Source organism: Passer domesticus, chromosome 17 (genome assembly GCF_036417665.1).
Source record: "Passer domesticus isolate bPasDom1 chromosome 17, bPasDom1.hap1, whole genome shotgun sequence".
Classification (NCBI taxonomy): domain Eukaryota; kingdom Metazoa; phylum Chordata; class Aves; order Passeriformes; family Passeridae; genus Passer; species Passer domesticus.
Genome location: NC_087490.1, coordinates 207,600 through 268,815, shown reverse-complemented (window position 1 = coordinate 268,815; position 61,216 = coordinate 207,600). Strand labels below are relative to the sequence as shown.

General features: G+C 49.9%; 1 protein-coding gene and 1 long non-coding RNA gene across 6 annotated transcripts; one reads left to right on the top strand and one right to left on the bottom strand.

The window, feature by feature from the left end:
- The first annotated feature begins 10,015 nt into the window (after positions 1 to 10,015).
- Positions 10,016 to 43,724, top strand: POLE (DNA polymerase epsilon, catalytic subunit). 4 transcript variants are annotated; one of them, XM_064392754.1, is made up of 48 exons: positions 10,016 to 10,407; positions 10,861 to 10,941; positions 11,020 to 11,064; positions 11,203 to 11,295; positions 11,827 to 11,981; positions 14,993 to 15,134; positions 15,425 to 15,505; positions 15,753 to 15,860; positions 16,259 to 16,369; positions 16,639 to 16,724; positions 17,358 to 17,477; positions 18,222 to 18,354; positions 18,956 to 19,069; positions 19,831 to 20,043; positions 20,727 to 20,834; positions 21,507 to 21,635; positions 22,442 to 22,544; positions 22,620 to 22,766; positions 23,345 to 23,490; positions 24,260 to 24,408; positions 24,773 to 24,865; positions 25,540 to 25,684; positions 26,167 to 26,324; positions 28,268 to 28,463; positions 30,583 to 30,797; positions 31,053 to 31,155; positions 31,348 to 31,428; positions 31,505 to 31,627; positions 31,715 to 31,933; positions 32,249 to 32,458; positions 33,613 to 33,756; positions 34,091 to 34,231; positions 36,466 to 36,619; positions 36,700 to 36,806; positions 37,819 to 37,995; positions 38,363 to 38,586; positions 38,734 to 38,954; positions 39,549 to 39,753; positions 40,153 to 40,326; positions 40,590 to 40,715; positions 41,192 to 41,324; positions 41,416 to 41,593; positions 41,682 to 41,813; positions 41,910 to 42,103; positions 42,302 to 42,502; positions 42,781 to 42,906; positions 43,032 to 43,121; positions 43,334 to 43,724. In XM_064392754.1, exons 1-48 carry the CDS (start codon positions 10,177 to 10,179, stop codon positions 43,445 to 43,447), a joined length of 6,879 nt encoding a protein of 2,292 aa, XP_064248824.1. In that variant the 5' UTR covers positions 10,016 to 10,176; the 3' UTR covers positions 43,448 to 43,724. The 4 variants fall into 4 exon arrangements, with proteins under 4 accessions (XP_064248824.1, XP_064248823.1, XP_064248825.1 ...); XM_064392753.1 differs by having other exon boundaries at positions 10,018 to 10,407; positions 41,413 to 41,593; XM_064392755.1 differs by having other exon boundaries at positions 10,020 to 10,372; positions 41,413 to 41,593.
- Positions 43,725 to 47,063: 3,339 nt separating this feature from the next.
- Positions 47,064 to 59,264, bottom strand: LOC135282728 (uncharacterized). 2 transcript variants are annotated; one of them, XR_010348769.1, is made up of 2 exons: positions 58,142 to 59,264; positions 47,064 to 52,284 (listed from the first exon to the last, which is right to left on the bottom strand). It is a non-coding gene; the product is annotated as an uncharacterized LOC135282728 (long non-coding RNA). The 2 variants fall into 2 exon arrangements; XR_010348770.1 differs by having other exon boundaries at positions 47,064 to 47,751.
- Between the last annotated feature and the right edge of the window lie 1,952 nt (positions 59,265 to 61,216).

The window sequence follows — 61,216 nt, the reverse complement described above, 5'->3', positions numbered from 1 at the left end:
ACTGTGAGTGTGTCTCTGCTCCTGGAAGGGTTGAAGATCCTCAGTGCAACAAGGATGTGTTATTTAAAGGAAGAAGATGGGAACAGAGAGGACACAGAGCTGACTGTGAGGTGACAAGGGAGCCAGTGAAGGTGATAAGAAAGATGTGTACTAATGTCTTTCTTTACAAACAATTCGATGGGTGAAAGTATTGGTGTTAATGTCTTTGAAATGAGTCTTAATGTCTCCATCAACTTCAAGCTGAAGGTTTGTGACAGAACCAAGTTGCATTAGGGTTAGGCTTGACTCCTGAAATAGACAAATGGGTCCACATAAGCCAGAGCTGCTGAACTTTGTGGGAAAGTAAAAGGTTCAAGGGGTGATATGTGGTAAGTGGTTCAGGAAGGCTGTACCTTCGTACTACCTCAGCCAATGGGGAAGGAAAGAGGGCAACATAGGGCCAAGAGTTTAGGATAAAAGGAGGCTGCATCCTGCAAAACATGGAGAGAGAAAACCCTGTGGGCGTGTACCCCAATTGACTCTCTCCCTTTATTCAAATAAAGTTGCAGGACTTCTCTGTCTCTTTTATGAACACTGGCTTCTCATAGCATGACTTTCTATACAATATGGGGGACTCATCCTGGGTCCTTTCACTGTCTGGGCCTGGCACACAGGAAGAGGAGCTGGAGGCATGCCTCGCCCAGTTTTTAGGTGACCAAATCCCTCCAGCACTAGCCGGCAGCAGGCAATTGATGGGGTTCCTGAGACTGTTCAGGTGACAGACAAGAGGCGGACGAAGGGGGTCCAAGAAGAATCCACAGGAAAAGAACACTGGAGATCTCACCAGTGAGTACAGTGGGAACTTCAGGGTGTAAAACATGGCAGAGTGCCCAGAGAGGGCAGTAAAGTAAAAAAAATCAAGAAAAGGGATGATGCCCAGAGGGGGCAATAAGGGGAGCTGAAAAGGGGTCTCAGCAACAGGGGATGGATGCCCAGAGAGAACAGTAATGAAAATTGCGAAAAGGTCTCAGCAATCGCCACACCCAGAAGGGGCAGTAAGGGAAGCTGAGAAAGACTCTGCAACAGGAGACTGATGGTGTTGGTTTGGAAAAGGATTGTTTGAAGGGAAATATGGAGGAATATGGTTACAGCAAACAGCAGAGAGAGACTATGTGATAAGGAAAGAGAAGCTGTGAGGGTTGGGATGTTCTCCACCTTATCTTCAGAACATGCAGATAATACAGGGCCCAAGTCTTTTGTATTCCCAGCTTCAAGGATAGGGAAAATGGGGAGATATTGTTCCTATGCCTCCACCCCTCCCAGGTCATTATGGAGCCAGAGTGGAGGATTTGTGCTTTTCCACTTACTACGCAGGACTTAAGGGGGTTTCTCTATGGTGGGGAGTGCCGAGACCAGGTGTCAGACTGCAGGACTGGGGACATGGGCAGGGGACCTGTGCGGGAGGTGTGGGATAGAGCCAAGGTTGCAGGGCTCAGCGCTGGGCAGTGTCTGACACCACCATCCCCACAGGCAGGGGCTGCAGTGCCCCCCTGCCCCCATGAGGCTGTGGGATGTTTTGTCTGCCTGCTTGTCCCTGTGGTACCATCGGCTGTGCCCATCCACTGGGACCTTGTGCCTTACAGAGCTTGTGGTGCTGGGAGAGCAGCCCGGGGACCTGGATGAGTGTGCTGGGGGATGCATCTGGACACTGCAGCAGGACAGGGACTGGTTTTGGTATACGGGGTAAGATATAATCTACCACCAAAGCCTGGCCTGATATAAGGGATTTTGTTTGGGTCACTGGGGAGGTGAGTGATTTTGCAGAGATTTTGGTGGCTTTGAGAACATGAGAGACCATAAACAGTGAGAGCACTGGCTGGAGAGATGACACAGTGGGCCCTTGCAAGAGTTGGTTAGGCACATATACCTGGTATATGTAAGAAAAGATATGGAAAAATAAAAGTGTAGGCAAGAATAATATCACAGTTTTTAATCAATGTGCCATTTGTAAAAAAAAAAAAAAAAAAAAATAGAACTTTAGAAATGGATTGTTAAGGGTTGTTAAGGGTGTGAGGATTCCTATTGTATGGGGGGCTCACCACACTGGAGCCCTTGATAACATGCAAGGTGGGTCTGAACGGAAAAGTGTGTTTTCTAGTAGACTTGGAAGTCTCTCTGTTTACTTTGAATTTTTATGTCAAAGGGGGTCCTTTTAAGAGGGGTTTCACTTAAGGGAGTAAGTGGGAAATATGAGCCAGTGCACTTTATTCAACTGCTGTTGGTGAATATGTCAGATGGGTTTGAAAAGTGTGAATTTCTGTTTGTTCCTAGTTGTGATTGTGGTTTGCTAGGAGGGGATTTAATGACTGAGTTGGGAGTGTGAGTTAGTGTTGCAAGGGGTGATGGGGAGGCTAATGCTGTTGTGCTGATAAAGCTTGTGCTAAGGTGAACCCAGAAGTGTTGGCAGTCCCAGGGCAATATGGAAAACTGGATATGGAGCCTCTCCAAATTACTCTGAAGCAATCAGAATAAATGGTGTCAAAAAAGCAATACCCTCTTTCAAGGATATTAAGGAAGGTGTTACAGCCTGTTATTGAGTCCCTGTTAAAGCGGAGTCTTTTGGGGACATGTATGTCTCCCTATAACACTCCTATCCTACTGAAAAGAAAGAGGGACTTGTCTTTATAAACAAACTGTGGGTCTGCTGGTAGATAAAACTAACACTGAGAGATAAAAGAAACAATGGGAAGGGTTCCACCAATTGATGAATGGAATGAGAGAGATTTGTCTTTACCAATAAACTGTAGGTCTGCTGATAAGTAAAACTGGACACTGAGAGAAGAAAGAAACAATGGGAAGAACCATAAATTCCATAAGGAATTCCACTGAGTGACACAAGGAAAAGACAAACGGGGGGCACACATTAGAAGGGGGTGTTAGGTATTTTGGGAAGTTGATACCTCTCAAGTACCTCAGCCAATGAGGAAAGAGAGAGGGACATGTGCCTGGGAATTAGGATAAAAAGGAGGCTGTGTCCTCCCAAAACTTGACAACCTCAGGGGAATGCCCCATGGCCTCTCCCTTTATTTGAATAAAGTAACAGGACTCCTCTGTCTCCTTTTTGGACATAAACCTCTGGTTGCTGTTTGTGGATTAATTTTCCTGACCTTGCCAGGTAAGAAATCAGATGGAACCTATAGAATGGTGCAGGACCTAAGAATAATAAATGAGACTTTTGAACCCAGGCACTCCGTGATCCCAGATCCTTATACCATCTTGAACCAGGTTTTCTCCTCATGCTTCTGCTATTCAGTATTTCATTTAAAAGATGATTTCTGGGGATGCCCACTTACAGAGCATAGTAAACAGTATTTTGCCTTTGCATGGAAACAAGAGGGATAAGGGAAAATAGTGAAGACATGGATGATTCTTCAGCAGGGACACATGGAAGCACTGGTTGTATTTGGGCAAGATATAAAAAGCATTTACTCTGTACCTAGAAATTAGGTTATTGCATTATGTGAAGGACCTGTTTCTGTCGGGAGAACTGGAGGAGATTGTAGGGAAAGCCACTGTGAAATTGCTTAACTTTCTGGCTGGAGGAGGGGGGCTTGGAGTGTCTGAAGGGAGGGAAGAGGTGATGGAGAGAAAGGTTGAATGTTTGGGGCATGTTGTGACTGAATGTTTGTGGTGTGTTGGCCCAGAGGGGGTTCAGGGAATCTTAGAGGTGCTGTTGTCCAGGACTGAAGGGGAGCTGTGACAATTTTTAAGACTAGTTGTGTGAGAAATTATCACTTTCAAAAATTTAGAGGGTTTATTAAAACCTTGTTGCCATAAATCACAGTGCAGGCTGGCTTGTACTGTGTGAATGTACCAGCCCCTGGGTTGACTGCCAGGGGCCTCGCCCTGTCACATCTCTCCCAAGGCTGCAGCATTTCACTGGCCAGAACCTGAAGGGGTGTAGAGATCAGACCAATGAAATTATCCAGACCGGGTTTTTCAAATGCCCTTTATAAGGAAGAGCTGGAGAATAAATGCTCTCTGTTGCCACATGAACATCGGGGTAAGTGGTCTCTTTGTCTCCAACCCACTCCCCTCCCCCGCGCCCCCCCCCCCCCCAGTCAACGTTAGAAAACCTTATCAAAAATACAACAATACAGTGTTGGAAGCAAAGGATTCTATCAGCATGTGCTCATCCACATAATGGATATTCCTCTCCTTAAACCTTTACCCCCTCCCAAAGTCTTGTCAATCGATTCCTTCTTGGCTGTCCAGTGGTGGAGATCACTTTCTTACACCTTGGTTGGAGGTCAGGTGTTACCATAGTAACAAGCTGACCCTCCCAAATGTCCCAGTTGTGATATATGTTATGGAATAATTTGTGCCTGTGTAAAATATACATGGAATAATTCGTGCCTATGTAAAATATGCATGAAATAAGTTATGCCTGTACAAAAATTCTTAAGGATTTCAAAACCACAAGCCACAGCAGGGGAAAGAGATTTCCTCACCAATTGTGAAATCACAGAAGGCAGTGAAGAAGAGAATCTAATTAGCAAACAAAAAGACGTGGCTCTGTGTGGAGAGAGATGGGTCATTTCCCAGTCCAGGGATGCCCAAGCGATGAATACCTGACAAGTATCCATGATCAAGATAGTCAGAGTCGTCAAGGATGTGCATCCCAATACCAGATTCCTGTAACTCAATATCAGCATTCAACACTTCCCAGAAACGGTTTTGTGCAGCCCAGCACTGAGAAAAGGTAACTACATGAATATGTACATCGACAAGAAGAATAGGAGAAACTCTACCCCAGGCAAAATAAACCGTATAAAGCCCGCCCGACAGAGACGGTATTCGTGAACAGAGGGGATTCGAAGCGGTAGAGTTCAAATCTCTGTACACCCAGTGCCGATCCCGGGCTCGATGCTGATCCTTTGATTGTGGCTATCAGAGACCAAATCTTGGTCACAAAATAAAAATCTTTTTATTGATTAATGATTTGGCTTTATCATTAATTATCTATAACACAACTATCCGGGTCATCCTGTGATAACACTGCAAGAGGGGGGAAACATAAATATACATCTACAAAATTTCTCTTAACACACATATAATATTTGTCCTTTAATTGTGAGAGTCAACCATCATATTACACATCTATAACAATAGGGTATTGCAGGACCTGAATTAAGGACTTTTTATTCTGTGACTTTTTAAACTCAGATAGCCCCTCTTATGAATAAAAAGTTATCAATTTTTTTAAGGTTGCAAAGTTAAACAAGTTGAACCAATTGCTGTTAAATTGAAGGTTACCTATTGTTAAGAGTTCTTTTTCAATTACCTGTTAATGGTTGGTGATTAGCCATTGTCCCCCCCATGCTTGCCAGGGAGTGACACCAGACCCCACAGGTAGCAGGGGGTAGTGACATCAGAGCTAGTATGCAGATGAGAATGCATTTCACCAGATTTTGCAATGTTCCAGGAAAAAAACCCTAAAAACAATGAGCCAACATGGAATTAAGAGACCTAAGTGATGTCTAAAGATGAGGAACTTAATCCAGTATCTGCTAAGATCCTTTTACTTCTCACCCTAACCTCAAAAGGTCTTAATTAGAAAGAGGACCTGGAATGTTAGACCAAAAAGGCAGAATCTCCTAATCTCCCGTGAGGATGGAAGCCCCAGTTCTGTCTGCAGACCAGCGGACAAAGCTGCATCATCCTCCTCCTCTGTGCCACCCCTGGGAGCAGCGGCGGCGAGGGCGAGACCCGTCGATTTCTCCCCACCTGAGCTGATTCTTTTTAATAAAGGCATTAAAAAGGAGAAAAATCTCCTGCCCTACTCATTTATTTCAGCCCCAATGTTGTGGTAGGGACACCAGAAGGAGCAAAACGTTACCCAGACTCAGAAAAGGAATTTGAATTGTATGTGCATGTTAAACAGGGCCAAAGGAATTCTAGTGCTAAAACATTTGACACATTGGCAAGGGGTGGCCCCACAGTTTCCTCTAACAGTTACTGAGGCTCTGTTGTCTGCAGAATTGTGCAGCCACAGCTTTGATGGTAACTGATGGCAGGATTGTTAAAGGCTGGCATCAAATTCTAAATGGATGACCAGCACTAGATTGTTACAGTATGAAACCTGTTTAATGTAACAGGAGGATTTAGAATTGAGAAGTGGCCAAGGCTTTAATTTAATTAATTAACAGTCTCCTGTTTAATTGGTCCCAAGGAAGGAAACCTAAAGGAAACTCATGGCTGTATCCAGGTAACAGATCTCCAGATCCGAGCTAGGGAAGACTTACAGGATACTCTTTGGCCAAATGGGGAAAGGTGTTTATTGATGAATCTTCAAGAGTAATAGTGTTATGAGTAGAAAAGTTGTCCATTTTTTTTTAAGCTGCAGAGTTAACAAGATAAACCAATTGCTGTTGTTAATAACTTCATGTTGTAATCATCTGTTGTTAATAGTTTTTCTTCAATTACCTGTTAATGGTTACAAATCAGCTCAATTGTCCCCCTGCTGCTTCCTAGAGGATGACACCTGAAGCTGCAGGTAGCAGGGGGAGGGGGGAAAGGGGGAGGGGGGAAAGGGGAAAGGGGAGGGGACGTGATGTCAGAGCTGGTATGCAAATGAGGAAACCCCTCACCAAATCTTGCAAGAAAAACCCCTAAAACAAGATGCCAACATGGAATTAAGAGATCTAAGTGATGTCTAAAGGTGAGGAGCTTAATCCTGTATCTGCTAAGATCCTTTTTACCTCTCACCCTCACCTAAGGATCTTGGCTAGAGAGAGGACCTCGGATGTCAGACTGAAAAGGTGGAATTTCCTACTGCTGTCGTGAGGATGGAAGCCCCAGCTCTGCCTGCACACCAGTGGACACAGCGGCATTCTTCATCCTCCTCTGTGCCACTCCTGGGAGCAGCGGCGCTGTAAGCGCGACCGGTTGTTTCTTCCCACCTGAGCTGATTTTTAATAAAGGCATTAAAAAGGAGAAAGATCTCCTGCCCTATTTTATTTCAATAGGAAGAAAATGAGTTTCTGGATATGGTATAGTAAAAGAAAAGGAATTGCAGGAAGAGGGGAAGCTACCATGCACACGGTCAGCAGAGACCACAGAATTGTATGCCTTAATAAAAGCCTGCAAAGCATATCAAGAAAAGGTAGTGAATATTTACAAATTCAAAGTATGTGTGTGGGGTGGTACCTGAGTTTGGAAAACTGGGAAGAGAGAGGTTTGTTAACTTGCAGGGGAAAAATGTCCACTTGTGAAGGCTCAATTACTCTTCTATTGGAGGTGGTGAATTTACCAAAAGAGGTAGAAATAATACATGTTTAGGGGATGTTAGGCAGGGTACTCAGAAGAGACGAAAGGTAATCAACTGGCCAATAGGTTCAGAAGGCAGCATCTCTGACAGAGGTCTCCGGGATCCTCCCTTTGCTCCCTGTGGTTCAACCATTGCCAGGGGAAGAGGGAAGTGGTGGTGGTGCTGCTGCTGCTTTCCCACCAGAGGAGTTGGAGATAATACAAGGTCGTGAGGCAGAAAAAAATGGAAAAATTTATTTACAGAGGACGGTAAACAGTGGGTGCCAGGAGCTTTGACCCTGCAAATGTTAAAACAACTTTATGGGGGGTGATTGGAGCTCTCTAGGATTGGCAGAGACCTTCCTTCTGCTTTATGTCTTTTGTTTTAGCAAAACAAGCTTTGAGGGGTGCCTGGCTAAAGTTAATAGCCAGACTACAAAGGAGATTGCAAGGTGGGGGAGTGACCCTGGGCTATAAGTCCTTCCAGAGATGTCAGGTGTATTTGAGATGCCCTGGGCAAGAGGGTTTAAATATCCTCTGGCAGTGGTGTGCCAGCTGGCAGGGTGCCCGGAGGTGGTTCTAGCCACTGCAGCTATTTGATCTGACTGATGTAACTGATCATTTATTTGATCAGTTAACAAATGATTTCTGAATATGGGATTGTGAAAGCAGTGGACTCGGGACAGGACAATTCATTTTACAGAGGGATCCTTCAAAGGATAATTGCTGCTTTGAGAATTCAGTGGGACCTCTGTACCCCCTGGCACCATCAGAATTCAGGTCAAATAGAAAGCATGAACGTGTCACCAAAACTGCGGCGAGAACAAAAAACTCTCCAACAACCATTTTTAGTGTTAGAGAATCAAAGCATTGCTTTATTCTGGCTAGAATGTACAAAAGAAATTTCACCCACACATTGCCCAGATATGCAGAGAAAATTATTCTATGACACATAAATTTCACTAGATTTTCCCCATATTTTATACAGTCAAACCTCATAGAAATCCATTGGTTCAATGTGCATTGGTCCCAAGTTAGGCAGTTCTTAGTATTTGGTTTCCTATTGTTTATGGATTTCTTTGCCTCTGAGGCTAATTGGTCCTCATTTCTTGGTTCTCTTATCAGTCTTTTCCAGACCAGGTGTCTTTAACCATGCCACGGGGAGTGTCTGGGGTTGAAGGTTGCCTATCTGCTGGTATCTGTGTCTGCTGGCTACTCCCAATCTATGTAGGTGTTAAACTCATCAGTTTTGCCTGGTGAAACAGTCATTTGAAAAGCAACTTCCATTCCCTTTTACCCTGGACAAAGGCAAACTAACCTGACTAAAGTTACATTAAAAAAATGCTAAACTTTGTATAATTTGCAACACTCCATCTCCTTTATGTACACTGTCTTTTCATAGCATGATTTTCTATATAAGGGGGACACACTAATCCACGGCCTATCCAGAAATCAGCTGGGGTTGGCCCTTCCCGAAGGATCAGCCTGGGCTTTGCCACTGCTGAACGTGTGAAGTGGGAGGGCACCAGGCACGGGAGGGGCGTGGGAATGGGGGCTGGGGTGTGATGTGGGTCCTGGGCAAGGTGCTGATGACAGCAGCACCTTGTAGGTGTGTGCACCTTGATCTGTGTGTCCGGTGCCTGTGAGTCCTGGGTGTCCTGTGTTTGCATCCCTGTGTGTGTCTCTGCGACCTGTGTGACTCTTGAAGCCCAAAACTGGGCAAGAAAATAAACTCTACAGTCAGACGGCTACAGAGCAAGTATTTGTTTACTCAGCGCTGGGAGTGAGGGGGATCTCTCTGCCAAAACTCAATCTTCTGTAGCCTTCAGTTACATTTTAAAATTCCTTTCCTGCCATGTCACAATTACAACATATCATTAACATACTCACATTTGCATAGAGCTGCGTCATGATTTTACAAGTTTGTTGCTTTCGCCAACAAAGAACTTTGTCAGATCTTCTGTGGTGGTCATCAGTCTTCTGTAGTCTGCCTCACATCTGAACTTTCTCCCTCTGTCTTCAGCGCATGCCTTGGTGCTTCTTGTTTTACAGTCTAACTTGTTTTTAGCTAATTTTGCAGTTTGCAAGTCCCCTTAGAACTTGCTATCTTGCTCTTGATGGCATTTGTTATCTTACTTGCCCCGTTGCCTTGCTTTTCTTGGCTATCCTGTTTGTTTTACCTGCACATCTTGTTACAATATTACTGGTGGTTAACCTTTTGTTAGATACCACTTAGGACTCACTCTGGGACCTGTGCTTAGCTTCGCGGCTGCCTGAATCCACAACGGAGAAAGCAGCAGCCTCATCCTGGCTCTGGGCAGGACCCGGCTCCGGGCCTCCAGCAGCCGGGCAGGGGACTCCGCCGCGGGGCCGCGCTCCTCGCCGCGGGGCCGCGCTCCTCGCCGCGGGGCCGCGCTCCCCAGCCGCGGGGCCGCGCTCCCCAGCCGCGGGGCCGCGCTCCCCAGCCGCGGGGCCGCGCTCCCCAGCCGCGGGGCCGCGCTCCCCAGCCGCGGGGCCGCGCTCCCCAGCCGCGGGGCCGCGCTCCCCAGCCGCGGGGCCGCGCTCCCCAGCCGCGGGGCCGCGCTCCCCAGCCGCGGGGCCGCGCTCCCCAGCCGCGGGGCCGCGCTCCCCAGCCGCGGGGCCGCGCTCCCCAGCCGCGGGGCCGCGCTCCCGCAGCAGCTCCGCTCCGCCCAGGTCGCCGCGGGGCGGGGCGAGGGGGGAGAGCTCCGCCTGTCATTGGTGGAATGCGCCCGCGGGGGAGGCGGGGCCGCGTTCCGATTGGTGCTCTCGTCGCGGGGCGCGGTAAGGGAGTTCGCTCTCGCGAGACTCGGACGCAGCGCGGGAAATTTTTCCCGCGGCGGCGCTGAGGCGCGGCCCGGGCCGGCCGCGATGGGGCTGCGGGACGGCGCCGAGCCCGAGCCAGCGCGGCGGGGGCGGCGGCCGGGCGGGCCCCGGGAGCCGGCGGACGGCGCCGGGTCCGGGCGTGACGATGCCCCCGCGCTGTCTGCACTCAAGCGCCTGGAGCGGGCACAGCTCACGGACCGGTTGGACGCGCTGTTCGGCTTCGAGCGGCCCGCAGAGCCCGGTGAGCGGACAGGCTGGCTCATCAACATGCACCCGGTACGGGCCGGCGCGGTGGGAGGCGAGCTGGCAGCAGACGAGGCACGGGGAGTCCCGTTGGGAGACCCCCGATTGGGCCTGGGGAGGGGTTTCCCACAGAAACACCCCAGCCGCAGCAGGGATGGGAGTCCCGCGGAGTTATGGCCGCTGGGACGGGGGCAGGGCCCTATGGGGAGACCCCGATACAGCCCAGGGTGGGGGGGGAGTGTCCCACGGAGATACCCCTGGGGACACCCATGGTAGGGGCCGAGCGAGGCGGTTCCGACAGACAGACTCCGGCCGTGTTCGGGGGAGGAGACTCGGTGTCCCTGCGGGGCCTCCCATATTTCCCCGGCGCTACCGGGAGGGAAGTCCCGCACGGAGACTTCCGGTAAGCCCCGGGGGAAAGTCCCGTGCTGGGTCCCGGGGTAGTCTCATGGAGGGACCTTGTTGAGTCTTGGTGTGCATGGGCAGACGGAGGTGCTGGATGAGGACCGGCAGTCAGTCAGCGCAGTGGACTACTACTTCATCCAGGAGGATGGGAGCCGCTTCAAGGTGGGTGCCAGGGGGGACTGAGTGGATACAGTGTCCCGGGAGAGAACCTGTCACCATTGCCTGTCTGCTCCTTCCTAGGTGGCCCTACCCTACAAGCCCTACTTCTACATTGCCACCCAGAAGGTGAGGAGGGGCAGGGCTGAGCTCCCTAGGAAAGGAGAGAGCATCTTGGGGAGCTCAAGACCTCCTGGGCAGCCTGCTTTGGGATGATCTCCTCCCAAGGACAGAGATGCACTGCTCAACCCCAGGATCTCTTGACAGGGCTGTGAGCGGGAAGTGTCCTCCTTCCTCTCCAAGAAGTTCCAAGGAAAGATTGCAAAGCTGGAAACTGTCCCCAAAGAGGACTTGGACCTGGTCTGTATTCCTCTGTGGTTTTTTTTGGACCTTGCGCAGGTCTAGTGATGTAGGAAGGGATGAGCAGGGAGAGAAAGCAGCATGCTTGACTTAAGTCTCCTGGTGCTGTGGCATCTCAGAAATGGGTTTACTATGGTTAATTGCTTATCAGCAGTAGTTACGTTTCCCTCCTTGAACATATAGGTTGTTTCAGACAATGTGTTCAGGACATTAATTTTTAGAATTAAAGTGGTTGGAGGAAGAAGGGTGCTGAAGCGGGGGGGGGTGTTGCTCATGCTCAACCCATTCTTCTTTTTCCCTGGGTAAATCCCACTTGTGGGTGCATGCACAAGCAGCAGGGCTGGCTGGGCTGTTGCTGTGCTGCTCTCGTGCTCTTGACACACCCTCCAGAATCTCTTTTCAGTGCTTTACTGTCCCACCCAACATAATCTCTTTTTTGGCCAATCCTTCCACCTGCATGGGTCTTGTTTTCCTTCCACCCCTCTCTCATGGTACCCATCCCTGAGCTGCCATTCTCCTGCTGCTTTGCAGCCAAACCACTTGGTAGGCCTGAAGAGGAACTACATCAAGCTGTCCTTCAACACGGTGGAGGACTTGTTGAAGGTGCGGAAGGAGATCTCTCCCGCTGTGCGGAAAAACAGGGAGCGAGACCAGGCGAGTGATGTCTACACGACCATGCTGTCGAGGTGGGAGCTCCCCCCAGGGGATTCAGTCAGTCTCTCGTGTTAATAATTCATAGAACCATAGAGTAGTTTGGGTTGGAAGGGACGTCTAAAGGCCATCTAGTCCAACTCACCTACAATGAGCAGGGACACCTACCTCTAGACCGGGTTGCCAGTGCTGGGACAGCACTTCTACAGAATCACAGACTGGTTTCGGCTACAGGGATCTTAAAGATAATCTCATCCACCCTCCTGTCAAGGGACACCTTCCACTAAACCAGATTGCTCCAAGCCCTATCCAGCCTGGCCTTGAACACTTCCAGGGATGGGGCAGCCACAGCTTCTCTGGGAAATCTGTGCCAGTGCCTCACCACCCACTTAATAATTAGACCCTCTTGATTGTTTCCCAGCTCTCCTCAGAGTTGTTATCTTGTCTGGGTATGACTTCTGCTATGCCTTTCTGCCACCTATCTTCAGGGCAGTTCTTCCAGCTATGTGCTGCACATTAAGAGGCCTCAGAGCTGATGGGATGGGCTGTGGTGGTATCTCTGGTTGCCTGACAAATAGTTTGCCTGTTCCCTGTGAAAGGGTCTAGAGAGGCAATGGGCAACCTTACTTCTAGTTGTAATCAAGACAGAAATAACCCAACATTTTATATTTCTCTCCTGTCCCTGACTCTTGCTGCCAGTGTCACCAGTGCCAGTGGGTGTCCCTGGTAGACTGACACCAGGGGAGGGACTATGCTAGATCCCTTGTTTACAAGAAGAGATGGGCTGGTGGGAGATTTGGTGGTTGAAGGCTGTTTAGGGCACAGTGATCATGAAATTATAGAGTTCTCAATATTTGGTGAAATAAGAAGGAGCATCAATAAAATTTTCACAATGGACTTCTGGAGTGCAGACTTTGGCCTATTTAGGAGACTTACTCAGAGAGTTCCTTGGGAAGCAGGAGTCCAGGAGGGGTGGGTGTGCCTTAAAACGGAGATCTTGAGGGCACAGAACAGACTGTCCCTGTGCACTGAAAGATGAGTCAACAAGGCAAATGTTCAGCCTGGATGGGCAAGGAGGTTTAGAAGGAACTTGGAATAAAAAGAGCATGTATCCTCTTTGGAAGGAGGGTCTGGTATCTCAGGAAACATTTAAGGGGATTGCTAGGGCATGTAGGAAAAAATTAGAGAGGCCAAACCTCAGTTATAACTTAATTGGGCAACTTTTGTGAAGGATGATAAAAAATGTCTTTACAAATATATTAATGGCAAAAGGAAGGGTAAGACCAGCCTTGGTTCTCCACTAGATGTGGGAGGGAATTTAGTGACTGCAGATGGGGAGAAGGTGAAGGTCTTTAAAGCCTTCTTTGCCTCAGTCTTTAGTGAGAAGATGGCTGGTTCTCAGGACAACTGTCCTCCTGGGTTGGTAGATGGTGTGAGGGAGCAGAATGGGCCCCCTGTTATCCACGAGGAAGCAGTCAGAGAACTGCTGAGCTGCTTGGATGTTCATAAATCCATGGGACCAGATGGAATCCACCCCAGGGTGATGAGGGAGCTGGCAGATGAGCTTGCCAAGCCGCTCTCCATCATTTACCAGCAGTCCTGGCTCACTGGGGAGGTTCCAGATGACCAGAAGCTGCCCAATGTGATGCCCATTCACAAGGGTGGGGAGGAGGATCCTGGTGATTATAGGCCAGTTAGTCTAACCTTGGTACCTGGTAAGGTAATGGAACAGTTTACATTGAGTGTCATCACCCAGCACTTCCAGCATGGCCAGGGTATCAGACCCAGCCAGCAGGGGTTTAGGAGGGGTAGGTCATGTTTGACCAACCTGGTCTCCTTCTATGACCAGGTCACCCTGCTGGTGGATGCAGGACAGGCTGTGGATGTGTCTATTTGGACTCCAGCAAGGCCTTTGGCACTGTCTCCCACAGCACACTCCTGGAAAAGCTGCAGCCCAGGGCTGGGACAGGAGCACTCTGTGCTGGGTTCAGAACTGGCTGCATGGCCGGCCCAGAGAGTGCTGGTGAGCGCTGCTGCATCCAGCTGGCAGCCAGGCACCAGTGCTGTCCCTCAGGGCTCTGTGCTGGGGCCAGCTCGGTTCAATATTTTTATTGAGCACATGGATAAGGGGATTGAGTCTTTCATTAGTAAATCTGCAGTCAGCACTAAGCTGGGAGCGTGTGTGCATCAGTTGGAAGGTAGGAGGGCTCTGCAGGGAGACCTGGAACTGTTGGAGGGATGGGCAGAGCCCAATAAGATGAAGTTTAACAAGTCCAAGTGCCAAGTCCTGCATTTTGGTCACAATAACCCCCTGCAACATTCTAGGCTGGGGATGGTGTGGCTGGACAGTGCTCAGGTGGAAAGGGACCTGGGGGCACTGGCACACAGTCGGCTGGACATGAGCCAGCAGTGTGCCCTGGTGGCCAAGAAGGCCAATGGCTCCTGGCCTGTGTCAGGAATAGTGTGGCCAGCAGAACTAGGGAGGTCATTCTTCCCCTGTATGTGGCACTGGTGAGGGCACACCTCGAGTGCTGTGCCCAGTTCTGGCCCCTCAGTTTGGGAAGGACCTTGGGACACTTGAGCACATCCAGAGGGGGCAACGAGGCTGGAGAGGGGCTGGGAACACAAACCCTGAGAGGAACCACTGAGGGAGCTGGGGATGTTCGGCCTGGAGAAATGAAGACTCAGAGGTGACCTTATCACACTCTACAGCTCCCTGAAAGGTGATTGTAGTCAGGTGGGGTTGGTCTCTTTCTCCAGGCAACAGCTGACAGAACAAGAGGACACAGTCTCAAGGGAAATTTAGGTTGGATGTTAGGAAAAAGTTTTTTACTGGAAGAGTGATAAAGTACTATAATCATCTGCCCAGGGAGGTGGTGGAGTCACCACCCCTGGATGTGTTTAAAACAAGATTGGATGTGACACTCAGTGCCAGGGTTTAGTTGAGGTGTTAGGGCTGGGTTAGACTCGATCTTAAAGGTCTCTTCCAACCTTGTGATTCTGTGTGACACATGGGTAAAGCAGCTGCTTCCCTCTGCTCTTGCAGTGCTCTGAGTGGGGCCAGTCTAAGCACAGATGAGGAAGGAGTGTCAAAAAAAACTGCCAACCAGATGGACAACATTGTGGATATGCGGGAATATGATGTGCCTTACCACGTTCGCCTTTCCATCGACCTGAAGATCCATGTGGTGAGCTTTGCTTTCCCAGTCACACTCCTGAAGCGCACAAAAGTTTTCTTCTCTCCAACACCTTTACAGAAGTATTGGACAATGAGTTCATGTCTGGAGCTCAGTTTTGTTCTGCTGAGCTTCATATTTAATGGCACACAGAAAAGCTACCTGACTAATGCTTGGCAATAGTTCGAACTTCTCTTCTGGGCTGCCTGTGATTGCCGCAGTTCCATCCCCAGCAGCTGGACGGAGTGACGTGGGGATGTGGCCCCTGCCATAAGGCACTACCCACCCTCCTTTCTCCACAGGCTCACTGGTACAACGTGCGATACCGGGGCAACACCTACCCACCTGAAATCACCCATCGAGATGACCTTGTGGAGAGGCCGGTGAGCACTGGGCAGGTGTTCTTTGTGTGCACGTTCCGCCCCAATGGACTGGTGTCTGATGCGCTGCCAGTGTAAAACCGTGGTGGCAGGGGATACACTGGGCTTGGGTAGTGATTTTTAGGTTGATAAAGCACTAAATTAATGGGGATGCTCTGGTTCCCTTACTGGACCAACACTGGGTTTTATAAATCCAAACACCCTTTCAGTCAGCTCTGGAATATTTTCTAATGGATTTGGTCCTGCCCAGGATCCTGTTGTTCTTGCCTTTGATATTGAAACAACCAAACTGCCTTTGAAGTTTCCTGATGCAGACACAGACCAGATCATGATGATCTCCTACATGATTGATGGGCAGGTAAGGATACTAGGATAGTTTCCTTCAGGCTTGGGCAGCAAAGCTGGGAAGCAGCCCAGCATTCCCCTCTAATCCTGCTGTCTCCAGGCTTGCCATGCTGCCAGCTGCATGATGTGTGGCTGTGGGAATGGCATTGATGTCTGGGTGATGTTACATGGAACCCAGCCCAGGTTGTTGGTGCTTCTCTGCAGGACCAAGGCAACTCTGGTGTCCTGTGTTGTCTCTCCTTGGCCTCCTTTTCTGGTGGTCAATGATGCTTCAATGGATGACTCCCAAAATGTAGTTCCCCCTTAAGAGAAGCTCTAGCTTTCAAGAGAAAAGCATCCTGTTGTTTCGGCAGTATTTTTGAGTTGTCTGTGACTTCAGTCCTCCTCACTGCCTCCTTGTTACCTCCTCAGGGCTACCTGATCACAAACAGGGAGATTGTCTCAGAGGACATTGAAGACTTTGAGTTTACTCCCAAGCCGGAGTATGAGGGTCCATTTTGTGTCTTTAACGAACCAGATGAGGTAAGTCAGTTCTGTTCTGCAGAGTTTTACCTGCCTGGAGCTTTGCTTGGCCAGAGAGCTCATTCCCTGGCAAGACTGCCTCCCCAGAGAACCCAGTAAGTCCAGCAGGGCTGTTTGTGCTTTTGTTTCTTGGGAATAAGGGTGAGAGAGATCAGGTTTGGGCTAGGTGCAGAGGAAAGAGGAAGGGTGGGACAAACTGTGGTATCCACCCCCTGCCTGTGAAGGAGATGAAGTTCCTTAAACTACACATCTTTTCTGTTTCATCTCAGGCTCATTTAATCCGGAGATGGTTTGAACATGTCCAGGAGACCAAACCCACCATCATTGTCACATACAATGGAGACTTCTTTGACTGGTAAGATCAGGGATTATGACTAAACTGGCAAGGTGTCCCCTGAGCTAGAGGGCAAGGTCAGGTTCCATCCTCAACATCCTTCCATAGCTCAGATAGTGTGAAGAAGCCATGTGGCCACATGCAGAGCAGCCATGTCCTGCACCTCACCAAATCCTGTGGTCATTGGCTTGGCAGTAGGCCTTTCCACTTGCCAGAGCTGCTTTTAAACCCTTGGTAGTGTGGGAATGTCAGTGTATGGATGAACTCAGTCATGGGAGAGCAAGGAAAGGGTCAAAAGAGACCCAGAAAACATTGGAAGAATTGCGCAGATGAGGCTGGGGAAGCAGGAGGAGAGGGACTACACCCCTCTGCTGTCAGATGCAGGATACAAGCAAGCAGGTTTGCCTCTTGAACCACAAAATGGGTTGAGTTGGAAGAGACTTTAAAAATCGTCTTGTTCCAACCCCACTGCTATGACCAGACACACCTCCCACTAGACCAGGTTGTTTCAAGTCCTACCTGGAAGTCTATACACAGATAAATCACCAGAAGAAATCATTAGGTAGTTTGTAAAAAAGCGATTATGGAACCATTGTTGGAGATGCAGGAAAATGGCTGTTCTGCTCCTTCTCTTCATGCTGCCTCTTTCCTCAGGCCCTTTGTGGAAGCAAGAGCAGCAGCTCATGGAATTAATATGTATCAGGAAATTGGGTTTCAGAAGGACAGCCAGGGAGAGTACAAAGCATCCCAGTGCATCCACATGGACTGTTTGAGGTACTGAATGCTGCCCCTCTACAATATAGCTGTGTCTTTATCTCTTCAGTTCAGATAAAATACCTATGTTTGTATTTCAATACTGTTCTCACGTTCTGTCTGTTGGAAGCTTTGTGTGTCACCTTTTCAGCTGTGTAATAATCCATTCCTGTGTTGTCTTCTTCCCCTTGATGTGCTGAATTCCAAAGGAGCTGCCAAGTCTTCCCCTGAAGGGTTCCCAGACTGCTCTTGCCCTGCAGCCTTGGGTGTTTGATTGCTGATTTGGGAGGACAGAGAAAGGGAGAGGGAGTGGGTTAAGATTTGGCCATTGGAGCAGGGAAAGGGACTATAGCCTCACCTACCAGCCTCCTGACATAGAGAGAAGAGGAGAGGACATATGGGAGAGACAGAACTTTAGGGTTTTATGTCAGTTTTCCCACCTGGAGCAGTCTGGGCTCTGGAGCACAGCTGGATGTTCTTGAAGGTGGGGTCTTCTTCAGTGGTGAAATACTTATCTTGAATCCACTGAGGAAGCTGGAAGATGGAAATTGAGCAGTGGTGGGGAGATGGACAGTGGGGGTTGTTCTTATTGGGCTAGCTAAAGTTAGATAGCCTTGTCCAACTGCATCTACTCTTCTTGGATGCTGGGCTGTCCTTGGTGAGAGATCCCCATGGTAGTCAAGGTCCCCTTCACAGTCTTGACCCTGTTTTGAAGGTCAGGCCTTGTTTCTCTGCACAAACTGATGTTTTCCTGATTCTGTCCAGGTGGGTGAAGAGAGACAGTTACCTCCCAGTGGGAAGTCACAACCTGAAAGCAGCAGCTAAAGCAAAACTGGGTTACGATCCGGTGGAGCTGGACCCTGAGGAGATGTGCCGGATGGCCACAGAGGAGCCTCAGGTATTCTCTCCCTCTGCTCTATGGGAAAACAAGCCTTGAGCAGCTGCACTATAACTGAGACTGTAAGTTAGAGTGGATTTTGAGAAATTAACTGAATCTGCCTCCCCAGACTTCCCATGCCTTAGAGCTCCCATCGAGAAGGAACAGGATTGCCCTGAAGTGGTTCTGGTCCTGGCATTGCACTGTGCATTCTCTGTATTTATTTACATTACTGTGGGATGAAAAGCACCACTGAAATCAGAAACACCATGAAGAACCTGCTGAGGGAATAGGAGAGGGTTAGTGCTCCAGGTGTCATAGGCAAGAGGTTCTGCTGAGCCCTGTAGCAGCTTCCTGAGACCCAAACTGGGTGGATTCTGCGCCTTCAGTTCATCTTCCCCATTCCTTCTCAGTTAGAGCTGACATGTTACTGTTTGATTAGTGCTAAAGCAGGATGCTTCAGATGCAAACACATTATTTACAACCTAGGCTGTGGAGAAATATGCCTTCTCCTTCTTCTTGCTGATAGGAGAATGTCCAGGAGGACGCAATGGAAGATCATTGTCATTGAACCACTATCACATGGGATTGGGATTAATTTACTTCTCTTGTTTCTTGACAGACCTTGGCCACCTACTCAGTGTCTGATGCCGTTGCTACTTACTACATGTATATGAAGTATGTGCATCCCTTCATTTTCGCCTTGTGTACTATCATTCCCATGGAGCCTGATGAGGTGAGTGCTTTCCCAAAATTATGATCTCTTTTCTGGGTGAAGTACCATGATTCCCACGCTGCAGGGATGCACTGGCTACAGATCTGATTCCTACTGCCTAGATAGTCTGCATGTGTGGCAGGGAGGAAGGGAGGGTGGATTTAGAGGCTGCTCCTTTCTCCAACAACCGTGGGGTATTTGGTGACAGGTTTCTATAAGAAGACACCTGACATTTGGCAGTGCAGGGCTGGAGCTAGAAAGCTAGAAAATATGGCTGATGCTCCATGTTCAGCCAATTTCACTTCTCAATGAACTTGTCAGTTCAACTTGGCTGTTGTCAGCTGTAGGGACGATGATGAGGAAGCTGTCAAGCATGTAGAAGATGTCAGTCTGTTCCCACCTGGTTGAGCTGACAAAGGCATTTGATGGAGTGGTGCTGCAGATGTGTCACCAGCTGAAGCTATCCAGCTTGTTGTGTGACAATCCAATCTTGCCAGTGCTAGGACAGCACTTCTACAGAATCACAGACTGGTTTTAGTTGGAAAGGATCTTAAAGATAACTCATCCACTCTCCTGTCAATGGCAGGGACACCGTCCACTAGACCAGATTGCTCCAAGCCCTGTCCAGCCTGGCCTTGGACACTTCCAGGGATGAGGCAGCCACAGCTTCTCTGGGAAATCTGTGACAGTCCAGTGCCTCACCACACTCACAGGGAAGTTCCTCCTGGTATTTAAATCTACTATTTTTGAATTTGAATCCAGATTTGGTTTCTCATGCACAGGTGTTAAGAAAAGGATCTGGGACACTGTGTGAGGCACTGCTTATGGTTCAGGCCTACCATGCCAACATCATCTTCCCCAACAAGCAGGAGCAGGAATTCAACAAACTTACAGAAGATGGACATGTGCTGGACTCAGAGACCTATGTGGGAGGCCACGTGGAAGCACTGGAATCTGGAGTCTTCCGCAGTGACATTCCCTGCCGCTTCAAAATGGTAATTGGCCAGCAGCCAGCCCCTGTCCTCATGGAGTAGTGTGGTGGGGAGAGATATTTCCACTGTTGTTGGCATCTCCAGTGTATCCCTGCTGGGCTTCTAGGGCAGTATCTAGAATCACAGAAATCAGTAAGCTTGGAAAAGCCCTTTAATGCTGACAAGTCCAACTGTTAACCCAACATTGGCAAGGCCACCACTGTCCCCAGGTACCACATCTGCATGTCTTCTGAACACTTTCAGGGATAGTGATTTCACCACTGACCTCAACAGCCACGTTCCAATGCTTGGCAACCTCCACCTGAAGCTGGGCTGGGATGGGGTGGGAGGAGATCTTAAGTGGCCATCTGTGCTTCAGTGGGAGAGCAAGCAATCCAGAGCTTGTTGACAGCAGGGGATGGTGGTGAAGTAGGGTTTTGGGTTTGTTTTTCAGCCAGTGTTTCTTGGAAGTTATGCGTCTGTTACTTGGGTTCCTGTCCTCTCTCAAACTGAGCTGCTTTTGAACCCTTCCTGAGGGCTTTTTAACTGTTTCTGCTACCTCCATCACCTCCCCCAGTGCATCAGCATGTCCCTTACAGCTTAGAAGTCCCCAAGCGAAGCAGGGACAGGGATATGGGGCATAAGCTGCTGGCCTGCAGCCAGGGACAACTGCCTACGGCCTCACTGCCATCTCCATGTCCCTGTAGAATCCTGCTGCCTTTGACTTCCTGGTGCAGCATGTGGAGAAGACCCTGCAGCATGCCATAGAGGAAGAGGAGGGTCTTCCCTTGGATCAGGTCACCAACTTCCAGGAGGTACAGTACCCACAGCACATCTGAGCTGGGCAGGAAACTGGGACTGCAGCTCTAAAATGCTTGTTTGGGTTTGGTTTATGCCCTACAGAGAGAGACTTAAGAAGCCCATTTAGAGGCTGAGTCCTGCAGCCCAGCCTGGGGATCAGGATCTCTGCCTCATCTGAGGAATGCAGTTCCTGCTTTTCCCTTCGTGGGTTCAAAGCAAAGCTGTGAGAGAGCTGGGAAGGAATTTAGGGGAGAAGGCAAACCCCCTCAGATATCCCAAATGCTCTTGTTCTTCTTGTTCCCCAATTCTTATCAGCTACAAAAGTGCAGATTGCCCCTCTCCAAATCCAAGTCTGGAGTATCTTGGAGGGCAGCACTAGACTGGGGACCTCTGGTCTTTGCTGTTGTCTCCATTAACCCATTTGCACTGAAAAGGTCTTCAATCAAGTCATATTTAGGAAGCAGCTGCTTCCACTTCCCAGGCATTCCTACAGAGTAGTTTATCCTGGACATCAAAATCAAAACCTAAAGCACCAGTGGTTGAGGAGACCCTGATCTGCTCCTTTGGTCCTTTAGATCCATCCCCAGAGCCTGTGGCGAGTGTGCCTGTGAAGAAGAACCAAATTCAAAAAGTATTTGATTCATTTGATTCCTGCCCTAGTTTCACTTCTCTTTATCTCACCACAGGTTTGTGATGAAATCAAGGCCAAACTGAATTCCCTGAAGGATGTTCCCAACAGAATTGAGTGTCCTCTTATCTATCATCTGGATGTGGGGGCCATGTACCCCAACATCATTCTGACCAACAGGTTGCAGGTGGGTAACATCAGTCTTGTCTCTCCTGATCTAACTTCCAGATGACCTTGATGGTCCCTCTGGATCCCCTTGAAAGCAAGGGCTGAACTCTTTGCACAGGGTAGAGGAAGCAGGTGAGGCTGGGTGTGAAATTTGGTCAAGCTGCCATGGAGTTGTAGAATCACAGAATTATTAAAAGCCCTCTGAGACCATTGAGTCCAACCACTCTGCCAGCATTGCCAAAGCCACCACTAACCCATGTCCCCAAGTGGCACATTCACATGGCTTTTAAATACTTTGAGGAGAATGACACTCTGAGTAGCCTGTGCCACTGTCTGATCACCCTTTCAGTGAAGGATTTTTCCCTAATGTCCAACCTAAACATTTTCTGGTACAGCCTGAGGCTGTTTCCTCTCCTGTTCCCTGGGAGCAGGACCTGACCCCCACCTGGCTCCATCCTCCTGTCAGGAAGTTGTAGGAGCAAGAATGTCCTCCCTAAGCCTACTTTTCTCCAGGCTGAGCCCCCAGCTTCCTCGGCTCCTCCCCCCCAGACTTGTGCTCCAGCCCCTTCTCTAGCTCTGTTGTCCTTCTCTGGATGGCTAGGTCTTCAGAGACTCAGCTGCAGCTTTAGCTACAACTCTTCCCAGAAACCCAGCTGTTGTTTTGAGGAGCGTGTGCTCCTGAAAGGCTCTGGAAAAGGAAACTCACTGAGTACTATCTCTGATGTTCACACCTGTGCTCTCTTGCCACTCAGCACATGTTCTAGCATGAGTTGTCATTTGGGGATCTGTCCCCTCTAACACCTGTGTGTCTGTTACTGCATCCAGCCCTCTGCCATGGTGGATGAGGCCACATGTGCTGCCTGTGACTTCAACAAGCCAGGTGCCAACTGTCAGCGCCGGATGACGTGGCAGTGGAGAGGAGAGTTCAGTAAGTACAGTCCATAGAGATGGAGCCAAATTCCTGCTTCTCTTCTGAGAGACTGATCACTGCCCTTCTCTGCAGTGCCTGCCAGCCGCAGTGAGTACCACCGCATCCAGCAGCAGCTGGAGTCAGAGAAATTCCCTCCCTTGTTCCCTGATGGACCACCCCGTGCCTTCCATGAGCTCTCCCAGGAAGAACAAGCCAAGTATGAGAAAAAGCGCCTAGCAGGTAAAAAAATGAATCAAGGTCATCATCCTGGCAGTGTTTTGCAACCTGGACTGTGAGCAGTATTCAGCAGTAGTAACCCCTCCTAGGGCTGTAGGGTAAGACTGCTCTCAGAACTTATCCAGGATCCCAACAGACTCATGCGTGCTTCCTACAAGGAGCCAGGCACTGGTACTTCTGTCAGTGTTTCCCTTTCTCCTGGAGGGACATGGATTTGCGCTGAAATATGAATGGCTTAATTTTTTGTCAGGCTGCTAAATAAAGCCAGTTAATGAAAGAGAAATATCACATTATCCTATCACCTGGAGGGAATCTGTCCAGTAGAACCACCCAACTGGCTGGGGGCAGAGCCTGGGTTTGTAGGTGGGCCATATGATTAGTTTGTTTTCCCCATGGCCCTTCACCTCCATAAAGAGATGCTGCATCTTTCCATACTGGGATCTTCCTCTCCCTTTGCAGCAGGACTGTCCTCCACTCAGCCATGCCTTATGCTTAGCTGCCTCCCTATCCCTACTCTGCTCATCCCTCTGTAGCAGGGCAGCTATCCCTGACAACTTCCCTCTGCCTCCTCCCTTGACCAGATTACTGCCGCAAGGCATACAAGAAGATCCATGTCACCAAGGTGGAGGAGCGAGTCACCACCATCTGCCAACGAGAAAACTCTTTCTATGTGGACACGGTGCGAGCATTCCGGGACCGCCGATATGAGTTCAAAGGGCTGCACAAGGTACCAAGCTTGGGTGCTGCTCAAATTGTCTTGCCAAGCCTGGGATGCCTTGCTGAAAACCTCAAAGGATTACCCTGTTGACTTCCCACTGATAGAGGGCAGCGTTGTATTAGTTATTGGGAAGAAAATCTTCCCTGTGAGGGAGGTAAGGCGCTGCCACAGGTTGACCATAGAAGCTGTGGCTGGCCCATCCCCTCAAGTGTCCAAAGCCAGTTGGGTTAGGTGGGACTTAAAGCAATCTGGCCTAGTAAAAAGGTGTTCCTGTCCAAGGCAAGGAGTGGGATGAGATGAGCTTTAAGGTCCCTTCCAGCCCAAAGTATTCTAGGAGGCTCAGGGCCTCTATGTCTGGCAGAGTTAATTAAAGGACCTGTTGCTATGCAGTTCCTCCCAGCTGCCTCTTTTGCCATGATTCCCAGGGCTGACAGAGAGGCTTTTCCTACACTGGTGGTTCTACTGTTAGCCAGGCATGATGGATTGCATCAGGCAGTGGGTTGAATTCTTCCCTGCATGCATATGGTGCAGCACAGCTGGTGCTGCTTGAATCCCGATCAGTGATGGGAGATGCAGGTCTCAGCTGACAAGTGACAAAGTGCCTCTGGCCAACCCATCCTGTGCTGCAAAAGAAAATGGGATGTTTGACTCATGCTGCTGATCTTTGGCAAAGATATTCCTGTTAAGCTGCAATGCTGTACTGGGACTGAGTGGAAACCAGTTGGGTGCCACCAGCAGTGATATATGGAATTGTCCTGACTCTGTCCTCGGCATACAGGTGTGGAAGAAGAAGCTGTCTGCAGCAGTGGAGACAGGAGATGCCTCTGAAGTGAAACGCTGCAAGAACATGGAGATCCTCTATGACTCCCTTCAGCTGGCCCACAAGTGCATCCTCAACTCCTTCTATGGATATGTCATGCGGAAAGGGTAAGTCTTCCCTGAGCCATCCAGGATCCTCTAGAGAGGACTCTTGGAAACCAGGATTGTCCTGCTGAGGTAGTTGCTTCCTGAAGCACCAAGATGAGAGTGGGTCCTACCTGTAACAGTCTTCTCTTGCCTCTACCCACTACTCCTCATCCTGGAGACTCTTACCAGACATTAAATGATGGGAATCTTGTCAGTTAGTGGGTTTTCAGCTTTTCTGGAGCATCATAAGTAGAGAATTTCATAGGAAAACAATTCCCAGTGTCCTGTTTCTTGCCCTTCTTCCCCTAGAGATCCTCCTGCCCTTCCATAGCTGGGTTTTGGAGGGGGCATGTAATGGTTTTAACTGTGACTCCTCTGCTCACAGAGCTCGTTGGTACTCCATGGAAATGGCTGGCATTGTCTGCTTCACAGGGGCAAATATCATCACCCAGGCCAGAGAGCTGATCGAGCAGATTGGGTGAGTGTGTTCTGAACTGAAGAAGGTCCGTCTGCATCTAGGACAGATGTGGGAGCATGTTAAACACTCAAGTTTTCAGCGAGATGTAACACATTTCCTGTGAGGAAGCAGGGCTGGGAAAGCTGGGGCTTTTCATCCTGGAGAAAAGAAGGCTCCAGGGAGACCTTAGGGTCTCTTTCAGTGCTTAAAGAGACTCCAAGAAAGATGCAGACAGATTTTGGGCAACAGCTAGAAGTAGTGGGACAAGAGGCAGTGGTTTCCCACTGCCAGAGGGCAGGGTTAGATGGAATATTGGGAAGAAATTCTCTGCACAAGTTGCCCGGAGAAGCTGTGGCTGCCCCTGGGTCCCTGGAAGTGTTTCAAGGCCAGGCTGGACAGGGCTTGGAGTAACCTGGTCTAGGGGAAGTTGTCCCTTCACATGACACAGAGTTGTTGGAATGTGATGAGCTTTAAGGTCCCTTCCAACCTCAAGTGATCTGTGATTCTCTTATTCTATGCACATTCAGATTCCTGACACTGCTGTTGCATTTGAGGGTTTGCTTTGCAGAAGGGAACAGAGTGGATGGAACAGGCTGCTGCTGTCGTAATTGGAGACACAGAACTGATCCTCACCTCTCATCCACTCTGCTCCTGACAGTGGCCTTCCTTCTTTTCTTCCTTCCTTTCTTCCCTAGGAGACCTCTAGAGCTGGATACCGATGGGATTTGGTGTGTCCTTCCCAACAGCTTCCCAGAGAACTTTGTTATCAAGTCAACCAATATCAAGAAGCCAAAAGTAACCATCTCTTACCCAGGTGCCATGCTGAACATCCTGGTGAAGGTGAGTCTGGCACCTGTCCAGGCCAGCTCTGCAGCCTGGGAAAAGGAGATGGAGAGCTAATGAGTTGGGAGAGCCCCTTTTCCATCTCTAGTCCCTATGTAATGAGTGACATGTTGGGGGTGATGGCCCTGGAGAGCATCTGACTGTAGAAAGAGGCTCAATGTCCTCCATGAGAGAGGGTGATCTGTAAGAGGCCAGGTTAGGTGCATGTTTACTTGTGCTCTTAGGGAGTCCAGCACAAGGTCTAAACCTATCTTCTGCTTACTCCAGGCTCCATAAGAGAAGAAAACATCATTTTAGGGTCCAAAGCCTTTTTCTTCTCAAGAGGCAGGAAAGGTGCTTTGACTTTTGAGTCCTAACTTGTGCTGTAGCTCCCAGAGGGGTGCTCAGGTGTCCCTTTGGGCAGGGTGTGTCCCAGGGGCATGCCCTGGTATGACCTGACAGCTGTAGATTGAAACTGTTCTCCTGGGGCTGTGCCACAGGAAGGCTTCACAAATGACCAGTACCAGGAACTGCAGGATCCAGCCTCACTCACCTACGTCACACGCTCAGAGAACAGCATCTTTTTTGAAGTGGATGGTCCATACCTAGCCATGATACTTCCAGCCTCCAAAGAGGAGGGCAAGAAGCTGAAGAAAAGGTGAGATTTCAAAGCTTGAAATATTGTCTCTTTTCCTGAGCTGAAAGACTAAGGATCTCATTGCCTTTGTACATGTGGGGCATGTTGGTCCTTGCCTCCAGAGCCAGCAGCATTTGACTAACTGGCTTTAAATGACAAGTTTCTTACATCAGATCATTGAACCCAGCTACTGTGGTAGTAAATTTTAGCAGATAACAGCAAAATGACGTTTCTCCAGCCTAGTGACCAGACATCTGCCTGTTTGGCTCTGAGGTGTGCAGGAGAACATTGACTTTCCTTCTGAGGATTTCTAATACTGCTTGTATTCAATCTAATCTGCTTTAACTCAGCAGTTCCTGCCTTCCTATCTTTCAAGTGTTCACAGACTTCCAGTAACTCTTCTCCTACGTATTTCCCCTTCCCTTTCCATCTGTAAGTAGGACTGGTTCTGCCACTACTGTCACATTATAGGATAGTTGTACCCAAACTTGACTGATTTCTCAATGACCACCTCCTAACCAAGAATGTGAGCTAGAGCAGTAGCATCCATCATTTTGAGTGGCAGCCCACAGACCTGCATCTGACTCCAAAACGTGCTGTTGCTGTCCCCAGCACCCTCTGTCCTCACAATTCTGAACATTTTGTGCTTAATCCCTGACAGGACAAGGTTCAGCACACACCATTCCCTGACAGTGCCCCTCTCCAGGCATTCAGACCCTTCTGCAGGAGTCAAAGTGTTGCTCAGCTCTGAGTGGGCTGTGCTTGTACAACTGTCCTCAGGGCCTCTGGATTCCTATAATTTAAGAATCTAAAAAAGGACATTTATTTCCTGGTCACTCTCCAGGCACAACAGTCTGGAGGTGGCTGCAGGCACCATGGTCAGTTGAGGAAGGAAAGGCTGTGCTGTTGGGAATGTGGGTAGATGGGAGAAGGGCTGGCCAAGCAGGTTTGAGTATCCCCTCTTCTAACTAGTCATTCCCACAATAGTGGTTTGGGGTTTTTTTGAGACATACAGATCATTTTCAGGGCTATAAAAGGCAAAACAATGTAAGCAAAAAGGCAAGAGGGAGGAATGTTCCCTTAGGTGTGTCACGGCTGCATCCAGTTTCCTCTCAACCCCTCTGCCAGCATTGGAGTTGCCAGTTTCCTTCTTTCTAAATCTCTTCCTAATATCTTCATTTCTCCACTTGAGCTCTCATCTCCCACCCTTACTTAATTACAACAATTAAGGTCACTCCTCACCCTCAGTGCTGCATCAAAATTTGGCATGCTCAGCACAAGAAAACACGGAGCTGCTGGATTGAATCCAGAGGAGGCCATGGAGATGCTCTAAGGGCTGGAGCCCCTCTGCTCTGGAGCCAGGCTGGGAGAGCTGGGGGTGTTTACATGGGGAAGAGAAAGCTGCAGGGAGACCTAAGAGCCCCTCCCAGGGCCTGAAGGGGCTCTGAAAGAGCTGCAGGGGCACTCTGGACAAGGGCTGAGAGGGACAGGACAAGGGGGAATGGCTTCCCACTGCCAGAGAGCAGGGTTAGCTGAGATATTGGGAAGGAATTCTTGTCTGTGAGGGTGGTGCGACGCTGGCACAGGGTGCCCAGAGAAGCTTTGGGAGCTCTACAGTGTTCCAGTCCAGGTTGGACAGAGCTTGGAATCACCTGGCCTAGTGGAAGTTTTCCCTGGCCATGGCAGGGGCATGAGATTGGATAAAGATCACTTCCCCTGTGATTCAGTTAGTCAGTGTGGATGATCTGGGGCAAGAGCTGAGGTCCTTTTCCAGACCAAGGTAAAATGTTTGCTAGAGAAGCTGTAGATACTTGAGATTATCCAGGTGCTGCTGTGGCTCCTTCAAACGTGTTGGCTGGTGGCACAAAGGCATGGGGAGAAGCACTCTGGTGGGAGGGACACCGGTGGCACCCTGGGGGATGTGTCCCTTGGTGTAGGCCAGGTTTATTCACAGTCTCTCCTAGGTATGCTGTGTTCAATGAGGATGGGTCCCTGGCTGAGCTGAAGGGGTTTGAGGTGAAACGCCGGGGAGAACTGCAGCTGGTGAAGATATTCCAGTCGTCTGTGTTTGAAGCCTTTCTGAAAGGCAGCACCCTGGAGGAGGTCTACGCTTCTGTGGCCAAGGTGGCCGATTACTGGCTGGATGTGCTCTACAGCAAGGTAGGCACAGCTCAGCAAATCTGCACTCCAAGGTGGAGCCTGGGAAGGAGCGTCTGAGCTGGTTGCGCTCTGTGGGAGGGTGGACTTGGCTTGCACAGAGTCAGTGGTCTCTTGTATCACTTTAACACTCAGTCACTTCACAGACAACACTGAGCTGGGTGGGAGTGTGGATCTACTGGAAGGCAGGAAGCCTTGCAGAGGGATCTGGACAGGCTGGATCCATGTGCCAAGCCCAGTGCTGTGAGGTTCAACAAGGTCAAGTGCCAAGTCCTGCACAGGGGTCACAACAACCCCATGGAATGCTCCATGCTGGGGTCAGAGGGTCTGGAAAGGCACCTGACAGGAAAGGATCTGGGGGTGCTGATCAACAGTGACTAAACACATGCCCTGGTAGATAGACAAGAAGGGCAATGGCACCTGGCCTGTACCAGCCATAGTGTGGCAAACAGGACGAGGGCAGTGACCATTCTCCTGTGCTGGACACTGGTGAGGCACCTTGAACCCCTCCTGACAAGAAAGATATTGAGGGGCTGGAGCATGTCCAGAGAATGGAAAAGAGCTGGGGAAGTGGCTGGAGTGCAAGTCTGATGAGGAGCAGTTGTGGGGGCTCAGCCTGGAGAGGAGGAGGTTCAGGGGGGACATTATTACTCTATAACTCCCTGACAAATAGGGCAGAACCACATGGGAGTTGGGCACTTCTCCCAGGGATCAAGGATTAGAGGAAACAGCCTCAAGTTGCAGCAGGGGAGGTTTAGGTTGAGTAATTAAGAACATTTCATCTCCAAAAGGATTGTCCAGCTCTGGCACAGGCTGCCCATGGCAGCAGTGGAGTCCCTATCCCTGGAGGAATGTATAAGCTATGTGGATGTGACACGGGTGCATGGGTTAGTGGTGGCTTTGGTACTGCTGGGAGAATGGTTTGACTTGGTGATATTAGAGGGCTTTTCAACCCAAATGATTCTGTGATTCTATGAGACAATGCAGTGGGAGGGAACAAGAGTCTAACTGGGTCCTTGTCATGACCTGCTGGTCCAGGGGCATGATGTTCATCATAAATTCTCATCAGGTTGAGCAAAGGTCACGTGTCAGGAACTCTTTTCTGTATTATTGTACAGTCGCTGTAACTCCGGCAACCAACCCACTGCATAAACTCAAAAGGTGTTAGTCAACAAGCCGGTTCTTACAATAGACTTCCACAAGACTGGAAGCAAACAAGCCCTTAATTTTGTATGGGACACTTCAATAAACTCTCAACTCCCACCAGAAGCTCCTCAAAATGCACTGGCTCACAAGCCACAATAGGCCCTCCGTATTCAAGGGTACTGGCTAACAAGCTGCAACACACCACCACACAAAGGTGCTGGCACATGAGCCACAATACCACTACTCAAGGGTCCTGGCTAACAAGGCACAACACACCTTTACACAAGCTCCCCACTCCCACAACAGTATGAAGTAGAATGTGATGGCCCTGCTTTGCTCAGGCAAAGCAAGGGAAGAAAACAAAGAATATCACCAGTCCTTAGATCTGTCTTGGTCTTTCTTTGGTCATGCCACATGGATGGTCCAGAGCTGGGGCAAACAATGAGACAAAGAAAGTGGAAGAGAAAGGTCCCCTCTCTTCTTTTTCTTCTCTCTATTTGCTCCCTTTCAGGCATGGCAAGCCCTTCTTCTGGATGTGTGTTGGAAAATGGACTAAGCCTGAGTCTTAAGGTGTAGCAGGGAATTGGCTCAGAACAGCACTGGCACACCTCTGTGGTACCCTTTCCTCCAATTACACCTTTCCTGTAGCAATACTCAGAGTGTCTGAGACAAAACATGTTTAGTTCTGGTCCTCTACAGTCTTTTGTTTTGTGATGCTGTTTTACAGCAAATTCATGTAACTTTGCATGCATAACACAAAGCTGTGCTGCCACAGCCCAGCTGTGGCACAAACTGATGCCAGCCTGAAATCCACACACCCTCTTTTCTATAGATCCCACTGGCAGCTGCACCAGGAAGCAATTCCCAGGCTCCCTGTAAAAAGACCCGTCAGCTGTGTGTGGTGTTCCCTCCTCCTAACAGCAGCAAAGTTTGATCATTAGTTCTTGCTAACTTTGGGCTTTTTCTTGGCCTTCAGGCTGCCAACATGCCTGATTCAGAGCTGTTTGAGCTCATCTCAGAGAACCGGTCCATGTCACGCAAGCTGGAGGACTACGGGGAACAGAAGTCCACCTCCATCAGCACTGCCAAGCGCCTGGCAGAGTTTTTGGGGGACCAGATGGTGAAGGATGCAGGGCTGAGCTGTCGCTTCATCATTTCCAAGAAACCAGAAGGGTCTCCTGTCACCGAGAGGTAACCCTACCTGGAGGGGGCCAGGGCTTCTGGCAGTGTGGGAGAAACCAAGAGGGGCTGGGCAGGCAGCAGGAAGGGAGAGCTGGAATATACGGCAAGGTGATCACCTGAATCTGGCACAGGCCGTGAGCAGGGCAATGGGTAACACTGTACAACCCAGTGGCCTCTCAGGAGTTTAGGAGAAGCCTGGAGGATCTCCACAGGCTGGAAGAGTAGATTGTGGGTGGCTGGGACATTGATTCCTGCATTCCCCAGGGCCATCCCCCTTGCCATCTTCCAAGCCGAGCCCAGTGTGCGCAAACACTACCTCCGGAAATGGCTGAAGAGCCCCTCGCTGCAGGACTTCAACATCCGTGCGGTGAGTGAGGCAATCCCTGCAGATGACACCGCATCTGGGACAGGGCTCATCCTTTTGGAGACACAACCTGGGCAGTGCCTTCCTGTGCTCACAAAGCAGGGGGCTGGGCTGAGGGTGCTACTGGGATGTTTGATCCTGTGTCTGGGGGCCCTTCTGCTTGGCTTTCTTTACCAAGCTCTGCCCTCTTCCCAGATCCTGGACTGGGACTACTACATCGAGAGACTGGGCAGCACCATCCAGAAAATCATCACCATTCCTGCAGCCCTGCAGCAGGTACGGAGCAGTAAGGGGGTGGACAGGAGGAAGGATTTGTGCAGGGGACTCGGTGTGATTTGGAGCTGCTCTGCAGGTAAAGAACCCAGTGCCACGAGTCCGACACCCAGACTGGCTTCACAAGAAACTCCTGGAGAAGAATGATGTGTACAAACAGAAAAAAATTAATGAGCTTTTTGTTTCAGAAGGCAAGAAACAGGTAAAGAGGGGGAGGGGAAGGTGCTGGCAGTTCCAGTAGGGCTTTTCTCTTGCAGCCCCCATCCTCCTGCTCTCCTTGCTCTCTCAGATTTTTGCCAGCCGACCTGTCGAGGGGACACACAGCTCACAGGTCAGTGATATAGAGGACTTTGGGACTGTCAAGATCCCTCTGCCACTGGTTCCAATTGCAAATAAGCGGAAGCGTATCCCTGCAGCAGAGGAAAGCCAAGAGCTGTCCCAGGACCTGGAGCTGTCCCAGTCCTGGCGAGAGATCCTGGGCCCACCTCCATCCCTTGGCACCACCAAGGTAGGTGAAGCAGATTGTGCAGGGGATGCCCCAGGACTGTACTCATCCATCCAAGCAGCTTGGTTGCTTTCAGGAGCAAGTTGTGGGTTTCATAGCTGCATTCTGTGAACCCACGCTCTGCACACACATGGCTCTGGGATACAAGGAGAAATACAACGAGGAGACAGAAAAGCAATCACTGATAGAGAAAAGGGGTTGGTGGCTTCACAGCTGGGGCAGGAACATGATGTGAGGTTGGAGGGCTAGTCTGTATGGTGTGATGTTGTGGGGCTGGGACGCTTTTGCTGATTTCTTGCTTACGGTCACCCCACTCAGGAGGAGCGTCTGGTCTGGCTGCGTTTCCACCAGAAGAAGTGGGAGCTGCAGGCTCGGCAGCGGCAGGAGCGGAGGAAGAGGCGGCGGCTGGAGGATGGTGGGGTGCTGGCAGGTGGAGGATTGGTCCGCGATGCCCTCTCCAAAGGGCTGAGCAGTTACCTGCGCCGAACAGCGCGCAGCATCCTGGACTTGCCCTGGCAGGTCGTGCAGGTACTGGGCAGGGGACCTGCCACAGAGCAGCCTGGGGCACAAGCCTCACATTTACACTCTGTGGTCATACGGTGAAGTTCAGGAATCCTGACCTACCCCATGTAAATGTTAGCGCTAGGGAGCCCAGAAGGGGCTGCAGAGCCTCAGACTCACACACATTTGGATGGAAACAGGTGCCTACAGAGTCATTCTTGGTGACTCTCAGATGCGTGGGTACATCTGCTGGTGGGGCAACTCTAGTTCAGCCTGTGGGCAGCACTGTGCAGTCACAGAACAGCAAAAACATCAGCTGAGGCCGGGGCAGCTTTCATGTCCCTCTGATCCTACATCCTGCTCAGTCAGGGCCACCCAGAGCTGGGTCCCAGGACCACGTCCTGGAATATTTCCAAGGCTGGAGAGTGCCACTTTGATCCATAGGCAACCTGGACCAGGTTCACCTTTGTAGGGAAGAAGTTTCATGACACAGCAGAGGAACTCTCCTGCATTCTGCTTTGTGCCCATGATGTCTGGTCCTGCCACTGGGGACCACTGGGAAGAGTCAGGTTCTGTCCTCTTCTCTCTGCATTTCCCATATATATGTAGATGAGATCCCTCTGAGCTTTTTCTGGTCTAAGATGAACAGTCCCAGTTTTGCCAGTCTTCCCTGATATGAAAGATGCTCCAATCCCTTCTTCGTCCTTGTGGCCCTTCACTCAATTCTTTATGTCCATGTCCTGTGTTAAGGAGCCCAGCATTGGACACTGGATTCCAATAGTGCCTAGAAGCAGACAATGTACAAATGAACAGGTGGGGTGGTGTCATCCAGGTGTTTTTACAAACCTTTGTTATGTGTGGCCACTAAGCCCAGCCCCTGTCACCCACTTCATCCTCCAGAAAGGGATCAGAGCTGCAGGTCCAGGACTCCAGAGTGACTTGGATGACATTCCCTGGAGCTGGTTGGCCAGCCTGAGACAGAGTTTTCTTCATGGTGCCCTGGGACAGTAGCAGGACAGAGTGACTCCAGAGCTGAAAGTGATGACTCTCTAAGCCCCCCACTTTGGTTTTAGCCACCAACTAACCATAGAGATCCCCAGAGTGCTCTGCAGTGTAGATGTAAGCACTGATGGCATGTTGGATCTCCTGCTAACACTGACCTTGTGCCCCATGTGCTGCAGATTGCTGAGACCAGCCAGCCTGGGCTGTTCCGGCTGTGGGCAGTGATAGGGAGCGACCTGCACTGCATCAAGCTGAGCATCCCCCGTGTCTTCTATGTCAACCAGCGTGTCCCAAAGCCTGAGGAGGGAACAGCCTACAGGAAGGTGAGGACCTGCCCCTTCTGGAAGGGGAAACGGTTGCTTGCGCTGAAGTAAGGCACTTCACCTCCCCTGTAAGCAGGAGTTACAAGCATCTGCCACACAACACCTCATTTTCCTACCCCATGGATATCCCTCATCCAGGCCCTAGTCCCTCTGCTAATCCCAGCCTGCCTGGAAATCAAGTTTTCTGTTACAGAACTTTGTAACATGCAGGAGCATAACCCACTGGTTTCCTTAGGAGAAAGCACCAGGAGCTGGCCTGGCTCAGAGCCTGGCTCCTGGCAGTGGTGCCATGAGGTGGGATGTGTCCCAATTGTTCTGTCCCTTACCTTGGCAGGTAAACAGGATCCTGCCCCGCTCAAACTTAGTTTATAACTTGTACGAATACTCTGTTCCTGAAGACATGTACCAAGAGCACATCAATGAAATTAATGCAGACCTCTCTGCTCCGGACATCGAGGGAGTGTATGAGACACAGGTAACTCCTTCAGGTGTTCGTCTTTCGGGGTTGCTGAGCAGTAGCAGACTTATTAGTCTGAGTTCCAATGGTGAGACACCAAAAATTCAAAACCCTGGACATTGTCCAGGAAACTGGGAATTATGCTGATATGAACAGAAGTGCTGAGTATTAGCACATGGGTTACAATATGTTGAGAAAGGGACTTCAAGTAATTTTATTTGGAGTTAGGAAACTTTGGGGAAAGAAATTGAGAGTTTCCTCTAAACAAATCCTGAGCCAGCCTGCTGGTATTGTAACCAGGAAAGAGAAGGGGCATTTGGAGTAAAGCTGGGGAAAAATCCAACATATGTGGAGTGATACATAGGTCTGAGTGTCATGTCTTCTAAAACAAGGTTGTAAAAGCTTTAGATAAAAGAACAGCATATAACTTGAAAGTTCGGGAAGAGAAAAACAACCTAAATGAAATCTGTAGAAAGCAATGAGGCTAAAATTAAATTTGCCAATGATGAAAATGAAGGTGGGGACCTGGGATGCTTGCTTCCAGTGGGGGTACTGGTTTGTCCAGCAGATCAAAACCTGATGACAGGAAATTAACTAAGAGGATATTGTAGTGAAAAGATCTGGCCTGTATGGAAATGGCAAAATAGACCACGCCATTGTAAGATGGAGTTAAAGAAAGCATAAAGGCAGGTGAATTTGATACTGAAAAGCACTGTAGGATTATTATGGATGAAAAGTCCTGAGTAGGACAGGCTTTGCTGTGAGCAGAGGTGCCACTGGCTATGAAATGCTTTCTGAGGTGCAGGAGGCTGCAAGGGCAAAAAGATCATCACAGAGTTGGGAGACTTGCTACTAGTTACTGGTATAACCTGTGAAGCATTCCAGTGGGACATAGTTAAAACTTTTCTATTCACCTTAAATTTCTGCTTTTGAAAAATTTGAAGAAAGGTCTCTCAAGGCAAGGCACAACTCTTAATAATTATGTGGAGGCTGTGAAATCCTGTGGTGATGTAAAAGGTTGGACCATGTATGCCATCAGCAATTGAAAATGGACCCCACCAAACCCTACTGAGGTTAACTAAGCAGCACCCAAAACATACTTCAGATTACTTATCTGAAGTGACTGGCATGTACCCAAATGCTTTGTATCTATAGACCTTCCTCTAGAAAAACCTGACTCTTCTCCACTGTAGTAGTGTTTGATAAGTGGGAAGAGGAAACACCAAGAAGAGGAAATTAAAATGAGAAGTGGAAATAAAACAAAGGGCATGGAGACATTTAAAGGTATGAAGGGATTTAGATAGTCATGGGGTAGCAGCATCTGTCATCTGAGGGGAGGTTGAGTGAGTTGGACTGTGCAGCCCAGAATAGGCTCAGGGGCCCTGCTCGATGAGAAGAGTGGAGAAGAGGCTCTGCTCTGGTGCTCAGGAAAGAATGGGCAACAGTGGACACAACTTAAAACATGTAAATTCTGTGTAAATGTCAGAAAAAAACTTCTGCAAATATCGTTGAGTGGGTTGCCCATGGGGTTGTGGAGTTTCCATCCACAGAGACGTAGTTAACCCAGCTGGACACTGACCAGGGCAAGGAAAGATCTGTCTTGATCTTTAAACATCTGCAGTGCAGTTCTGATCATTATCCCAAAAATGCAGCAGGAGTAACAGAGGGATGCAAGGGAGGGAACAGTTTGCCCTTGGGGATGGAACTTACATGGGAATGCTTCATCTTGCTGAAGAGATGTGAGGGGGCCTCTACAACTAAAACGAGCACAAGGGAAGAGCAGTCAGGCAACAAATGTTTATTGCTTCTCACTAGTTTGGGGCCAAGTTCTTCAGCAAGCCATTCAAGATTCTCCTGCAGCAGTGGACTTGTCAGCTACAGGGTTAGTAAAACAGGATGGATCTGTGATGAATCTCCCACCATACCAATTATCTGGAGGTTCAAATGGAGCCCCTGCCTCAGAGTGGTTTGTCAAAGAGACAAACCACAAGTTGCAGAGCAGCAAGATTGCCCAAATATTGCTCCACATGTCCTCCAAAGTACCTTGATGGTAGGATCTGGGCGTAGATAGGAAGATGTGGATTTTGAGATACCTATTCTATACCTTTAGCAAGGCTGATAATACCAAACTCAAGCCAAGGCACCTCAGGTATGTGCTACCTGTGGGTTTTAGTCTGGGTTATTCTAGGTCTGCAACCCCCAGGAACAGCTTAGTAACAGTTGTTCCATCACATCTCTCCCCATCACTCCAGGTGCCACTGCTCTTCCGTGCCCTGATCCACTTGGGCTGTGTGTGCATGGTCAGCAGGCAGCTTGTCCGGCACCTGGCAGGGCGAGAGGCTGAAACCTTCAACATCGAGCACCTGGAGATGCGCTCACTGGCTCAGTTCACTTACCTGGAGCCTGGTGAGACATCCTGGGAAAGGGGCTCCTGGGACACCTGGCGCCCGTGGGCACCACTGATGCTCTGTGCTCTGTGTCCCCAGGAAGCATTCGCCACATCTACCTGTACCACAGCTCCCAGGGCAGCAAGGCAGTCCTGGGCCTCTTCATCCCATCACAGCGCAAGGCTGCCGTCTTTGTGCTGGACAAGGTAAGGGGGGCTGTGGAGAATGGAAAATTGGGGGTGCTGATGGCTGGACATGCTCTGGCCATGTGCCCTGACAGCCCAGAAAGCCCCCATGTCCTGGACTGATCCCCACAGCATGGGCACAGGGAAGGGAGAGATTCTGCCACTCTGCCTTGCTCAGGTGAGACCCCACATGCAGAGCTGCCTCCAGCCTGGGGTTTGCAACATAGGAAGGATGCGGAGCTGCTGAAGCAAGTTCAGAAGAGGCCACAGAGATGCTCTGATGAAGGCTGGGAGCGCTTCTGCTTTGTAGACAGGTTGGGAGAGCTGGAGGTGTTCAACCAGGAGAAGAGAAGGCTCTGGGGATACCTTAGAGCCCCTTTCAGAGTGGAAAGGAACTTTGGAAAAGGGATGGAGTGACAATAAGGGGGAATGTCTTCTCACTATCAGAGAGAAGGTTAGGTAGAATATTGAGAAGAAATTGTTCCCTGTGAGGGTGGTTAGGCCCTGGCACAGATTTGCCAGCAAAGCTCTGGCTGCCCTAGCCCCGGAAGTGTTCTAGGCCAGGTTGGATGGGGCCTGGAGCAACCTGGTCTAGTTGACTTCAGGTTGCACCAGGGAAGGTTTAGGATTAATATTAGGAAAAACTTCACCAAAAGGGTTGTCAAGCCCTGGCAGAGCTGCCCAGGACAGTGGTGGAGTCACCATACCTGGAGGGATTTAAAAGATGTGAGGATGTGGCACTTGGAGACGTGGTTTAGTGGTGGTCTTGGCAGTGTTGGGTGAACAGCTGGACTTGATCATAAAGGTATTTCCAACCTAAATGATTCTGGGATTATGTATTGTCCCTGTCCATGGCAGGGGGCTGGACTAGACAACCTTTAGAAGTCCCTTCTACCCCCAAACCTTGTAGGGCCAGGCAACAGGAGGTTTCTCCATACATCACACATCCCTGCCATGTTTTGGCAGGACCCCTAGCACTGCACATCCCAGGGTCGCTCTCACCCTGCTCTGACCTGGTCCCTCTTCCACCCAGGTACGCAGCAACCAGATGCCAAACCTCACCACCTTGTTCTCGGTGGAGCGCACAGCTCTGCTGGAAAAGGTGGGCAAGGAGCTGTTGCCCCCAGACAAACACACCTTCGAGGTGCGTGCTGAAACCGACCCTAAGGCCATCTACAGAGGTGTCCAGCGGCTGCTCTTGGGCTACAAGGTGCGATGAAGGTGTGGGGAAGGTTTCAGTGGGACCGTTTAGACTAAGGGAAGGATGCTGTGGAAGGCACTGGTACTCCAGTACCAAGAACACCTGCATGTAACTGCTGGACCTAAGGTCATGAAGTGGGTGCTTGTTTTGCTTGTGGAGGGCTTATCTGGGGCAGTGCCAGCAGCAAGGCCACCTCAGGATCTCGCTCAGACCCTGCACTGAGCTGGAGAGCTGGTGGTGGTGAAGGTGGGTGCATGCTTCAGGAATGCTGGGGTGTGCTGTCCCAGGACCTGCTGTGGGGATGGGGCACCTGACACCACCAGCTTCCTGTTGAGCAGGTGAGAGGTGCACCAGGACATGTCTCTTCTTGGTGTAGGATGAGCGCCGGGGCCCCACGTTGGTGGCTGTGCAGTCCAACTGGGGCCTGAAACAGCTGGCGAGTGGGATCCCCATCATTGAGGAGTTCCCCTTGGTCCCCATCCGGCTGGTAGATGACATCAGCTACTCGGTCCTGGACTGGCAGCGCCATGCTGCCCGCCGCATGATTCGCCACTACCTCAACCTGGACACCTGCCTTTCCCAGGCTTTTGAGATGAGCAGGTACCCAGGGTGGCCATGTTCCCCTGAGGCTGCCATGCCCTCAGTAGGACCACAGGAGCTGCCTCACCCCTTGAGGGGATAGTTAGGGTCCCTGTTTTCCCTGCAGCCATGCTCATGCCAATGACCACTGATGTCTCCATGCCTCAGGTACTACCACATCCCCATTGGAAACCTCCCTGATGACATCTCCACCTTCGGCTCCGACCTGTTCTTCTCACGCCACCTTCGTCGTCACAACCACCTGCTGTGGCTGTCCCCCACGGCCCGCCCCGACCTGGGGGGGAAGGAGGCTGATGACAACCGCCTGGTAATGGAGTTTGATGAGAGAGCCTCAGTTGAGATCAACAACCCTGGCTGCTACTCCACAGGTGAAGAGGGAGGAAGGGTGGTAGCACTGAATGGGGCAGAGCTGGATCCTGCTCTGCGAGTCCTGCAGAGGGTGTGGACACAGTCCCCAAAGAGTCTCTATAGTGACAGTTGTAACCAGTAGTTTTTGGGTTTCAGCATCTGTATGGGTAAGGAGGATGCTAGGAGCATGTCCTGGAGCAGGAAAGGCTCACCTGAAACATGTGCAGGCATCAAAATGGGGATTCTTTACCAATGACAGCAGCACTTGGCAGACCACCTGCAATGTTGTCAGCCCAGGGACAGCTCACTTGGTCATCACTGGCGATGCTGGGACAGGTCTCTCTTAGGCAGCTTGAGTGTAATGAGTTCTTCTGAGGTCCACTGTTGCAGCTGCCAGGAAAACTGAAGAAGGTCAGTAGGTCCGAGTCTTGTTGAAAGTCAAGGCTCAATCAACACCTATGAAGGTCCAGTCATGCCTATGAAAGCATCTGCCCTCTGAGTGCAGTAGCACCTATAGATCACCCTGTACCTGTGAAAAGCACTTCTGGCAGCAGCAGGGAGCGTGTTCCTGGTCCTTTCCCTGCCTCTCTGCTGACAGTTGTGTCTGCTCTTAGTGTGTCTGGAGCTGGACATCCAGAGCCTGGCTGTGAACACCGTGTTGCAGTCCCACCACGTGAATGACATGGAAGGAGGCTCCAGCATGAGCATTAGCTTCGATGTGATTCAGCAGGCATCCCTGGAGGACATGGTCACGGGGAACCAAGCTGCCAACATCCCAGCCAGCTATGATGAGACTGCCCTCTGCTCCAACACTTTCAGGTGTGGCTTTGAGAAACAGCAGGAGGTAGAGCAGGTGGTCTCCATCCTGGCAGGTACCCTCAGGGTCCTACTTCACACCCTCCTGGCTTTAGCCTTTCCCCAGCAGTAGGGCTTGTAGGGTGGTCTAAGTATAAATCCAGGCCTCAAGTGCATTGCAGGCATCTTCTCCAACACACTGGAAGATCCTTAGAGCTGCCTCAGCTAGCAGATGTGTGGGGATGTTGCTTTTCCTTTGTTCATGCTCCACCAGGTTATAGAGGCACATACTATGTGCTGAGGGCTGAAGAAAGGAGTTCCTGTTCTAAATCCTCTAGTGTGTCTGTAAATCTGTCCCTGTCAGGAAGGGAGAAGGTGTTGCTGGTTGCTGGTGGGGTGATGCCAGTCTCTGCTCGTTGGCAGGATTTTGAAGAGCATGGTGGTGAGCTGGGTGAAGGAGATTACACAGTACCACAACGTCTATGCAGACAACCAGGTCATTCACTTTTACCGCTGGCTCCGCTCTCCTTCCTCCCTGCTTTATGACCCAGCACTGCACCGCATGCTCCACAACATGATGAAGAAACTTTTCCTGCAGTAAGTGAGGTCTTAAGTGTGCCAGTCTGGTGGATGGGGAATGGAAAGGGGAGATGTTAGTGACCAGGATGCTGGCACCCACAGTGATCCTCCAGAAAGGTGGGCAGTAGGATGGACCTTTCATCCTATTTGGGTGACTTCCCTTGCCCAGTGTTGCTACATGTTGGCTCTAGGCTGAGGAATCAACACATGCTCTTTGGGTCACATCTGCCCTTCGTGCATTGCTTTCCCACCCACTGATCTCACCCCGTGCCCTGCTGCAGGCTGGTGGCTGAGTTCAAGCGCCTGGGTTCCTCTGTGGTCTACGCCAACTTCAACCGCATCATCCTGTGCACCAAGAAGCGGCACATTGAGGATGCCATCAGCTACATGGAGTACATCATCAACAGGTGAGGTGCACCTGGAGGTGGGGCTCAAGACCAGGGAGAAGGATGCTGATTTTTTGCCTTCTAATGCATCTCAAAACTGAATTTATTACTTTTTTGGCAAAGCTACTGAAGGGACAAGGCTTCCCAGTTCTCTTGCTGTCATGCCTGGAGTAGTGATCTGTCCCTAGCTGCCCTCTGTGGGCAGCACTCCAGGTATACTCGTAGGATTCAATCCTGAAGACCTCCAGGAGAGCCTGAAATGCTCAGCAAGTTGTCCCCTGGCTGGCTGTCTGCATCCTAGCTGTGGTATAGGCACCTTGACACAAGAACAGAGAGCCAAGTGTCCTTGGGCATGACTTCCTCTGGGAAAACTAGCAGGGGTACAGTGGGAAAGTGGACACCCCTCTCTCCTGGCCAGCACCACCTCCCCACAGTGTCCCATGGAGAAGCTGATGATGATGCTGACACAAGAACTTACTGCAGTTTCCTCCTTCCAGCATCCACTCCAAGGAGATCTTCCACTCTCTGACAATCTCGTTCTCCCGGTGCTGGGAGTTCCTGCTCTGGATGGACCCAGCAAATTATGGAGGTATCAAGGGAAAAGTGGATTCTCGCATCCACTATGGGGAGGTAAGAGATGGGAAGCACCCTGTTCCTTGGGAACAGAGTAGGGAGGTGTTGGCTGGGCATGAGGGACTGCTATGCGTGGGACCCCCAGAAGGATACCAGCAAGACGTTGGAGGAGGAGAGTGAGGAGGAAGAGGAGGAGGTGGCAAGGGAAGAAGAGGAGGAGAAAGGGGAACCAGATGTGGAGGAGCTGCTGGAGAACAACTGGAACATCGTGCAGTTCCTGCCCCAGGCCGGCTCCTGTCAGAGCTACTTCTTGATGATCATATCAGGTGAGCAGTATGGTGAGATGCTGAGGTCATTGTGCCCCTCCAGAGCCAATTCTGGGTAGGTGCTGGAGCCTTGACTATGTCTTTCCAGCCTACATCGTGGCTGTGTACCACAGCATGAAGGAGGAACTGCGGCGTAACACCCCTGGGAGCACCCCCATCAAGAGGAGGAGCATCAGCCAGGTGTCCCAGGAGGCTCTGGGGGAGCTGAGGGCCATGCCTGGTGAGTGCCAAGCCCCAGGGCAGCCCTGATGCAGGCAGAGAGCCATCCACCTTGCTTGCCCAATCAGTTCAAACACTCTCTGCTTTACCCCTCTAGGCATGATCACCTTTTCACAAGATTATGTGGCCAATGAGCTCACCCAGAGCTTCTTCACCATCACCCAGAAGATCCAGAAGAAGATGGCTGGTTCTCAGAATGCCACAGAGCCCTCAGACATGTTCCCAGTCCTGCCTGGCTCCTACTTGCCACTCAACAACCCAGCTCTGGAGTTCATCAAATATGTCTGCAAGGTCAGTGGGGGTCAGCCAGGCCCCTTGGCTGAAGGATTGGGGTCTGAACTGAAATTCTGATCCTTGTCCATTGCTGCAGCTTTTCCCAGGTTGGAGCTTCAGTTTACTGGGCCCTGAATCTATATGAGGGTCACAAGGATCTGAGCTGTCCTGAGAACAGTTTCTGCTGCTAGGCTCAGCTGGCTTTTATCCTTGCAGGTCCTCTCCCTGGATGCCAACATAACCAACCAGGTGAACAAACTACGCCGGGACCTGCTGCGCCTCATCGAGGTGGGCGAGTTCTCAGAAGCAGCCCAGTTTCGGGACCCTTGCCGCTCCTATGTGCTTCCTGAAGTCATCTGCAGGAACTGCAACTTCTGCAGGGACTTGGACCTGTGCAAGGACCCTGCCCTTTCCCAGGTGCAGCCTCTCTCCTAAGGACAATAGAGGTCCCAGTACAGCAATGCTGGAGGCCAGCTGATCATTTTAACCACTTTATCTCCCCTTTGTTTTGCAGCTCAGCCTGCTGTCTATGATCATCCTCACCTAAAGCACATTTTCTGTTTATCTTTTCTTTCTGTATGTGATGGATCTGAGTATGCTTGGGCTTTGGCTTATGTTCTGTCCTCTCCAGAAACAAGTTCCACCATCCCAGTGCATGGGACTTGGAGTACTTAAGTCCCTCTCTTTGCTCCTAGGACAGATTGGTGCTGCCTGGCTGGCTCTGCCCCAGCTGCCATGTGCAGTACGATACTGATGTCATTGAGATGGCACTGGTGGAAGCTCTGCAGAAGAAGCTGATGGCCTTTGTGCTGCAGGACCTGGTAAGCACAGGAATCCCCCGCTCTGCCCATTTCCCTGGTTGTCTGTGCCTGGACACATTCACTTTGCCACTGGCAGAGGGGCTTGGCCTCATCTCTTGACCCACCTCAATCTCCTTGGCCTCCAGGTGTGCAAAAAGTGTCATGGTGTGAAGGAGACGCACATGCCTGTGTACTGCAGCTGTGCTGGAGACTTCGCCCTCACCATCTCCTCCCAGGTACTTCAACACCTGCCCAGCCCAGCCCCAGCCCAGAATCTCAGTGAGGGGCCCTAAGGTGCCCTGTGACTCCTCTGCCTCTGCTCTAACTGCACATCCCCTGGCACTTGCTGAGCTGCTGTCTGGCCAGCCCTGCCCAGCCACTCCATCAGAGCCCCGAGCTCCTCAGGATGTTGGGTAGCCTCCTTCCCTCCCTGTTCTTCTCTCCCCAGGTCTTCATGGACCATGTCAGTGTCTTCCAGAACATTGCCCGGCACTATGGCATGGCCTACCTGCTGGAAACCATTGAGTGGCTGCTGCACACCAACCTCCAGCTCCAGCAATGAGGGCTGGGCTTCTCTTCCTGCCTACTCCATTCTCTCACATCCATGGAGAGTGGTACTGGACCCCCTTGGCCATGGGCCAGACCACAGAGACACTGCACACCCCTCCTGCAGTGAGAGAAGAGGGGGAGAGCCATGCTTGGGACTGGATTGTCTTTGCCCCCAGCTGCCTGGTGGGGGACTTGGGAGTTTCCAGTGGCTGGAACTGGGTTCTGCAGGTCCGTGCTGGCTCCAGGTGTAGTTTTAATTTTCAGTTTCTGTAAATAAATGGGTGGTAGAAGGCAGGTATCATTTTTAGGGAGGGAGGAATCAGAGGCTGTGGGTGCCACCCATGACCTAAGGCATACTGGTGACTGTGGTACCACTGGCTTCACCCCATCCTCAGCCCAGCCCTTGCCACCATGAGCCAGGCAGTGCCCACAGGTGCTGCCCACACCTGCCAGCAGGTCCTGCCTGTGGGCAGCTGGCTACAGTGGAGTGGGCATGCTTGGCCCCAGCACTTGTCAGCTCTCATTAAGGTATTAGTGGGTCTGTCTGCTGATGTGGGGGGCCTGAGACCCTATACACATCCCTGCAGGACCAGCAGCCCATGGCTGGAGGCTGTACATCCCCACCATGGCAGTGCAGGGCTGGAGGATGGGGACACAGCTAACAGCTCCGATGTCCATGTCCCTCCATTTCACTGCTGTGAGTAGCCCTAGGCAAGGTTTATTGACAGCCTGGGGCTGGCAGTGGTTGGCAGGTGGGGTGTAAGACACGTCCCACTTTTCCATGTGTGCTGCTCCTCATGGAGGCAGCAGGTCCCTCAGAACTGGGGACTACTGATGATTTCAGGCAGAGCATGCATTATCCACCCTGCCTCCGTGAGCTTTCCTGCTCTGGTGGTACCTGCAGTGCCATGGCATGGCGTGAGACTGGAGCAAGCTCAGAGTCATGTCCCCCCACTGAGGAATCGTCTAAGGAGGAGACCAATGGTCAGTGTGATGGTGGGACAGGGCTATCATCTGTAGTTGTAGTTAGAGAAGCCAAAGTCCTTTCAGGGTGGAGACAGTGAGAGGAAGAGCCTGGCCTGCACTGGGTGGTCAGACAGGTCCAGTTTGTACTTATGGTGATGATCACACTGGCCCCACACAGCAGCAGGAACCATTAACCCTCACATGGCATGGGCACAGCATCCCGAAGGTCATGAGCTCACCACAGCCATGGCATCTCAATGGGTATAGGACCACTGCAGCCATGGGATCCTTGTGGGCACAACACCAGGAGCTTTTCAGTATGTCCATTACAAGATGATAAATCTCTTAGCATCAAATAGGGGCTGTGAGGATGGTGGAGGGTCTAGATGTGAATTCATACATGGGGCAGCTGAGGGCACTTGGTTTATTCAGACCTCACCAAGGAGGCTGCAGCTCCTCCTGAGGGGCAGGCACTGATCTCTGCTCCATGAGCAGGGATAGAGCTCTAGAAGTGTTTGGACAACAAATGCTCTCAGGGATGCACAGGGTGGGATTGTTGGGCTGTCTGGGCAGGGCCAGAAGTAGGACTGATGAATCTTATGAGTTACTTCCAGCTCAGGATACCCCATGATTCTATGAAAAGAGCTGTCTGGATGCCAAGGAATAGCTCTGGAGTCCTCGGAGGATCCCAAAAAGGGGGAAGAGCTCTGGGCTGGGCAGACATGGAGCAGCACTGAGGTTGTACTGGGATCGGTTCTCTCACCAGTGCGAGGCAGGCTGGGGATGCTCTGCGGGACGCTCTGCTCCTCTGTCCCCTCCCATCATCTGGCTCACACCATCTGGTGACACCACCGTGCTCCTGCTGGGCCTGATGCCTGCCTCCCCCACAGTCACTCCTCCCTGGTTCCCGGGGACTCGGCAGGAGCCTGAGCGTGGGGCCGGCGGCTGCAGGAGCCGTCCCATCGCAGGGGGCGCTGCACAAGCGGCTCGAGCTCAGCGGGATTTGGCTGCGTTCGGCTGAGTTTAGCTGGGCTGATTTCGGCTGCATTCAGCTGGGCGGAGCTGGCCAGAGTTCAAATAGATTTTACTTCTACTTATTAAAGCCTTGACATCCTGGGTACTCCAAAGAAGCAGCTGGGGCTGTTTGATCTCTTCTGGAGGGAACTATCCTGGATGACCCCAAGACTCCTCCCAGTCACCTCCTGGGGCTTTTGGATCTGTGATTTCGAGACTTTATATCCCGGGTAGCAGACCCAGACTACTCCAGGGAAGATCCCTGTAATGTTTTTCTCTTTGGTAGAAGCTCTGTGTTTGAGGATCCAGCTGAGACTCCTCCCAAGCATCTCATAGAGTCATTTCACTAATACTGTTAAATCCTGACATCCTGAGTAGTAGTCCAAGACTCCTACAAGTAAGCTACCTGAGATGATTTTTCCTCTTTTGAACAAAAGTGTATCTGCTGGAATCTCCCTGCAGCTTCTCCCAGTCACCTCCCAGTCTTTTCATCTCCAGTGTAGGCATTTGATATCCCAGGCAGCAGCCCCAGAACTCCTCCAGGGAAACTGCCCAAGATGATTTTTCTCTTTGTGGAGATTGCCTCTTCCAGGTTCCACATTAGGCACCTGCTATGCATCTTCTGGAGTCTTTCTGTCTTTTATTTCAGCACCTGAAATTCCAAATAGCAGCCCCATATTTCTCCAGGGAAGGTATCCAAGATGATTCTTTTCTGTTCATGAGACCTACATCCTCAAGGACCCACCCCAAACTCCTCTCAGGCATCTCCTGAAGGCTTTACTCAGCTGCTTTAGTTTCCTGAGAACCCAGTAGCAGCTCAAGGCTGCTCCAAGAAAAGCAACCTGGGGTGACCATTTCTCATTTGGAATTAACTCTCTTCTGGGATCCACCTGAGATTCCTTCTTACAGTGCCCTGTGGTCATGGGTAGCAGCCCCAGACTCCTCCCAGGGAGACCTCCAAGATGATCCGTCTCTTCTGGAGGACTCTGCATCAGACAGATGCAACATACAACACTGTGGATCATGCACAGTCCTCTGGTCAAAGGCCCCAGAGATGAGTGGGAGCACTTCAAGGAGACATAAAGCCTCCTCTCTCATCAGCGTGATTGAGCCATTTATGCCCCATCCAAAGAGATGAAAACCCTCAGGCTGTGGTGCGAATGTCCTGATGTTTTTCCAGGGCTGGGGGAGCTTTACTGGCCTGAGCCAGTAATGGCTCAGGAGCACATTGGTATGACAAAAAGCAGTATCCCACCTCCCTTCCCTGGCTCAAATCCCAGCTCGCACCCCTCTCCCCCCAGGCTGTTCCCTTGTCAGCAAAGCACTCAGGAGGATTTATCTGCTCCACAGCCTTCCCAGCCACCAAAGGAAGGAGTTCACTAGATCCTTCTTTTCATCATTTTTGTAGAAGGATGAAACTGATTCAGACATCATATCTGCCAACCTCCTGGTGAGCCAGGACTGCTGATAGATGATAAAAAAGACCACTTACTTAAAGGACAAGATGCTTGCTTAAAGTTAAAAGAATGCCTGTGCCAGGTAAAATATTTTTCTTCATATTTAATTAAATAATTTTACTTTATCTCCTAAAGTTACTTTCCACAATGGATGCACAACTTGCAAGTGTTGCCCATAATTCTGAAAAGGCATTTTCCAGACTGAGAAATCCAAATATCTGTTGTGCATGCTGTGGCTTCAGCCAGCACAGTCCTCCTCCTCTGCTGCCCTCACAATGACACCATCACAAAGTCACTACCCTGGGGGTCTCAATGATTCATTAGTCACTTTTCCTCTTCTCCTACCTGTCTTAATTGCTGGCAAGATTTCCTCTACTGATTCTTATCTGTAATTCAACTCATCTGCCTGTCCGTTCTCCCGTGTTCATGTATCCCTGTTTTGTTTGACTCTTGATTGCACATCCACCTTTGTCAGGCTGATTTACAAGTACTTTAGGGTTGGATGAAAACTGAAATAAATAGGGCAGGAGATTTTTCTCCTTTTTAATGCCTTTATTAAGAAGAATCAGCTCAGGTGGGGAGAAATCGACAGGTCGCGCCCATGCCGCCGTTGCTCCCAGGAGTGGCACAGAGGAGGAGGATGATGCAGCTGTGTCCGCTGGTCTGCAGACAGAGCTCGGGATTCTGTCCTCACGGGAGAGTCGGAAATTCCGCTTTTTCAGTCTAACATTCTAGGTCCTCTTTCTAGTTAACATCTTTTGATGTTAGGGTGAGAAGTAAAAAGGATCTTGGCAGATACTGGATTAAGTTCCTCATCTTTAGACATCACTTAGGTCTCTTAATTCCATGTTGGCTCGTTGTTTTTAGGGGTTTTTTTTCCCTGGAAAATTGCAAAATCTGGTGAAATGCATTCTCATCTGCATACTAGTTCTGATGTCACTGCCTCCCTGCTACCTGTGGGGTCTGGTGTCACTCCCTTGCAAGCATGGGGGGGACAATGGCTAATCACCAACCATTAACTGGTAATTGTAGAAGACTCTTAACAATAGGTAACTGCAACATGAAGGTAACCATCAAATCAACAGCAACTGGTTCAACTTGTTTTAACTCTGCAACCTTAAAAAAATTGATAACTTTTTATTCATAACAAAAACATTACATTTTGGTGCCATTTCAAACATGGGATGGCTTTTGGTACATTTTGATTTTTCCTGATGCTGTGCCATGGTTTAGAAATTATATTCTCCAAGGCAGTGCTCCCACTAAAACCATGTGCCCCTCCCCTCTCCAACTGCAGATACAAAAGGTAAAGATACCAGGTTGAGGTAAGAACAATACACTGGAAACAGCAAGGAGATAAGAAAATGAACAATAGCAGCAACATTGCTAATGACGAAAGGCATAAGAAATTAAATTATTCACATGGGAAAATCCCCCACTAATAGATACAACAGATGTTTTCTCAAGTGGAAACAAGCCCTTCTCAGAAGACAGTGCCTTTCCCCTGCACCCAGCAATGAGATGAGGTGGTGTAAAATAACATCAGCGTCCTGGACATGTCCACTCTGGCTACTGCAAAAATGGCCCCTGTCCTGGCCAGAACCAGCACACCTTGCATGCAGGTGAGCTTGCAGGAAAGGCACTGGACAGACCTAAAGCCCTCACGGGACCTTCCCAGGCTGTATTCTGTTGTGCTCTGGCAGGGGTCAGTAACAGGAGATCTCACCAGATACAGCTTAGTCCTTGTTGCCTGAACAGGAAAACAACGGGCTCCAGGCTGCCCAGAAACTACTTTGCCTCAGGGACTGTTGTGCTACCCCAGGTGGGACAGTGTCAGATTCCCCAGTGGAGGCAGAGATGGATCATGCTCATTTGATGCAGAATATTTTAACTTCTCAGGCTTAAACTGACAAAGAAATTAAACAGTTTCCTCTTATGCTCATTAAAGCCATGATTCCTGGAGCCTTCCCAGAGGACAGCCTCACCTACTATCTGGGCTCTGGCTCTGGAGAGTTTCAGGCAAGAGCGAGCTCACCAGAGTTTCTGGAACTCTCGGGGGTGAATCACACACCATGTAGAGGATGAGGTGGTGCAAGAATGTTTTAACGTCTGCTGAGAGCTGATGGTGATAAAGCTGTTCCAGGATACCAAGGTGTCTGCAGGCAGGTTAGAATAGAAAATCAGAGCCACAAACTTCTGGATGATAGAATGGAGGCAGACAGGGACAGGCCGGGGGCAGGTGCCAGTACCACCCCAGAGGGTGACACTTTCTTCCACCCCTCAGCTGGAGGGTCCCTCTGGTTAGCAGAAGGTGGTGGGTACACAGAGGGCACTGACCCAGCACCAAAGGAGACCAGTAATAAGGATGAAGTTTACAGCACAGTCCCAGACCTTACAGTCAATAGATTAAAGACAGGCCAATAGATTACAGTTTAAAAAGCAGGGAGAGGAGAGGAATGGAGGGGTTGATGTGTGCAGATGTAAAGAATGGGCACACAAACTGATGGATGATAGGAGAAATTTTGCAGCCATGAAAAAACTGGTTTTTTGGCAAAGCTTTTACAACCTGCACTGAAAATTGAACTGATTAAATTTTGGTTTTTTTCTGATTTCTGGGGGTTTTTCCTGTCTTCTGCCTTGGAGCTTATCTTCAAAACCTTAAATCCCTTTCAACTTTAAGCTATCTTAAGGAAAGGCTGGGGGAGAACAGTCATTGTTAAATACAGAGAATTTTTTCTCTCTTAATTTCTTTATCCTGGTATGTTAGAGAGCAGATGTTGAACTTGCTCAGGTTCTGCCCAGTTCATTACAGGCATCAAGAGCTGATTTATCTCCATCACAAGTTTCTCCATCTGACACAGTGTGATGTCTCTTCGTAGCTGGTGAGCAGAGATCCAGGCTGAGACATGATTGATTAGCCAGCAGGAGGAAAGGGTTTGTTGGGGAACCAGCTGCAGCCTGGAAGTGCCCGTTTCTCTCCCTTGACTATGACCAGCTCCGTTGAAGACATCACTGTCCCATCTCATGAAAGTGCCCAAGCCATGATAGGCTGGAGCAGGTATCAGCCTCTGTGACATTTATGCTTGGAATATAAGCTGGCCCTGTTCTCCTCGAGACCAAGGGAGAGTGAGTCAGGTTTCTCCACAGTTGCCTCTGCTTTCTGCATGCCCAGCCCCTGAAGTCAGGTTTGCTGTTTCAGGCTGGATGTGCAACAGAAGTCAACCCAAGTACAGGAGTTTATCCTGGTTGGATTCTCTGATTCTCAACACCTGCAAGTATTTCTGTTTGTCTTCTTCCTCTCTATGGATGTCCTGAGTCACGGGCAACCTCTGCACTATTATGCTCGTGATTACTTACCATCAACTCCACCACCATACTTAGTATTGTCTTGGTTTGAAAAGACAATACTTAAGCAGACAAAGTCTGCTTAAGGAGAGTAGGAGCCTCCCCTGAAATGGAAAATGTAAATCCGAATTGCTATAATTTTGAAATTAAGGGGCTCCCAGGCAAAGATATGGGAATAGGAATAACAGTTTTTTACTAGGAAAATTAAAAATACAAATGCAGTAGTACAAATTAACAAAAAAACTAAACCACAGCCAGAGTGAGAGCAGGAGCTGACCCCCTGTGTGTCAGGGTGGTGGCACAGTCCCATCCCATGGGGGCTCAGCCCTCCTGCAGTGCCAGCTGTGGTTCTGCTGGAGCAGGGATCCTGCACAAGGGGGGAGTTTTCCTCTGCAGCTCCAGGGCTGCTGGAGATGGGCCTGCTCTTCCTCTGGGAATTCAGGGCAGAAGAAAGCTGCTCCTCTGGGCATGCAGCAGGCAAAGGCTGCTGGGCTGTTCCAGGCTCAGATTGGATCCAGGTAGGAATGCTTGGCTCCTGCCCTGGGCGGAGCATCTCCCCCTGGGATGATGGAATTTGATCAGCCCTGCAGGGACACTCAGTGGCCATGGACAGCAGAGATCTCCTGGAGGGAGGATTGCTCATGGAAGAGATAAAGGAAACACTCCCACCTGGTTTTAACAGGTGGCCCAATTAACAGAAGATAACTGCCTCATCTCTAACAGATGGCAATAGAATACACACCCCCAGACACATCTTGCATTTGCAGCCTGAGACATTGTCATCCTTGGCTCCCATGTCCTTACCCTGAACTCCTTTATTTCTATCATCTCCACTGTACATTATCCCATGTGCTCAAGGCCAGTGAAGATCTTCCTCCACTTGTTCTTCCCATCTCATTATAGTAATTATTTGGTACTGCTCCACCATCTTCCTCCATGTCAAGCCATCATTGGAACTGACCAAAAGAGTCACCATCTTAAACACAACTGTAACACCACTGCTAAACCCCTTCATCTACATGCTTAGAAATGCAGAGGTAAAGAACATCTTGACTAAAGCTTTACCCAAGCAGACAAACAACTGTGTCCAAAGATCTTGTCCAGGACTGTCTTCCCCAGTCTAGCAGAAAAGAAAAGCTTCAGAGACATCTCAGATTCGAAAGAAAGACTTCTGTTAGAAAGAGATGGAACTGTTCTCAGCTCTTAACTAAGGTTATTAGCATTAATATAAATATTCATGACACAAACTTCACTTGCATCAACAAAAAGAATTTCACACATCAAAGTGAAAATTACCACTACAACTGTCTAGAGGCAGAAAATTTACACAGTTTCCACCCCTAGCCCCCTCTGCTACAGTCATAACACAGCAACTGGCCACGTCCAGCACTGGTGTTCAGGACATGCCTTTGTTACACTTCCAGAACATAATAAATGTGTGCCAGCAGCACACCCTCAAGGGTATATTTGAAAATAAATGAAGCTGTCTTTCCAGAAGCCATTTGTGCTGCCAGATTGGCAGTGAGCTGTAATGACCATGACATACTCCCAGACCAGCAGGGAATCTGAATTATTTATTCAAAGAAACAAGCTGGTTTTATACACTTTTTCAAGGCACAGTGTTTCCTTACATGGTAATTCTCACTATGTGACCTATCCCATGTTGCCACATCAGCAATACACTTTCTAAATGTCCTTCTATGGGATGCTCATTTGCTGTTCACCTGACAGCTTCTGGCAGGCTCCTCTGCAGAACCCTGCCATGTGGCACCTCCTCTTCCTAAAATGAGGCAGAGAAAAGCCTCTTTGTGCTGCCATGTGCTTCTTTGTGCTGCCATGTGCTTCTGCAGGCACGTCCCACAGCCCACAGCTTAACTCCATGCCATCTCTTCCCACTGTGAGCCCATTACCACTAGAAGTTCAGGAAATCACTTTCTCCCTTTCCAAATGGACCAACTGTGCTGTTTCTTTTGCTTCTGCCTCAGGCTGCAAAGTTGTCTCTTCAGGCTGTGAACCAAAATGATGGGAGCAGATACCACACCATTGTGTGTCCTCCTCTTTGCTCACACTGCAGTTAGTGAAAGGAAAAGTGGAGAAATAAAAGAAGAAAGAAGAAGAAGAATTTTTAAAGTAGCAATTGTAAAGGTCTCCATTATAGATTTTTATTATAGATATTTATTCAGCAAGAGCTGTCTTTGGACCAGGGTTGTTACAACCTACCCCCAAAGCCAATAGTAACCCAGGTTCTCGTTACTAGATTCTTTGGAGCAGATTAGAGTGAAATGACACTGAATGACTGGTGTTTGTGTAAACATACACAAGCAGGGTTTATTGTAGAAAAATATGATTGCACAGTGTTATGGATGAATAATAAGGTAGTTGGCTCTCACAATTAAGGGGTGAACATTATAGGTATGTTAAGAGAAATTTTATAGGTGTACAGTTATGTTACTGCAATGTGTTCCCTAGTATTGTTATCACAGGATGGCCTGGGGAGTCCGGACATTTGGGAAGGTTGGATTGTTACTATGGTAACACCTGACCTCCAATCAAAATGTAAGAAAGTGATCTCCACCAGTGGACAGCAAGAAAGGAGTCGACTGACGAGGCTCTAGGAGAGGCTAGAGATATAAAAGACAGAACATCCATTCTGAAGATGAGCCACGTGGCTGGTAGTCATGGCAGGGCTCTCAGTACTGTAATTTTTCTGTATTTGGTCTTTTTGTTGTATTTTTTTGCTATGGTTTAATAAATCTTTAACATTTTAAAAGGTGAGCTGTTGTTTCTCACAGTACAGGCAAGTAGGTATGTAGTCGTTTTGGTGGTTATCTACAGTAATCTGACAAGAGTAGGAAGATCTCATCACCCAAAGGCCTCAAGACAGAGGTCTTTTCAGATCAGATTGGCCATTACATATCCAAAAGCTCTCCTCCTCCATTTTAACAAAGCACCCTGGCATCTCCACAAATGGGAGAATGTTTTGAGTCATCATCCCTTCACAGTTCAGTCTCTCACTGGGGCCTCCTGGTATCTCAGATGCAGGATGGCAAAGGAATGTTCTGCTCAATCCTGGACTTGTCTGTACTCCCAAAGCCCTTTCAGACCACAGGGCTTTTGATTAGTCCCCAGACCACCTGATGTTGCTTCCCTCCCCACCAATCCTTACCCTGGGGCTCTGGGCATTATCTGCAGAGGAGAAACACCCACCAGCAGTACAGAAGGAGCCCTGAGCCTCTGGCCATCCCAGCACCCCTCTGGGACACAATAGGAAGCTAGGGCTGTTTTTAAGGTAGATTTTCCACCTCTGACAGCAATCCTAATTAGTTTCTTGAATGTCCCTTGTTCTTTGTACCTGAACTAGTTACCTTTGGAGTCCTGCTTGTGTCAAAAAGGCAGGGCAAGACAGAAGAGCAAGCTCTCTGACAAAAGGGCAGGTGGCCCATCTCCAAGGCAGGTTCAGCACATGGTACACTGGATCTAGGGCAAAGGGACACTCTGGCTTCCAAGCAAACAGTCACATCCAGTGCTGGTGGGTTCTCTGGCATAACTTCCTTGGCAAGGACAGAACTAGAGATGGCTATAAGTGAGCTTGGGCTCTCCTGGGGGCTTGATGGGCAGGACAGTGGTGCTGAGGGTGCAGTGGCACCCCTGCATATCCATGTCCTTCCAGCAGGTAGAGGATTGCCACTGATTTGGGGGCGACCCCCAAGCAGGCATATTTGTGCCTCAAGCTGATCAAGAGCAGGGCCAGCATGTGACCCAGTCCCTGCTGTGTGCCCTGGTACATGGTCAGGGAATAGTCTCTGCAGTGTCCATGAGAAGAGCTGTCCCATGGTGCTGCCAGGGCTCTCCTGGCCCAGCTGGAGCTGCATCTGGGAGAATACCAGTGGAGGGGACACCCAGCACTCTTCAGGCAGGGATGTGACTGTGTCAGGATCTTCCCAATCAGAAACACCATGTCAGAACCCCTGGCTCTGCTCCTGCTCAGCAGCACAGGGCCACAGTACTCGCACTGCTGAACCCAGGACATGCTCCTGGGGGTACTGGGGACTGGTCCAGCTGCAGGTGGGGAAGGGGGATGAGTTGGAGTGGGATGAGACATGGCACAGAGCGCCCTGGATGTCCCAGGTCTGCAGTCCTTTTTCCCTGAGGGGCAACATTTGCTGGTGGATGCTGGAGGCCAGGATTGTGCTGCAGAGATGGCATCACAGGTGTGAAGGAGGCTCTAGGAGACCTCAAACCTGCCAAAGGGAGGCTGGGGATCGATCCTGACAGGAAATATGGGTACTAATGTCTTTACAAACGACTTGATGGGTGAGGGTCTTTAGGAGAAATAGATGTTAATGTCTCTACTTCAAGCTACAAGTCTGTTGCAGAACCCAGACAATTTGACCCAGACAGTTTGAACTTCAGGATCATAGGAGAAATGCATCCACACAAGTCTACTACAGAACCCAGACAGTATGAACTTCCAAACTTTGGGGGAAAATGTCAATACATATTCAAGGGGGGATATGTGGTAGGCAGTTCAGGAAGGCTGTACCTTCCTAGTTCCTCAGCCAACGGGGAAGGGAAGAGGGTAACGTGTGGCCAAGAGTTTAGGATAAAAGGAGGCAGCGTCCTCCAAAACCAAGAAACTGCACAGGGGTATGTCCCAGTGGACTCTCTCCCTTTACTCAAATAAAGTTGCAGGACTCCTCTGTCTCCTTTATGGACAACAGCTTTTCATTTAGTGGCTTTTCTGCACAATCCTCAGCTTCCAGAGCATTTCCTTCTTTTCCCTTTCTGCCCCACACAGCTCCCTGCTCCACCTCTGTTCTGGGCCAGCTGGGGTTGCCTCCCTCTGCGCCAGCTCCCCACAGACACCTGCACTGGCTGCTGCTGCTGCTGCTGCTACTCCTCCCTTTTGGGTTCTAGACCACTTTGGGTTCCAGCGGGAGCCCAGAGCTTCAGAGAAGCTGGCTTTTAACTTGTGACAAGTCTTGCCACAACATACAAAGTGTCTCACGTCAACACTAACTTTGGCGCCTAATGACAGTCCCTTCATGGTGGCCCTGGTATCTCATCCCTTCCTAATGTGCAATGATGTCAGCTTTGCCTGTTCTTGGTTTAGTTACCCTTCATTCAAAGATTCCCAGAGATTTTTTTCATTCATCCACTAGGCACACAGTGATTCCTGGAGGGCTGCAGAAATGCAACACCAACAGCTGTAGTTTCCTCTGGGATTTTTAGAGGGAATGTTATGAATAGAAAGTTGTATTTTTTTTAAGTTTCAGAGTTAAAAAAACCAAGTCAGACCGGGTCAGACTCCTTTAGTTTCGCTGCCGAAGAAAAGCCCTTAATCACTCGTTAATGGCGGGTGATTAACTGATTGTTTCCCTGATTCTGGCCGTATGCAAAGAAGATACCAAGGGAAACCCTCCAGGGTAAAGAGAATGGGCAGTGACACCAGAGACAACATGCAAATAAGAAATGCAGTGCACCCTGGGTTTTTACAGTTTTACAGTTTTTACAAGAAAAAACCCCTAAAATCACGAGCCAACAAGTGACTTAAAGTGACGTCTAAGGATGAAAGCATTGTCCCGTACGTGCTTGAATCTTTTTATTTCTCACCCTAACCTGAAAAGAAACTGATTAAAGAGACCCCCCGGGTTTCTAAACCAACAAACCAAGGACTCCACGACTCTCCCGTGAGGACAGAGTCCCCAGTTCTGTCTGCAGACCAGTGGACAAAACTGCATCATCCTCCTCCTTCATGCCACGCCTGGGAGCAACGGCGGCAAGGGCGCAACCCGTCGATTTCTCCCCACCTGAGCTGATTCTTCTTAATAAAGGCATTAAAAAGGAGAAAGATCTCCTGCCCATTTATTTCAGGGAACACCCTCTCAGACAGCTGTTCTGAGCCTTCCTGCAGCCAGATTTTACTCCTAAAAATGACACAACTGAAAAGCTCCAATGATCAGTGACCTAGCTGAGCAGTGATCAAAAAAAGCAACACTCGTTAACCCGCTGAAGCCTAATAGTGATGTTTGTTGGAAAAATAGCTTCCCAATAAGTTCTCTTGTGCCAAACACAAAAGTTTTGGTACAAAAGAAGCTTCTGATTAACCGAATAAAAATGTAAATGAGCAATGAGAGCAGACACTGCTCTGCCTCCTTGAGGCAGAAAGCCAGAATGTCCCTCTGCTCTGTAAAGGACATCCTTCTCACCAAAATTAAGAGCTTTGGAATGCACCACAAGGCAGTCAGTGCTCACCAGCCTCTGACAGCAGTTCAGCCAGGGCAGCTCAGCTCAGATGAGTGCTTGCACTACTTCAGTGCTCCCAAGAAGCATCTGGACCCCACTTGCCTCTCAGGAAATGTCTACAAATCCCAAATAGCATCCTCATTTGGAAAAAAAAAAAATAGCTACAGGCAATGGCATAATGGGATACAGGCAATGGGAAGTTCTTAAGCTTCTGGAACAACAACTTGCATTTTATTATCCAAAACCACTCTACTACTTGCTTTTAGAGCGCAAGCAGAGACAGGAGGCAAAGTGAATGTGGAGCCCCATAAACCCTGCTCCATCCTAAGAAAATTTCTGTAGTGCTATGTCCAGGCTGGACTCCAGTTAAAAACATCAAGAGGGTGTCCTGGCTTGTAAAATAAGCATGTATTCTATTTTGCCATCTGTTGGGGGTTAGGCAGTTTTTCTTATCTCTTTCAAGAACAATGACACTGCCAGGAAGATAATCTCCTGCTAATGGGCTATTGAATTACTCACTGTGGCTGGTAAGATTAGTTACATCATCCCATTGGGAGATGCTCCACCCAGAGGGAGGAGCCAAGCATCCCTGCCACCATAAAACAAGCATTTCTGAGACCACAGACAGCCTTCTTCGCTGGGTTTCCCAGAGGAATCAGGAACCAAGGCCCAGCTGCTCCTTCGCCGCATTTTCAGAAAGGATCTACACCCTTCTGCAGATCGCCGCTCCAGGAGGAGCAGCCACTATCTGGCTGGACTACTATCAACACCCTGACTTCTCAGGGTGTCAGGTTTTTCTCACTCTGCCAGTGGTTTTTTGCTTGTGCTAAATTACATTGTTGTTTAGGGTTTTTTTTCTTCCTAGTAAAGAACTGTTATTCCCGTTCCCATATCTTTGCCTGAGAGCCCTTTTAATTCTGAAATTGTGATAATTCGGAAGGAGGGGGTTTACCTTTTCCATTTCACAGAAGGCTTTTTGCCTTCCTTCACAGACTCCTGTCTTTTCAAACCAAGACAGAGGGTCACTGACACACAACAGTAAATCAAGTGCAGGCCACCAGGATTGCTGGGGCTGGAAGTAAGGGATGCATGACAGGAGGGGGAATGAGGTTTGTTCATTCTGGAGTATCAAAGGCTTTGAGGATCCCAGTTGCTGCCTTCAGAAGCACCCGCCTAATGAGAAGATGCTAAAGGGACAGTGCTGTGTCCTTAGAGGCGCATGATGATAGGACAAGCGTTTGATGGGCTCACAATAGAACATAGGGAATTCCAGCTGGGTACACAAGAGAAAAAAATTATCATGAGACTGCTCAGGGAACAGGCCCCAGAGAGTCTGTGGGATCTCTATCCCTGGAGACACTAGAAGCTCCGCTAGAGAACCTGAGCAACCACTCCTAATGGAATCTGGAGGGGGAGGCTGCTCTGGAGACCTCTGAAGGTCCCTTGCCCCCTACATTGTTCTGTGATAGCACAGAGCAGCAGCAATAGCACAGATTTAGTAAGAAAACTTGCAATAGACTTCAAAAAACCAAGTGGGTGACCACAGCCCTGCCCACAGCTGATACCAGGTGAAAGGAACACCCCATAAGAAAGTGAGAGGAGGACAGAGGGATGGTGTGCTAGAAGGTAACCAATGACAAACCCAGCTCACCCTCCAGATTTCTCATTGTACTCCATACCTTTGTGTGGGAGAAGAGGTTTGTTTTGTTCTGTTTGGAGGATACCTTGTAGGAGTCCACTAGATGCACAGAGCAGATGTCTTCACTCCACCTCATCCTGAGCAGTTCTGGCAAAGTTCAGACAGCCTGTCCATTGTCCCCAGCCTGCTGGGGACAGGCTGTGGAGTCGCCTCACGGCCTCCTTCCACAGTCCACCCAGCTTTTCCAACTGTTGGGCCAGTAGAAGACATAGAGCAGGACAAGGCACTTGGTGTGGCAACTGGGGAACATAGGACAAGCAGGAAGTATTGCTGGAAGGTTCAAAGCAGCGGCACTGAGAAACCTGTGTGGAAAGAAAAACTGTCCAGCTTGCACACAGGCACAGATTTGCTCATCGCTCTGCAACTCTGACAATCCACCAGGTAAGGTCTGTGTTTCCAAACAGCTTCTTTACAAAGTAAGCGGATTAGCTTGGAAGGGAGCTCTGGAGGTCTTTGCTCCGCCCCTTTTCTCAAAGCAGGGCCTTCAGCTCTGACGCGACAGCACGGCTGGGTGCCATTCCCTGGCAGAATGCAGAGCTGCTGGGCTCCCACACAGCGACCACAGCGACCCACACCCAGCGGACAGTCCCTGCCGGCAGGAGCTGCCGCGGCCCGCGGGGGCAGGGACCGGCTCTGTCCGCGGCCCGCGGGGGCAGGGAGCCGGCTCTGTCCGCGGCCCGCGGGGGCAGGGACCGGCTCTGTCCGCGGGCCGCGGGGGCAGGGAGCCGGCTCTGTCCGCGCCCCTTGGGGGCAGGGACCGGCTCTGTCCGCGGCCCGCGGGGGCAGGGACCGGCTCTGTCCGCGGGCCGCGCTCCCGCCCGCTCCCTCAGCAGCCGGCGGCTGCAGGAGCCTCCCGGCCCGCAGGGGGCGCTGCACGGCGGCACCGAGCCGCTCGGGCGGACGCAGCGCGGGAGTCGCTGGTGGCGGCTCGCGGTGAGGGGCGGCCGTGTCTCGGCGGGGACAGGCTGCTGTCCCCTGGACACACTGGCACAGCTGCCCGGGGGCTTTTCGCTTCTCCCGCAGCTCTGAGCACACCGCGCGACAGCGGGCCTTGCAGCCACTTCTGGTGAGGGACTCCCTGCTGTGGCAAGGCCGGGAGTCCAGCTCTGGCTTCCATCCCTCTGCCTCTCCTACCTGTGCCAGGTTGGCAAGTGAACTCCAGCTCCGAGAATCTATATATATGAGGTCACCCGGGGCTTTCTGCCCTGTACAGAATTTGGCCAACTTGGTAAGGCTTCTGGAGGGATGCTCTGCCAGGAAGGAGTCCCCACTTGCTGCCAGGACATGCCTGCAATGAAAGCGGAGCGCTCTCTGCCAGAGCTGTGATTTGTGCCTCAGCTTGAGGACCTGAGACGTTACATCATCACTAATGGAATGTGAGTGGAATCAAATCTGCTCACAGCTTCTCCAGTGTTCCTGCAACAGAACTCGGGAAGTCTGTGTCCCTGCATAACCCTGAAGTACATCTTTGCAGGTGGAGGTGCGTGGCAATGCTTGAGGGGTTCCTCCTATGTTTTTATTTGTGCTTTCCAATAAAAACGTCCAGTTCTGCTTTGATCATGATGTGAATCCAAAAGAAATTGATGAAAATCTGCCCTTTTCCTTTCCTGGAGAATCTCTGGCCACAGGGAAGAGGAAAGGTGACTGTCATCCTCAAGAATGCATTATGAGGTAACTGTGCATGTGGCGTGGCCACATGGTAGAGGCAGTCCTGAAGCTTGAGAGTCTGTGAAACTGTTCTGGCTTTCCAAAATTACTGACATGGACACAAAGATGAATTAAAGCAAAGTTGTAGGTGCTATGAGTATCCAAAACAAAAACATGCAGCCTCCTGACCAGTGCTGCCCTTTCTTCAGGGATGCTGCAGGGGCAGATTTCTGGAAGAGCAGCTGGATTTGCTAATTAACTTAGTGGTTTTCTAGACCAGATCCATTTCCCAGCCTGCTGGGCTCCATGGGCTCCTGCTGCTCACAAAACTTTGGTGCTTCTGCAGAGTCATCATTCCTGATGGCTGTACTGGACCAGGCATAGACATGTTTTGTCTCAGTCATTCTGATTTACAACAGGAAAGATATGACTGTAGGAGAGAGTCCCATGGAGGTTGGGCAGTGCATTCTTAGCCAATTTCCTGCTCCTCCCTGAGTTTCATGCTCAGTTCCCTCCAGCACACTTCCTGCAGGAGAGCTGAAATGGCTGGCTGTGCATGCATGAACAAAACAGCACAAAGAGTCAAGTTTACAAAAAGGTTTGTACCAGGTCAACTAGAAAATAAAGTGGATTGGGCCTACTCATTCTCTTTTCCCTCCCTTTCTTTTCCACTTTGTCTCACAATCCCAGCTCTGAACCACCCATGCAGCAAGACCAAGATGGGATCTACATACTGATTATAATCTTTGTTCTCTTTCTCCCTCTTCTGTGTTTATTTCTCTCCTGGGCAAAGCACACTTACCATATTCCACCCCATCCTCTGTAGTGAACTTCATTGTGCAAGTGGGAAGTTTATGGACATGCGTTGTGGCTTGTTAGGCGGCACCCTGTGGAAGTGTGTTATAAGAATTTACAGGCTTGTTGGCCAACACCTTTTGAGTCTAAGCAGCGGGCTGGTTGCCAGAGTTACAGTGACTGTACAATGAAACATAGGACTTCCTGACATGTATCCAGCAGCTTTGTTCAACCTGGTGAGAATTTATGCTGAACATCATTCCCCTGATCAGTGGGTCGTGACAACAGCAGCACAGGCCCAGGCTACCATCTTTGGCCAGGGGACAAGGAAGCTCCCAAGTCCCAGTTTCCTTTGCAGAATGCCTTGTGTCAGCAGCATGCCATGTCTCCAGGACTCACTCCATGAATTGCTGCTCTATGTAACTGCCCTTCTTTGTTACTGCTGACTATCTTTAATAGCCTGGGACACAGCTGGCCTCATGCTGCTGGCCAACATCTGCAGGGGCTCTGTCGTGTGACTGTTCCTGAGGCTTCCCTCTGTAGAAATTGCTGGAATTCCTGCCTTGTGTCTATGCTGGACTACAAATGAGAGCTAGGACAGCAATTTCATTGG

Excerpts from the sequence above, each read along its gene's own strand:
- POLE (XM_064392753.1), top strand. The coding sequence starts at position 10,177 with ATGGGGCTGCGGGACGGCGCCGAGCCCGAGCCAGCGCGGCGGGGGCGG. Across the intron at positions 15,135-15,424 it reads TCGACCTGAAGATCCATGTG|GCTCACTGGTACAACGTGCG; the intron begins GTGAGCTTTGCT and ends CTTTCTCCACAG. Across the intron at positions 36,807-37,818 it reads CCGTCTTTGTGCTGGACAAG|GTACGCAGCAACCAGATGCC; the intron begins GTAAGGGGGGCT and ends TCTTCCACCCAG.